Below are 72089 nucleotides of genomic sequence, written 5' to 3'. Positions count from 1 at the left end.
AAACAGATTTTAAGAGCTCCATGAAAAGAGTGAGCAGAGAGCTACTAGCACCATCTTCTTTTCAGATTCAATCTAAAAAGCTAATTCCTGAAACTTTCCCATATAGTTTGCTTTGTTTTATTACTGTACATTGTATTTAAACTCTTGGGGAAAAAAACAAAGTTCTTTTTCTAAGCACACAAGGTAAATTCTAAACCTCTCCTCAGCAGAATACCAGATAATCTGTCTTAATGAAAGAGATGGGAACTTTTCCAAAACACGACTGCTATTCATAGTGTAAAACTAAAAGGAAGGAAAAAGGTCAATACAAGCATCATAAATCTGCATTACAGATAAGCAGATTATACCATCTTCAGTCACACAGCTTGTCAATAGGGCTGGTTGTATTATTCAACAACTACAAGAACAATGCAATTCTTTTAAAACAGTAAGAATGTGAAACATAAGACTAGACTCTGTAAAATTTGCCTGGCATATTAGAGCTTCACATAAACATCCTGTGACCTAGGTAAAAATTAATTTCCATTTACCAGTTAGGGATTCTGCAATGTGGGAGAGTTAAGTTACCCAAAACCAAGGGGAAGACAAAACGAAAGCTTAAGTCTCTCTATAAGTCTATCTGTTATAACAGATAGCACAAGTTCTCTAGAACAGTGATTCTGAACACATTAAGGTTATGTACTTAAATTCACTTAGGGCATAGATTTATTAATACATTTTCCTTATGAAATTGAACAAATAGGAGGGAAACTTGTTACCACTTTAGCAATGATCAAGAACTATAAATGCTGGGATCATCTTTTTGTAGAACACACAGACAGAACCTTTTCCACAGACAGCAAAGCAAGGCCAAGAACCCTACAAGGTACAGATAATGTGCTTCAATTTAATTTCACCGCATCATAAAGAACTCCCCTAAATGCAATCAGTAATCCTTGAGAGAAAATGTTTGAATGATTCTTTTATACCCTGTGTGCTTAATTGTATTTCACAATCCCAGCAGTGCTGATTAGTGAAGTGCAACGGTGTTCTGTGAAAAAAAGATGGATATGATGAAAAATGGAAAGCCACAAAAAGAAGTTGACCAGAGTAATTTGTATTCACACAAGCTCTGCTGCATTTCTTATTCATTAATGCACAAAAAAATTTCAGACATTTGATATTTTTTCTTTTCCTCCCTTTCTTCTTCCCTCTTTGTGAGTTTGACTATTATTGACTATTGCCCATCTAAGGGAAATACCTTACAGAATAAGCATCTGTGCATCCAGCCAGTCTATGTTGCATGGAGTAGAGACAGCAAATTCTCCTCACTGAAAATGATGCCAGACTTGGTAATCAGATATTTCTATGAAGTATATCAGGTAGTGTGCCCCATACCATTTACCTGTCCCAAACGCATGTAGCAAAAATGTCATATGCTGCTAGGGAAAAGGTTTAGTAGGATGTGAAGATGACACTATGAAATATGCACTTCACTGATGACAGCACTGTTTATAGATACTGAAATCAAGAACAAAGCAATAAGCTGTGTCAGAACATCACACAATGCAATTTTAAATCAGGTGGCACAAGATGTAATAAAGGCGACTTTAAATAACAAAAGATAGCATGACTGCTTAGTTATATATATCTGGTACAACATAAAAATTGTACTCATAGAATTTCAAACCTAAATAAAAGACTGAAAGTTGTTTTATAAAAAATGTGACTCATTAAAAATTCTAGACTGGACAAAAATCTGTTAATTTGAGGATACAATAATAGGATTATATATATAGTAAAAATAAAACACGATAGTAATCGTTAAACACTATAAGTTCAACACATAAATTCTTTCTTAAATAGCAAATTTGTGATGGAAATTAACTCCTTAAGAAATAATCACAGTAAGCTAACAAAAAGATACAAGGTTCAACAACATCCCATTTTAATATTTCAGATAATCTCTGTTTCTTCTCAAGATACTGCACTTTTTATTGACAATGAAATTCATAAATTAATCCTTTAGATGAACCGTTCATCTTCTGTTTAGTCTACCCTTAATATTAATCTATTCACTTTGTATCTCATACCACTAAAATATTTCAGTTTTAGTTCCCTCATTTAATGCATTCTAGTCAGGAACCTTTTTTATCACTTACCTATCAATATATTACTGGCTTTGTTTATAATGCAACTCTTGTTTCACACTAAACGTAGTTCAATATCAGAGGCAGCTCTATCACAGAAGCTGATACAATTTCTCTAGCTCCCCTTATACAATCCATTTCAAATTTACTGTTTTGTACTCTGAAAGACAAACTGTTCAGCGTCTCTCTCTAGAAGGAATTAAATTCTTTATCTCTCACCACTGTTTTAAGCCATGTAACCTTCTGAAAGGTCATTTTGCTCAAAATTCGGGAAAATGTTTTTAGGTAGTCCCTAAAATAGGTGTTTAATAATAATCAAGGTAGAAAATTTCAGGAGTTTTATTAAATACTTACTGTACTTACCTTTCATTTACGAAGGTTTGTTTATATTGTGGCTTTTTTTTCTTTTTAAACAGTAAGATATAAAATTAATTCCAGTTCCTCTGTGTCTCTTTAATTTGGTTAGTAGCTAGCAAATACTCTCTGATGTCCTCATGCCCAAACAGAATTCCCTGACACCCACCTTTATGAGAGTTCAAACTATCAATCTTAAAAAAAAGTCATAGAAATTCAGTGAAATGTTTTGAGTTTTTTAGTCTGTATCACAAGATTTTTATTCCCCCTCAACATCAAGTTGGGACAAATTTCTACACTATCATATTGTGGTATAAGGCATTTCTTACTTGATAGGGGAATTTACAAGCTCGGTCAGATTTTTAAGCTTACCACCCAGCGTTTTTCCTCATTAATATTTTTACTACTTGGCATTTGCTTCTTTATAAGTACCTTGGTGATCTGACCTTAACATTTTTATTTAAATTCCACATACCTAAAACTTTCCAGCAGAGTATGATACATAAGGACATCCAAGTTGATCCAGAACAAAAATTAAAAAAACAAAAACAAAACCAAAAACAAAAAAAAACAACAAAACAAAAAAAAAAAATCAGAAGTCTGGAGTCACAGAGGAAGGAAATATTAATATTTGTAGCAGGTGTTGGCAAATTTCACTGTTCCATGATACTGATTTTCCTACCAGTACTACAGTGAGTGATGAAATCCAGAACTTGGGTTATCTACTGCTGTGCAGTGCAATTAGCTACATTTGTTACACTGAGCAAGCAGAGACAATCCAGCCATGTGGCACAGTAACTGTGTGATCTCCTTTCTCCATATCTTCTAGATAATGGCAAAAACATGTTCTGATTAATACAGTCTCTTACAGTGCCATTCTGCTGCCTACTATTTAGTAAAGGTTGTCAATTTAATGATGTTATGTGATGGGCTGTTTGTGCAGATGACTATTCTTACAGGTATAAATACATACTCTCAGGGTTGCTTTGAAATTCATTGTAGAGATATTTCATTTCTTGGAAATATTCCTTCCGCAAAAGCAAGCACCTACCTTGTTCACAAAAAGAAAATAATAAAAAAAAAATAGAAATCTCATTTTGTTCTCCTTTATAAAATTTTTGTTCAACTTGTGCAACAGCAAAATTATAAGACTTTGTTTAAAATAACTGAGTCAGAATAATATGGGATTAAAATCTATGGGGCATGAAAGCATTCTTCACTTTCATCTGATTCCTAGAACCTGAAGCATAGAATGATTTCAGATGACAGGTTTTCAAGTGAACATAAGAGAATGAAACATTGCCTGAAGAAAAGCATAAATCTTTGTGAGAAAGTTCAGCCAATGTGATGCTTAATATTACTCAATTAGTAACAGAAAAAAGAAGAAGAAAAAAAAGAAGAATCACATATAATATGTGACTTGATTACATAGGGTAATTTTAATTGTATTCCTATGGAAGACAATAGTAAAAATTCCCCTGACAGTAGAACAGCCAGTCATGTCTCTGGTATGAAAATAAAATTAATTACTTAGTTGTTCTATATCATAACCAAGCTGAGAACATAATGGTTTTGTTGAGTCTTTCTCCTGTGCCATTGGTATCTCCTTGTTTGTACTAATTTCTTTGTTTAGTCACCCAAAAAAAGGCAATTAATTTTTTGGTAAGTAGCAATATGATCTTTAACACAGAGTTAGCACATTCCAGCTTTCACCACTTTCCTTCTTACCTAGGAATCACTAATAATCTAAGCAAATCCTGTAGCAGATCTGACCTCTCAGTCCACAGAATCAGGAGTAATTACTCAGTCAAAACTATCTTTTACTTTTTTCTTTTAGAAAAATTTTAAGTTAAGTTTTAAGATCTATACTGCAATTTAGCAGTCTTCCTTAGGGAATGTCATGTGCAGAAGAAACAACTCATTTCTGTTGTGCCTTTGGCCTTGAAATAATATCCCAAACAATCCACAAAGTGGCAATGATTTGGTTTGCAACTAATAAAGTATGAGATAACCTGTACCTACAGCAGATGTATTCATTTAAATAAGTTTGTATTTGCAGCATGGTGTGCAAGGTGTAGATCCTTGCCTGTTTCATGCAGGGCATTTGTTTGAAAAGTAAATGTGCTTTCAATATTAGAGAGTAAAGAGAGTTTGGACTGAAGTGAATCACCATTACCATTAATAGCAAATCAGTGTTTGTTACCTGGTGAGATGCCCCGATGCTACAAAAGCCTCCTACTAAAGGACAGTCCTCAGCAAACACTGAGATGTTTTCACCCAGCTGAACCAAGGCTAACAGGACCCCTAAAAAGTGTCTACTCACAGTCTTATCACTGTGCTGAGCTCTAGCTACTTTCCTTCCTACTGTTTCTTCAGTCCAACTGTGGTACCACCAATTTTTAAACAGATTTCATGATTAACAACTCAAAGTTAAACAATCTGGCAAGTTGAATGTTTTCATTTGAAAAAAATAATATTATTCAATTTGATGATGGATCCAACATCTATCAAAACTGTTTTGGAAAACAGCCATAAATGCTTGACAAACAAGGAAAAACTAAAAATTATATGCTGGTGAATGGGTGAGAAGAATTACTTTACTTTGGATATTCTTAGAATCATATATTTTTCTTATGTAATCCAAAATTAATAGAATTATCTTATGCACAGATTTTGCCTATTTTATCTATTGACTATTGAATAAAATGTGACTGTAAAAAGAGAGAGAAACTTTTTAACAGTTCTGTTGTACAAACTTACACAGGACCACGTAGGACCATGCGAAGATACAATGATTTAAATTAAGTTGTTTAGATGTGGGAATCTATGAACCTACATTCACAGCTACAAAGCTTAATTTTATAAAATTTCATAACCAGGTACACAAATCAGTCTGAAAAACTCTCCACACTCAGCCAAGCACACAGAAAGGCTTTCAACATTCTTGCTAGCTCGTTCTGAGCTATGGCCTCTCTGTTTCTCTACTGGTGCACAGACATTCCATAAGCAAATTTTGGCACCATCCAAAGCCCACTGATGCTGCAGAGAATACATCTATTGGTTTTGATTGGTTTGGTGTTTGCCTTGCTGTTACTATGAATCAGAAATATTTTTGGATGTTAAGAGACTGATCAATGTTGCAGTGTATTAAAAGTGTGAATTTCACACCTTAAGATTAGAGAGAAAAAATGGCCAACTGTTTCAAACTAAAGAAGAGTATGTCTTTGTCAAACTAGAGCACCCATCTTAACAGAACACACAGAAGATGGTTAGTCAATGGAGCACCTATCAAGCAGACTCAGGACCTGCTCTAGAGTTGACACCCATATGACACTGTGCTCAGACAGAACAACAGTGCGCTGCCGGTAATGATGGGTTCTGCAATTGCTCTAAGGTGTCACTGGCAACACCAGAGCCTGGTTTGCTCCTTCTGATGGATGACTTTAATGCTAAATTAGAAGTGACAGGGAAGAGCATTAGGAAAGCACAATCACAGAAACTAAGCATTAATTTTGCTTAGTTTCCAGTTTTGCTTTGGCAATTGTTTTTCCTCAAAACAACATATAGAAAAAAAACTCTGAGACTTGCCATATAGCAAGAACAGATACAACAACAAAACAGACCAAGGATCTCTCTACTAATGCTCGGATGACCCGCCTAAAATGTAAAGAAATACAAGGAGACCCATATCATCAGCAGCCACAATGATCTCATGCGACTCTTCAAGCAAAATCTAGAACAAACTAAAGAGCAGACTTAAGGCACTGTCAAAAGCAGTGAAGGCTGCTGTGAAGAACGGTGTACAGCAATCAGCAATGACTTAACTTCAGTTCCAGCAATTATGGCTGCATATCCACAGAGATATGCAAAACAGAAAGGATAAGCAAAGAAATATGGCACCTCACAAAGGAAAATTCTGCAAAAGGAAAATCTTGAACTAAAGACCATTGAAATACTACAATGGCAAAAATAACAGAAAAAATGAAAGGACAAAACAGTTCTCTTCGAAAATCCATCTAAAGATGCCTGTTTGCTCAAGGCCTTTTACAGATATGTGAAGTACTCTGAAGTGATCCACAACGACACATCAGGTTGGTAAAATAGGTTCTTAACTGTTGTTTGATGTCGCTGTAAGTGGGATAGCACCACTATCACAAAACAAAAACTGGGTTGAAAAATAGCAGAGCAACTGCATGCCAGGAAAACCACATGTCAAGGAGAAAGCAAAAAATTAAGTAGCAATAGGAATTCATCTATCTCTACAGAAGTATATTAGATGAAAGGAAATGCTCAATAGAAAATGATGTTATAGGCAGGAGAAGGTGAAAGTAAAGATATACAAAATATCTGCTTTTTTTTAGTATAAACTTAAAATATAGAACAGTCTCACTGTTAAGAAGCAGTTATGAGACCTGGAGACCTAACATTAGAGATTAAATCAACATCTAAAATTAACTACAAATTGCTGTGGTCTGGGTGCTGGATAGAAAGGCTTTGTCCTTCAGTGAAGAGAAATAAGTGATTACCAGCCAGGAGGTTTACTGCATCAGAAAGTGAGACTGGAAATATTTGAGATATATATATACCAGATGCTTGACACAAAAGAGTCCCTCCAGTGAACTTGGTAAATGGAAACCAGCTGATGTGAAGTGACATAAAGAAGAGAAATTTTAAGCAAAGCCATTGGCAGCAATGGCCCAGCACAACAGTGAAAGTCTGCTCCAGAGAGAAGGCAGGGACAATAGTGAATGACCCAAAGGAACAGGAGGGACCTGTGTACTGGGCAGGTTTATCACAGTGAGTAATCACCAGCCACCCTCCAGGTAACAATCTTCATGCCTGCCACAGTTTATATAATACAAAACAATATTGAGAAGCAACTAATGTGTGGTTTTGGCTCAATATTATGATAAAAGATGTTTGTTTGGGTGTTTTTTTCTTTTTAGCTTTTGTATGAAATGCAACATGACATGTTCAATCAAGATGCTTCGATCAGGTCAGAGTGTGCTTCATTATAAGCACTGGCATTACCTGATGTTCTTTTCTCTGGCCCAGGGGAATTGCCACAATCTGCAACCTGTCATGCAAAATGTTACAAACAAACCTGTTTGTAAACAAAAGACTTGATGGTTCACTATTATTCAGACAGCTAGTGTGCTAAAAAAATCACTTTAAACATGAAAATAAACTGTTTTGGGAGTAGTTGGTAAATAAGCAAAATCTTACCTTGACTACTCAGCTTCTGGGTGCAGCAGATGAGTCTCAGAGTAAAGACTACAAAGTCGTTCCAGACACAGGTTTAAGGCAGTGGGAACTATTAATCTCTCTTCTTTGAGGGGTAACAGTGTCTATTCTCACTCTTCCATCCCAGTATAGTGTGTGACTATACTTGCATGCAAACATTAAGTGCATTTGCATGCTGTGATGGTGTCTTTAGTCATTTAAATAAAATCACTAATTAAGTAAGCATGCTTCTTCATTTTAAACTTTAATCAATTGTGAGATGGTCTTTTTTAACCAAATATAGAAAATGTAGATCATGCTTCTTAGTATTATCCATTATCAGTTCTATTTGAGAAGACAGTCCACAAAAGGAAATTAAAATCAAGGAAAGAAAAATGTATACTTGTTCATTTACTTACTTTTCATCATGTAATTTATTACTATAAAATTGCCTTAAGTTTCACAAAATCTAGTAGCCAATAATGGCTTTAAGATATAAAACCAGACCTACACATCAATAGAAAATCAAAGAAGTTAATTGCAACTATTTAAAAGAAAATTCTCTTCTGCTGTCCTGTCTATCCACTATTGCAAAGATTACATTTTTCCCTGTCCAGTAACTCTCAGATGCATTTGATACATGAAAGAGCAGCATGTAGCAGGTGGTGAGAATTTAAAGTATTTGTGTGTTCAATGCATTTAATGCCAACTCTCTGTAGAAACAGACTGCCATTTACTGGCCTATCAATACTGTGCCATCAAATGCTTTTGTTCCCTTCCTATATGCCCTGTCAATTCGTTTGGTGGAATATTACCTCTCTTAGATTTTTCAGCTCTACCAGGGTCAATTTGTTCTTTACCACCAAAGAAAAAATTCAACACACACAGAAAGTGCTGTATCATGTCAGAAAAAAAAAGAAAACTAAAAGAGAAAGAAAAGTGTGTGAAAGTTTTAATTCTTGGCAGTGAGTTATATAAACTCTGAAATACTACCAGGTTATTCATATTGTAAATATCTTTATTGGTCAACAGAACCTTTTTCCCTTCTTATATTTGTATTTACTTAGGACTACAACATATTATATTCTTCACTTAAGGTACTTATACTAAGACTCTTGTAGGAGGGTAATGAAATATGAAAACTGTAACAGAATTTGTGATTTCAAGAGCATCTATTTGCCTCAGTGTTTCAAAATGCAGAACAGAAGTAAGGCATGTAATTTCTGCATGGGTTATTAATTTTTCTGGTTTGGAGTGGCAACCAAGAGTGTTACCTTTCTTACTATGATTAACCAACCCATCAGTCATAATTGGTTAGGAATCCCCCGGTGATCAGCATTCACCCAGACTTAGAGGCTGAAAGCAATAAAGAGGCTGAGGTTTTTTGAAAGAAATGAAAAAACTCTGCAGTTGGTGGTTGACTAAACTCAAGGGAGGGTTGCTCCTAGATTCAAATATAGAGACTTGCTATTATGCCCTGGAGAATTACATAAGGATTTTTATCCTTTCTAACAGCTCCATATTTACCATTATAACTTAAAATATTCATATTATACATATGAAACACTGGTTTTTTAGTCCGTAATATTTTTTCTTCAGTCACATACTTTGGCAATCAATTATGCATGTTAATTGAAGCCCATACAGTAAAAAGCCCTCTCTTCCTTTTTCAATATGTTGTTTTACAATTCCAGTAGAAAAACTTTGGTTTTGTATAACGAAACATCCCAAATGGAAATTACAAACTTGCTTTCTCCATGCCATTTATTATACTGTGTAATGTACAGCTTCCTGTACTCACCACTAATTTGATTCGACCTTTATACCACATTTTTACCAGCACATTGCAAGCTCCTCAATATCAAACCTTCATAGCATCTTTTTCAGTATTAAAGTGTGAGGAGACAGAGCTGTGAGCTAACTCTGTTCTCTCTTGGATTCACTTATGCAACACCGGAATGACTTATTTTTGCATTGGAGATTAGTGATTATAGTACAGACAAAGGTGTCAGAGACAGAGGTCAGTTCCCCCATCAGAAAAAGATGTGAGAAATATTGTCCAGTTGATTAAATCCCAATAAAAGTTGCAAATTGCGAGTTCTGCCTTTGAAAGGTCATCAAGATTTATTATAAGGATTCTGAATGAATCTCCAGGATGCATAATTAAGCAATCAGATACATTGTATTATCCATTTCCATAAATTAACATGTGAATCAGAATAGTGTGCTCAGTCAGTGTGTCACAGACAAAAATGGAAGATCAAGAGAGCCACATACCAATCAACATCCTTCACTTTCCTCAAGGCAGTTCTTTCGGTAAGGTTAATATAACATTAAAGTTGATGGAGTCATATTTTTAGCGGTTCTAGCTTATTACAAACATTCTTCTGTTGCATGTCATAGCCTGTCAGTGGAATTTCCTTCTGTTCCAGTTGTATGCTCTCCGTTTTTCTTGCATTCATATTTCAGATTCCACTCAATGAGGGGAAAAAAAAGCTGGTGCTGTTTCCATCATAATTTTACAGCTTAATTTTAAAATTGTTATTCCTACTTTCAATTTCCATTATCCATGCAGTTTCATCTACAAATAAAAAAATTACTTTGGTAAGGGAGGAGTATTAGACATAAGTTTTATGTCAGTCTTTATATTCACAACTACAAAAAATGTTTATTATATGTAATTGTTATATTTCTGATTTTCCAGAGTATGACATGTTACAATAAAGATCATGACCTTTTTTGCCTACAGAAGCTTCCCTTATGTCACATCATTCATTAAAGGAAAACTGACAAAAAGGATAGTTGTGGAATGAAACCTGTGTCACCTCTCATCATAAAACAGTTCTGAACGTAACATAGTAAGAAGGATCATGGTGTGATATGCACATGGCAACACAGAAACATAACCTGTCATATTTCTGCATAAAGCAATAGTTTTCTGCAATGATTGTACATTGCTAATTATTACATATATTATGTCAGATAAAAATCATGTCTTCACATAGGTATAGAATATATATATATATATATAAACAAGTATACAGATTGGTATAAAAAGTATATAATTTACTTTTAAAAAGGTGCAGGAGTTCATGTTTTGAAATCACATACTTTCTTCCTAAGTACTTGACAATATAAGTTCTGGAGTGTCTTGTCTTTTAGTAGCAATTAATTTGAAAAAAGATATGTGTTTGCCTGTTTAGAAACAAGGACAATATTTATTCAGTATCCCTGTGGCCTACAGACAGCCTTCCAGCTCATTCTGGGCAGCAAGGCTGTTTGAACAACTTTTTGTTCATCTGCCAAATACATGGCCTTGTCCCACAGCCTCTCCTTTATCCCACAGCTTCTGACTCCAGCCACAGACCTGGTTTCTCTGCTCCCCAAAATACCTGTTTCAGTCACCTTCAGTTGTTGTAGGCAAACCAGTATTTTTCCCAACTGATAAATTTGTTTGGACTGGCTTTAGACATAGAATAATTCAAACAGGACACTGTATTTATTGAAGAATTCGCCAGCTGCTCATCAGTCTTTTGAGATAATAAAACTGCAATATGGTCAACAAGTTAACTAAGATCTGGTTTTGCTAATGAGAGGACACATTTTTCTGCCTGTTCAAAGGAGTGGTGCCCTTATGTAACTGAGTTAGTTTTTAAACAGAAATAACCTGGATGCAATTTTCCCTTTTGTGCCTTGCATAACAGACAGAAGTAAAAGTATTAAACAATCTCAGCTAGGGTAAATGGAGCAATTATTAAATTTTATATTCCTATTAGTTTTCTTCTAAAAAGACAATAAAGTGATATTACCAGCACACATTTATGGAAGTACAAGTAATAATATTAGAATATAAGCAATAAAGTCCTAATAGAGTTTTTATTAAAAAAAATATAATAAATTCTACATTTCTGGAGCAGAAAAAGAAAAACCTACAAACAGCTCCCTGGTACTTATGAGTAGTTTAAATAGAAGATGGAGCCAGACTCTTCTGTTGCGTCTGGTCGCAGGACAAGTGAGAGAGACACAAATTAAAATGAGATATTTAAACTGAATATAGGAAAAACTTTTCCATGCAGTGAAGCAAGTTGCCCAGAGAGGTTTTCCAGCCTCCAGCCTTGTAAATTAACAAGATTAAACTAGATAAAGCCCTGAGCAGTCTGGTTGGATCTTACAGCTCACCCTGTCTTGAGCAGGAGGCTGCACTAGAGAACTTGTTATGATCCTATGAAAGTTTAAAAAAGGTGTCCTTATCTTATCAGTTTATTGGCATTTAACCTGAACATACATCAACACACGCAATTTCCTAGAGAAGATGTGGTAACGCAGACTTTGGGAAAACTTTCTCTCCTTAGAAAGAAAAAGAAGAACGGGAATTAGAAGACAAGGAAACTAATTACTATAATAATTTTTGAGATACATGTGGCCTGAACACCAGAAATAAAAATAGTAATAAGGTAATCTTGAAATGTCCAGGTACAAAGCCTCTATCTATGATTGGCTTTCATTCTGAAGCAAAAAAAAATATGAAACAAATAGGGCAATTGCTCACTACATGCAGTCTTACAAGATTTCTAACACGGGAACACAGGCTAGACAAAGATGTTGAAAAAAGAGCAATTGTTCTTTATTGCTCAATTATTTCATTGTTCAACAACACACGGTAGAAAAACAAGATTAACAAGAAAAAATGCAGTGCTACTTCTTCTACTACTGTTATTCAGTTTGATTATTAGTTAACTGAAGTAATAAAACTATAGCACATTCAGTTACACTGTAGTGTGGCGATACTAATGTTATGATAAAGATGGATGGTGCAAAACATTACTGAATATATTGCTTTTTAAAGAACTTTTGTCTTCGTAAGTGTATAATCAATAGTGATTTGAAGCTCTTTGCAGCAGAGTAGACTTGAACCAGTTTGGATACTACACATCTCAGTTGTAGGTCAGGAGAAATTTAGGTCATCTGCAAAGCTGAAAGTATCTTCAGTGACAACAAATGCTATAAAACTAGATCAAAATCCTGAAACATCCTCGATTATACAGGAGGCAAGATTTGGAGAGAGACATAATATCTTCTATTAGACCAACTGATAGAATAAAGACTTAGTGCCTTTAATTACAGAGCGCTTTCTCCAGGTAAAATTGGTTTACAAGTCTATAAGAAAAATAAATTTTAAATTTTAACCTCTGAGAACCTTGATATCAAGGGCCTTCAAGAGACAAGATGCTGTCTAGTGGCATATTGTTACATGAGTAAGTCAACTATCGAATTCATGAGAGAAAGGGAATAGCTGTCAATGCAATTTCAATCATTTAAGGAAATAAAACTGTTAATTTTTACTTAAAGGTACTGAGATCTTATCACTTTCTCCTCAATAGTTTTCATGTAATAATTTTGTAGCACAGCTGATTTGCTTGTCTGAATCAAGCTCAGAACAACCATGGGATGCTTGAATGGAACAACAGAATCATGAAACGGTTGAGGCTGGAAGGGACCTCCGGAGGTCATCTGGTCCAAACTTTCTGCTCAAGGAGGGCCACCCACAGCCAGTTGCCTAGGACCATGTCCATATGGCTTTTGACTATCTCCAAGGAGAGGGACTTCACAACCTCTCCAGGACGTCTGTGCCCCCACAGTAAAAAAGTAGGTTTATAAACTGCTGTATTGTGATGCTGTTAATAAATAAGGTAGAATTTCCCAGAAAAGTTTATTAAGAGTCTTTTTAGAACACATCAGTTGGACCAGAGAACAGTCAAAGAATATTTCTTAAGAGAAATGTGTAACTGTAAACAAAGGCAAATCTATACAAGAATTTAAATGAGCTCTGCACTATGCAAGGGAAGAACTCAGAATACAATCAAAACATTTATGAGATGCTATTTCTCATTTTTCATGCTAGCCATTCAAGTTGTTAGTTAGAGACCATGTCTTCAACAAGGCAACTTTTGCTTGTTTACAAAATTAAAAACCTCATCACATTTATCAATGGATGATGAAAAGCAAACTAAAGTGAATATGCAAAGTGCACTTAAGAACTCAGGCACTACTATAATCTAACTTCTTTGTATCCTTCTCAAAACAGCAACTGAAAAGCAGGCCCTCATGCAATTTCTGATGTTTTATTTTATTTCTCTTGACAGCAAAAGTTCCTAATCTGATCCATTTGCAATTTACTTCAATGCTTCACATAACATTTTATCTTAACAAGGAAGCTAATTTGCAACAACTGTATGTTGACCAGTTTGGACAAGTCAGAATTAATAGAAACTGCATTGTGAACATTTTGAAAAACATCTCTTTTAAAGTATTTTTCACTTTTTTTTTTTATTTGAAAGATATTCTTTTTGAAGAAGTGTTGCATGCATCTTTGAGGAAAAATTGCTGCTATACAAGATAAGTAGGTGTTTTCTTGGTAATCAAAGCAAATAACATCTCCAGTGGACATGAAACAGTGTTCTGACACTTGGAGATGCACATACACCCACAAGAACATGAATAGAGCCAACAGCGCCTCTAACAGAATGATCCCATTTTCTGAAAGTTCCCAGATGGTTCTGAAGAGAAGCACCACAAACCACTCATGTGGCTCATTAGCAAAATCCCAGGATTAACTGGTACAGGGAGGCCCTGTACCACAGGATGGGATGGAGCCTGCAAAATGATTTTAAAAATATGAGAAAAGACACCAGATAGAACAGGTTCTCTTTAAAAACAAACATAATACAAACTAAAAAACAAATCGTGAAGGAGTGGTGTTGATCTCCACTGTAACAAACGCAACACTAAGTTTCGTGTGAGCTCCTCACTTCCAGGTAATGACACATATAGAAGAGGTTTCCTAGCTATAAGCAGTCCCTGAAGAGCCTCTTCAATTCAATTCTCAAAATAATCCATATATCTTCCATGAAAGCACATCCTTTTAAACCTGGATCACTTAAAACAGTATATGGAGAAATTGAATTTTTGTTAGGGTTCCCATAGCTCTCTTTAAACACAGATCTACATCCATGTGAACAGCACACCAAGCTCTGAGCTTCATTCATACTACATTTACATAATACACACAATTATTCTGTACATTTTCATATTACAATACAGAGATCTTCTACAGAATGAAATTTCTTTTAATTTATGTTGAAATTTCCTGTAAATCACATTGTGACAGCTGAATAGCTTTGAAAATTCCATGTCCTATTTTTCTGACCTGCACTGGCACTCCTTTAACCTAAAAATTTCATTACTTGATGACTGCAGTTATTCTCAGGAGAAAAAAACCTGAGATTCATGTACATTCTCTTGCATAGCTAGAATAACTTGCTGTTGCTTCCTTCTTGATTAAGTTTTCTTCACTTCTTAACTACTTCCCTCTGATAAAGGCACCACATAATAGAGCAGGAAACTTCATTTCACTTCCTTAGCATTCTTTGATTAAGATTTCTTTTGCCTATGTTAGTTACTGTATTCTTTTCTTGATGCAGTAATCAGAAGACATCTCAGCAAAAGTTTATATGCTGTAAAAAAAGTGCACAAGCCACATGATTATGTTTTGTTGTAACCAGGAATCTTTACAATTTTCTGTCTATACCAGTTTGTTTAATATTTTTTTTAATGTTTGCTTAATAGATAAATAACTCTTCATTCTCTGCTGAAACCTCATAAAAGGCAAATAGTACTACCACCTCTTATATACAGATATCATTTTATAAAGAGTCCAGTGAGATTTGAGTCTAGTATTTTTGAGTGAAAGGTAAACAGCTTCATTCTGTGAGGATGTCTAGGTTTATGTCTTCGGCAGTGGGAAGGAAGGATCTGTTTTATAACTACTAATAAACTCCTTAGCAAGGAGAAAGGACAACACAAAGAGGGTAAAATGTTGTGGGTATTTATCAGGTTTTGTAGAGAGTAGAAATCTTAGAGCAACTAAGCAATTTTGTCTCCAGCATTGAGGATACAAACACAATGTGTATATCCTTGCTCTTTTTCTTGGTAATATTTCAGTCCACATGGTAGCGCAACTAAAGCATGCTTCCTTTAAAACTTGTGAAAATTATCTATGTAACATGGTAATGAAACCAATCACCAGTACTCAATAAAAGAAATACTATGTAGGGAGAGCACTTGCTAAGACAAAAATATTGATCAGTGTTGACAGTGTCAAAATATTGACAGAAGTCATTCACTTCAGGGTCATTTGCTCCAAATGACAGATAGATCAGAATTCCTTCACATTGTGAATACCCATGCTTTCTAGACTACTACCTTCAAGTATCATCCACATAAGAGCATGGAAAAATTCTCAGAACTCTCCATTTTGGAATTAATAATAATAAAACACCTCAGAGTAGTAACCATCATACTATGAGGTATGTTCTTCGTTTACAGATAGCAAAACCAACTCAAGTTTGCAAGTCAGTAAAAAAAGGGTGTTAAACTGCTATTCAAAAGACTGAGAATAATGACCCAAGCTTCAGATTTTTTTAATAAGCTGATATTCCCTACTCGCAGACCTGATTTTATCATACTAGAGGAAATAAAGAAACATAAGCAGATTAAGAGGCAATGTCTGCTTCTCATGTCTGCCTATAATAGCTTTGCAATCCTTTTCTCTATCCTTCTGACAAGGCTACTGCACTAGCTGTTCTTCAGTAACATCAGGTGCCCAGGTTGGGATTCGTAGAGTGTGGGGCTCTGACACCTTCTCAGCCAGAGGCAAAGCCTGTCTGAAACTGCCATCTCCTTCCCACACCCTTTTGGCTCTTGGCACCACCCCTCCCAGCCGCTCCTGGCCTCACCAGCTGCTCCCCTTCACCCTGCGCTCATGCCCTGAGCTACAGACTACCACTCCTTGTGCTTTCAGCTCCTCAGTCAGGACAAGTGTTAAGAACAATCTGTCTCCTGCCTCCTGGAGATCCCTAAACACTCCTGTTTCTCTGATTATTCCACACAATTTATGGTTGCATTTCACAATGCAGAGTCATATCAGATGGGTGCAAATGACAAGTCAGATCCAAGATCAATCCAGCAAATCCAGCCATGAGGTGAGGGAACAGGGCTAGGCACTGGCTTGACCAGTAACAGTCAGTACTGGGGGCCCTGGGATGAGTGAGAATGAGTCTCCTGGCTCCTTTGGAGGGGGAAAGGTTAGGCAGGACCAAGAAGGGCTATTAATTTTCCTTTCTTAGGGTTGTAGATTTAGGATGCTGGGATTGCAAGCTGCTAAAACATGGGTGGTCATGAACTTCAAGAACATTTAAACACAACTGGCATGCTCGGTCTTTCATTTGTGATAGTAAATTGTATAACTATCAACTTTCACCACCTATTTAGCACACTTCCCTTTTTAAACAAAAATGTGTACAAAAAAATAATCCCAAATCCCACCTATAAAGTAAACATGTTTCATGATTGCTCACTGGAATATCTTCAATTATCTCTCATTATCTCCACCATATGTCAGCAGCAGAGCTCGTACTGGGCTCCAAACTACTCGAAAGAAAGATTCATGTCCCTTTTAGACCTCAGCCATCAGGCCTATCCTAATCACTACTGAACCATATTATTCATGGCATGTTCCATGTTCTGAATGTTTTTTTTCATCAACAAAATAATGACAAGGCATGTTACAGAATTATCCCAGACAGATAAAGTATTTTACGATGTAAAATTTATAAACGTGTCATATATATTTTCATATATATTTTCTCCTGCAACAATCCATGTTCTTAAGTCACAAATTGAGCATTCACTGATTTTTCTCATTTTTCACAGAAACATGTAGGAATATTGTGAACTACGTGAGAAAAGTTGCAGGCCTCAATTCACAAGGAATTTCTGGGCTGTCATACCCAGGTTTTAAGAATCCAACTGGAAATTAAATCCTTAAACCTCATACTTAGTCATTTTACCTCTTTATTTGGTAAAAAATCAGGCAAGTCTCAGTAATCCTCCTAATACCTAAACATTACAGAGACAGAGGCATGTCTGAAATCCGTCTCTTCCTGAGATTGGTCTTATTTCTGTGTTAGGGATTCACAGCCTGAACTTGTTCCTGCACTTTGATTCCTTTGGATCTATCTTTTGTGTAACACAGCTGTTTCATGCTTTTACTTTTAAAACACAGAGGAGCCTTCTCTGCAGCTTGAGACAAAATAAGACCACATCTCTCATCTACTGCAAAAGTGCTGCAGTCGACAAGCCGAGAGGTCTCATTATCCCCTGGCAAATTTGTGTCATTATGTAGCACACAGTGCAAGAGTGATAGTGCCAGAAGGAGACTAAGGCTGAGGTTTGGTAGTGAGGGATTGCAGTTGCTTTTCATGTTGTTGTTGCTAGTTCTGAACAGCTTGTGGATTAAAGAGCCATTTGTCACTGAACACTGCTTTAATCAATACTGAAAAGCATATACTGTATTAATGTCAATATCTTGATTGACTTTCAAACTGTTTAATGTAAATTTCTTTTAGTTGCCACAAAAAATACCTTGCTGTGAGTGGGTATATATTTTTCTCCTTCTGATGTTTTAGAATTTTAGAGTACCACTGCTACTGAGATCTTCATTAAGTTCTTCACATGACTTCTTAAAGCAATCATTTAAAAGATACCAGTCAAAACCTGGGTTGGAGCTCTATGTGCAAAATGATACATTTTTATTTGCTCATAAAATTTCAGGCTATCCATCTGCTTGAAAACTTGTGTAACTTCTGTCATCGACTTCAGCAAATATTGCTGAAAAAATGTGATCTTTACTTAAGATTTCATCACTGCTTTATATTAGAAGATTTACGTTTTTCAATAAATAATTTTCCACCTACAAAACATGATTTGCCACTAGCAGAATAACTTGAAAAGCATATCTATTTCTGATGGTAAATCTATACCATGAATACCTTTTTTCTTTAAATCTTCACAGAATTATGGTAGCATCTCTTTTTGCACTCCATCAGTACAGAGAATGAAAATGGGGTTTCTTCATGATTTATGCATTCATCTGTTTGTCACAGAATCATTTGAAGAATTAAGAGCAGTCAAATCACATTGGAACTAACATTTTCAAAGACCAAGTAAATAAAAATAATACTAGAAAATCAGAAATTTACCCTGTAATTATCCAGTAATTACCTACGTAACCTAGGTATTACCCTTTAATTAAAACAATTAACAATCTATCTATTATCTTGAGCATCACATTTACCAAGTGTATTATTGATAGCTGTGAAGATGGTATTTCAATATACTTCTTAGCATATAGTAATATTCCAACACAGGAGAACATCTTACAACTACTCAAAGCAAATATAAGTACATCGTAATCACAGGCAAAATTTTAATACAGACGATGGAAGCGAAAGACAGTGAGTCTAGATGACAGTTACTGGGAAAACAAATATCTTTACTGCAGGTCTTCTCTTTGCCATAGAACAAGGAATTAATTGAATCCATCATACTTGAGTCTTAGCCAGCTTTGCATCAAAAAGCCTAAAATCTCAATTCTTTCACTGCAACAAAACCACTGGTAGTTGAACTGCAAATAGATGCAATTACCCTGGTGAATGTGTCCAATTTTCTGTACCAAGTTTCAGTCAAGATGAGCAGAAGATTCACTCAGTCTCAACAAGCTACAAAGGAGGTCTGCAATATGACAGAAAACAACAGAAATAAATTCAGAACAGTGATTTCTGTGGAGGAAGAAGTATAAAAGCTCGCACACAACTAAAGAGTATAAAGGTTACCAAAGACTTTTCAGAATATATTAAAAGAAACTTTAGTAGGAACAAAAAAGTAAAGCCTTATCCCAGTGGAACGTAATACGTATTTCTTTCAGTTCTTAATGAATATTAATGGAGGGAGGAATTCTTTGACATTAGAATATTTTCAGTGTTGAAAGACTTTGTTGAAAATAAAATTATTTATTCACAAAACAGTTGACTCTGGACCCACTGAACTTATTGTTAAAATTACCTTGGTCTCCATGTGTATGGCCTGCAAATAATCAACAACAATTTTGATAGCACTAAGTTAAAAGGGTAAATAAAATAATATAAAAATACCAAAAATTACATTAAATCAAGGTTTTGATAGATTACTCTATGGTGAAATGTTTGTGTTTTTTTAAGAAACAAACAAAAGGTCCTTACAATAAGTCTGACAGCCCAAGAATTTTACTGGAGTTTGAACATGGAAATACACATCCAAATTAGTCTGTGGAAATCAAGTCTGGTCTTACAAAAGCTGTCTCATGGACTTCAGTGGAAATTTTAACTAATAGGAATAAGAGATTATTGAAATAGTAAACTAATCTAAACTCACAGCCCCAAACTGGGATAGTGAATCATTCCTGAAGTGTGATTCAAACCATTAATCATGAACATCTAAATTGCCATTGTAATTAACAGAGCTGCGTAGAAATGTGGTCTCATATCTTTTATGACTAAACCTGTTAAATCCATTTCTCCTCTCTCATTTTGTCTTTCCAGGTGCAGACCTTGCAGAACAGACATGTTCTCCCATACTCCTACCACTTCCTTCCCAGAACTTTGATCCAAACAAAACTTAACTAGTGTTATCCAGCTACATCTCCATGCAGTTGTGATGCCTCTTTCCACATCAATGTTACCAATCAGTAATCACAGTAAATTCAAGTCATTGTCTGATTCAAGACTACTCCCCATCCTTGAAAGATCAGACACAAGCTAATGTAAGTCATGAACTTCAAAGCCCTCACATGGCAAGTTGGCTGGGATATTCAACCTATGCCCCCATCTTAGAGCTTGAAATTGTTTTATTTGACTACTCTTTGACATACAGGATGTCCTTGGTAAACTGCTGAAACAAATGAGCTTTGAGAAGTACATATTCTCTAACTTTTTCCTTTGATTCCAGATGAGAAGACACTTAGCTCGTCTTGTGGTTTGAGTTTTTTTTCCTTCTCAAACACCATTTATTACTAATTACTATTTATTAATAGTGCTTGACACTTCCAAAAAGCTTGTTAGAGTCCTAATAATAATAAAAAAAAAAGTTCTCTGCACTTTACATGCAAGGGACTACCACTGTGACTGTACTAGAGCAGTGCATGCTTGAGTGGAAATTGACTGTCTTGTACAGAGCCAGATAAATCATGTGAACCAGGTAAATCATGCCTGGTGCTAGTAGCTGAGGGGAAAAATTACAGTTAAAAATAAAAAGTTCTTTAAAGAACTAGTGAACATAGTAGGACAGTGCATCATTCTTTCTGGTAAGCAACTCTGTCTTTTTCACTATCTATTTCTTGTAGAATTAAAATCTGTCTCAAATGGAGTAGTTTAATCACAGCATAAAAAAGTGACAGAATTTCCTCAAGAGAACACTTGTGCCTACTGTCTTGCTTTTTTCCTCTCTTTAAAACCTCTCCAGAAGCCCACATCAGCATTGATATTGACCAAGAATAGACAACTTCCAGGCAGGGGACTCTCAGCTTTGCATTCCTTTGCATGCAACATACAACTGGTTTATTAGAGATCTACCTGCGTGACAGGACATTCTAAGTCCCAGCACAGAAGGCCTCACATCATTTTTGTCCTGTTCCCTCCCTCAGATTCTCATTTCCATCTAATACAAGTGGAATCATCCATTTTAAAATTGATTATGACAGTATTTCCAGGACAGCAGTGAGGCCATCCTTGGATAAACATTTGGGCACTGATTTCTGTTATCATCATTCTGTACAAACAGGGTCTACACCTTCAATGTAAAGCCAGTCTAAGACACTGGTTCAAAGACAAATGTTCCACATTTATCAGACAATTATACTCTTATCAAGTACAGGAATGGAAACAAATTATGAGACTGAAATATGAGATTGAAATTCCTTGCCATCCCTCACAGTAAATTGTGGGTTGTTGTTGTGGTTTGAGCCCCAAAAATCCAATTTCCAAGCCCCCCGCAATTTGTTTCAGTGTGAGAGAAGTTTTCAGACATGCACAACTACCAACATGGGGAATTATATCAAAATTTATTACTAACAGAATCAAAACTACAGAAACTAAAAAAGTAAATAAATACACAGTATTAATACAATATCTACCACCCCTGGGGCCCTCCCACATCAATCCAGAAGAAGAACCTTCAGGATGATAGCTAAAGCCTCTCTCTCACTGGGGTATGGGGGAGGAGTCTTCTGCACTCCCACCAGCTGCTTGGCCTCTGCCGAGGTCTCCTGGACTGAAAGGGAACACTTCCTACATCAGGTCTGCATCATGAGCTACAGGGAGTCAGCCTTTGAGTCCTTTCCCCCTGTTTCATGAAGGTTCCTCCCAGGGAGTAAAATTCAGGGTCTTCTCCACTTTGAGTCCACTCTTCTCCCCAGGTTGCAGGACCCTGGGTTTTTGCTCAGTTTTATACATCGAATAGCTTTCATTAAAGTCCTTACCCAGAAAAAGCCTGCTTGGCTTGGCTTCTCTCTGTCTCAATTGCAGGCATCAGCTCAGCTGCCACATGGCAAGAGGGGAGACATCCCCCGCATTCCTTGTCCTTTGGTTTTCGGCTGCCCTCACCCAAACCCCACATAGGGCACCTCCAAGCCCCTCAGCACGTCTCTGTTGCTCCAGTCTCAGCTTGGGTCGCTCCCTCCCCCCGCCATTGTGGGGGAGGTGGTAGCGAGACTGCTTGAAGTTTCTCTCTTCTCTGCCTGGAATTTTTTCTGCTCTGCTTCACAATCACCGCTGCTGCCTCCTCTGCTCACGGGGGGGGAAACAGCGAGGAACTGCCGCAGCCCTGGCCATAGCGCCGGGGTCGCAGGGTGCCCAGGGGCACCCCCAAACTTGGGGCTTCCCTCGGCTACCTCATGGCTCCAATTCTCTCTGTCAACAACTCTTCTGGTCTGTGTAATATGTTGATTTCACAGAGGCAAATTGCAGCTTCTGATTGGCTCTATATCGGAAACTTACTTGGGATTAACCATTTCCAACTCCAGTGGAGGCTAGACGAGTCAAACCACGACAGTTGTCAGATAGTACTTTGGGTTTGCTACTTAATGTGAATTTAGTGGATTCTGATGTACCACTATACTCTGAAGAAGAGTGTGCCAGTGAAAAAAACAGGTGTCAGTCTAAGCCTTGGGGAAATGGGAAATTCTTTGCATAAGCCTTGAATTTACCTTTCTTGAGACCTTTCATGGCACAATTTTCTGGCCCAGCAACCATAAGTCTAGCCTCTGTATTCACTATCAGATGAATGTGTGTGTTCCTCACCCACATTAATAGGTGGGGTTTTTTGATAATAAAAAAAAAATGTGGCACTGACTAAATTATTTTCGCAAATAGGGGATTTCTAGGGAGGCAACAATATCTGACGATTTCATGTAGGGATTCATATACCTTTGTTGGTTTGACCCAACCTATAAAGTAATGCATACTTCCATATCCATTAAAAAATCCATTAGCATTAGAAGAAAGTACAGTACTGACTTCTAAGCAACAGAAAATGCCATTATTAAGATAGAAATTATGTTAATTACAGTGGTAGAACAGAAGCACCTTGTAGGAAATCTATATACTCGATGCTATATTTTTTCACCAGTCCACATGATTGAAATAACAGGTAATTTGTAAAACCTAAATGACTATTCAAGTCATCACGAAAAAACATTTTGAATATGACATGCCTTTGCTCACAGTCAATCAACCACCTGAAACTCTTTAGATCAGCTATTTCTTCCTGAATTACATCAAGAAACACTATAAATCAAAACTTGCGGTTAATGTATAGGAATATATATAATGATAAGGGACTGCAAAGAGAAGTATAAAATAAATGTAACATCTTACAACCTCCATTACAGAATCAGCGCAGGAAGCAAACAGAAAAACATGATAAAATGCATACAATTTAGAAGAAGACCACTTTCCTACTACTGCTCCTTAGCTGACAGCTTTTTCACAGAAAACCCCAAGTATAGCTGGAAGAGAAAAACTGTGACAACAATATCTACTACCACATTTTTTACAAAAGCCTGCATTTCTAAATCTCACGTAGAAATATATCTAATGAACTAATGGGACTAGAAAGAAAGATGAAAAGAAAGCCCTAGATGTTTGTAATCTGAGTGTATGGGTCGTTCCAATCACACATTTTATCAATTTAAATTCCCGGATGAGATAAAACCTGAGGAAGTATATATAAATTCTCTATAACACACAAAAGCACACTCTGTGATTTGCTTTGCTTTGGTTGGCTGTGATAAAGGAATTCAGTGTCAAAAAGTGCAAATCACATCTCTTTTAAAGCATGTTTTAAAAATGTATGTTGCAAGCAGCCTCTCCCCTCACAGACTACAGATACTATCCCAGTGCAATTTGTCTGTTTGTGCAATTTTACTAGTGTTGGCAGGAAACCAAAAATGCCTCTTACGGGAAAAAAAAAAATCCAAACCTAGAACCTAATTGATGTTTCTTCTGTGAGAATAAAAGCTGATTAATCTTTTGGTGCCCAGGAGTCAGAAAGTCAGCAATGCCTAAGCATTAATACAGACTGTTTACTTTCATAGTCTTTATTGACTTTGTTGAACTGTAATAGACCTGTCTTCCATGTCACTAGATAGTCCAGAGTTTTCTTCATACTTCTGATCCTTTGAAACATTAAAACGAAGATGTCCAACTGACATCTGGTTTAGAAGAAACACTCAAAAAGAGACCATAAACAGAGATTTGACAAAGGATATGGACAAAAATCCTCTCAGGTACAGGCAACAGCGCTTTCTCAAAAGAAGAAATAACTGTGCCCAATTCAGTTACAGTTATTTAATGTAGTGTAATTCTATGTACCATACAGTCATAGCAGTCTTGTTAATTTAAGCTCCTCTCTTTTGATATCAGGCATCATTATCTAAGTTCCTATAAGTTGTTGGGCACGGACTTTTCAAGCGTTTCTGTGACCTTTGTAAGTAAGTGTTTCTGTGGTTTACCTCCTTTTTGAGGGTTGAATTTATTCACACCTCCTCCTGGTGAACTAGGAGAATAAAGTGAACAAAGAACCCCAGGAGAAAGTGATTTCCAACAACCTCTTGAGTCTTCCTGCTTTTCAGCCGTGATGCCCTCAAACTATTTTGAATTTCATTCACAGATTATGACAGAGGACTGTCAAGCGAGAAATCCAGACATCAGAATGCAGTTATGCTTATGACCTATTTCCTTCACAGGGAAGACATGGGGAACAAGGGACATTCCCCATCTAAGCCCATTCTAAATTCTTCTCAGATACAATAAGGGACCTTTAATCGCATTTGTAAAATGTTTAGCAAGGTGGTAGAGGCAGTCTGGCTGAAAACTTGTTCTACCTTCTGCTCCCTGTAAGTCTGATATGTAGTTCTGCTCTGCTAGCAAAAGAGTCTGTCCCTGGATTGCAGTTATCCATTTATAGCTCTGGTGTAAAGGTATCAACTGTGGGAATTTAATACTTACACCTGTTAATACTGCCCCTTTCTTTTTTGGAGAAGGGAAAAGTATGACATAGACTTTGAAAAGAACTAAGAAAGGGTGGTTTATAAGTCAATGAAATTTAATCATCGTTGGAATTCTAATAAATAGCTAGGAATTCAGTCTAATGTTTGTCTGATTTTGCCTTCTAATGTCTTTTGGAATCTAACTGCAGGAAACAAAGATGATATTCTTGCTTCTCTTTTATGAAATGAATCCATTTTAACGCAGGTGTTGAGAGTGAGATTAGCTCAACACTTGCAAATACAAAGTATTTCCTCAAATGCTAATGAAAAATAAAGGCAAAGGAAAGCAATTTTCCTGAAGGTCTTGAGTATAAAACCATAGGAATATAGGTGTTATAGGTAGATAACCGCATAACCCTTGTGTATGGAGTCTGGTTGAGAGGGAGTTCATTTCCCCACAGTAGCTCTCACAGTACCGTGCTTTGCATTGGTAGCTATAAGGGTGTTGATAACACACCAGTGTTTTGGCTTCTGCTTGAGCAGTGCTGGCATGGCATTAGCACTGTCTCCCCACATTACCATCCCCTTCCATCCAGGGTAAGATTCTGAGAGAAGACACAATCAGGTCAGCTGACCCAAACTAACCAAAGGAATATTCCATACCCTATGATGTCAGCTCAGGTATAAAAGCTAAGGAAAGGAGGAGAAAGGAGAGGGAATTAATTATTTACAATATTTGGCTTCTGAAGCAACCACTATGTGTGCTGAAAGCCCTGCTTCCCAGGAAGTAGCCAAACATGGCTTGCTAACTGGAAGTAGAGAATAAACATGTGTGTACAAACTTTCACTTCAGTAAACTGCCTTATTGCAGCCTAAGAGTCATTTTCCATCTTATTCCCTCTCCCCTGTCTCCAGCTGGAAAGGGGAGCAATAGAGCAGCTTGGTGGGCACCTGGCAGGCAGCCAGGGTCAACCCATCACACCTTGCCAGCAGGGAAGCTCAGAGTATTCCTACCTTCATCTTCTCTGCCTGTAACCCCTTGAGCATCTGCTCCTACAGGGTAGAGAATCAGGAAAACAAAGACCACCCTGCAAACAAAGTTAGAAAATCTAGTAGTCCAGACTAGAGAGGGGCTTCCAGCCTGTAAGATTTGCAAGAAGGTAATTAGTGTACTACCTATTTTAAAAGAACTAATTCCAGAAGACCTCGTTACTCTCTGTAAATACATCTAGGAACATGTATCAGGAATGGAGAATAGCTATTTAAAATAAAGACCAAGGCTCCAGAATATACAGGTATGAATTAACAGTGTGTAATTTTAGGAAGGAAATAAAAGATTAAACAGCATTGTAGGAGGGAGACAGAACAAGAAAAGACAAGACAGCCAAGTCTGAATGCAAATAAACTTCAGACTCAAAAAAGTGACATTTATGAAAAGAATTATAATCTGCAGTTTCTAACTGTAATAATAAAGGACTGGATTTACAATCTAGAAGTTTTCTGTTGGCTGTGTTTTCTGCAAACACTGACATTACGGCAATCTCTTCAAGCAGAACTATATACCGTAGCTGTACTGTATTCTTTTTAATATTCTTTATGCACATATGTTATCTGGAAGCACAATTATAAACACAATTCTTCTTCCAATTGATTTAAATCAAAATAGTTCTTCAAACTATTTTTTTACATTATCCATTTGCTTTTTTATATAAGAAATAAAATAGTTTTTAACACTAACTTTAGAAGAGAATATGGGCTACTGTCATCCCCGAAGGGTTTCTTTTTTTCCAAGATGGATTTTCAAGAGTTCTAATAATGGCATAAGACTTCAGTAGAAGTTTGAAACACAACCAGAGTCTAATTCTGTAATAACAGAAATACGTTTTACATTAAAACTTCTTACAGAACTCCTAAAATCTCAAAACTTTCTATTTACATCTATTGATTTCTAAAGTCCATACAGCTGCCCAATGCCACAGGAAAGCATTGCACAGGAGTCAATATATGGGCAGGAGATAAATTAAGTTGTCTTTTAGCTATCATCCACACAACGCCAGTGAAAGCTCACTGAATTTAACTACAGGAATTATAAGGCCACACTTTTTTCACTGAACTGTAACAGCTGAATTCACATAAAGCTTCTCCACAGACTTAGACTTGGCCATTTTACTCTGTAACAGAGCAAACAATATATTCCCTGTTTCAGGAATGGAGGAATCAAGAGGCTGCCTATGCAGTTTACAATCAAGCTGCTCAGAGAGCATTGTCTAACGAGGTACAAAGTAGCCTTGTACACCATGACCTTCTATCTAAGATATACCAATTCATATTTGGGCCTCTTTTGTAAATATTTTTTAGGGGTTTCAAGGGTTTTTTGATGAGTTTCATTGAGAGGAGAAATTTGCTGTTATAGGAACAATGAAATAAGATGCCATGAGTGGTTCAAGAGGCAAAGGACACAAACTGAAAAACAGGAGTTGCTCTCTGAACATCAGAGTTCTACACTTCGCTATTGAGAGGATAACTGAGGACTAGCACAGGTTGCCTGGACATTTTGTCAAGTCATTCACTGGAGACATTCAAAAGCTGTCTGGACAAAGTCCTGGACAACCAGGTCTGGATGACCCTGCTTGAGCAGAAGAATTGGACCAGATGACATCCTGTGGTTCTTTCCAACCTCCAACATGTTTTACACACACTTTTTTTGCTTTTTAAAAAATCCTATGATATCAAATTCTAGGAAAGTGAGAGGAAAAGAAAAACAAATAAATAAAAAAACCCCTTGAGATAATATTCTTCCTGTTGGAAAGACAAATATTCAGGAAATATGATAGTTAAGAATAACTGTCCAAACCGCACTTTCAGTACAACTGTACTTTTTCAGTACAGTTTTGTTTTTTTTTTTCGCAGGGGCTTCTGCATCAGGTACAGCTAACCATTGATCATTTAAGGAATTCTGATTGTACAGAAAATGAAGCAGCTCCTCTAGGCACCCCAACTTTATTAAACGTAGACACTGGAAACTGCAAACATCAAATATCAGCAAATGAGTTTCCAAGGACAAGCATATTTGATTTATTAAACAGTTATCAACCACCACCCATCCATTTTTCCTCTTCAATTATTTAATATGAACAATTGATTTCTTATCAAAACTTCCACTTTTGCAAGCTTCTTCTCTGTTCTTTGTGAAATAATTAGCAAAACTCTTTAAGACTTGAAGGATAAAAATTGGATGACACACAGATGTTAAACAGTTTCATTAACGGATTTATCATTCTGGGTTTATAGATACAAGAAATCCCAAATCAACTAAACAGAAAATGTTAATGTACAAAGTTAACCACACTATCAGTTTAATGTGCAAGTAATATTTTAAATTGCTTCTTTAGACAACAAAACACGAGATAAAAATTAATATCTTTGAAAAACAGTATGAAGTGAAATAAATATTCATTGTAGAAATGCTGTATTAAGGTTTTAAAAAATCTATTTTTAACAAAACTTTAACCAGAGCTGGTAGACATTTCTTACTTATACAGGAATTAGACTAACTGCAGTTTATAACATTTTTTTCTAACCTTGTATGCTATTCTATGGACTGTTCTCAGTGCTCCCCAAAACAATTATAATGAACTGAAACAATTTAACTTCAGTTTATCCTCAAATACATACAGCCTGGAAAAATGTAAACCTATATCTTTCTAAACCCTCCAGAACACAGTAAATAAATTAAGTCCCTGATCCCAGCACCCTTACTTTTAAAAAATGAGTTTCCCCCCTCACAGTACTTTCATTGACTGACTCTTTTCATTTTAATATTCTGCATTTTCAAAAATGGTTTCTCTACACTAGTGAACAGATTTTATCTTGAAAGCAAGTCATAGAGTATTAGCAACATTTTCTTCGAAGTGATACATATCAAAATACCTTCTTCAGCATTTTCAAGAGGAGTTTAAAAACTGATATTTTCGTTAATTGAAATGATGCTATACTTTATTTTGTACCAAGTGTGCCTCCCCCATCATGTAAATACTGGATTAGTTTACTGTTCTCTAATATTAATATTGACAGGAAGCAACCAGTAGTAGCATAGCACTTTAAAAATTTAAAATCTATTCTCTAGTCAGTGCCAAGTATAAAAAGAATTTATCACTCTTCGACGTATTTACAAGTTAGGCTTTGCCACACATTTTCCTTAAATGAAAAATGAAAGGCATTCTGCTTCTGGTGCCTTGGTAAGTTAGTGGCTATATTAACTTAGTTTGTTGTACAGGTCTGATGTTGTTTAAAAGGTGAAGCCAATGAGATAAGCCTGGGAGCTTATTTTCCCCATATTTATAACTTTAACTGCTGCTTTACCTCGAAGTATTAGAGCAGACAGTTCATTACTACCTGAAAAGGGCTACTACATTGTATGTGAGGAGGTCATCTGAAACTGATGACTTTTAAAGGTCATATACAAAATGAATTTTGGCTTTGCTGAAAGACTCTCCTTTGCACAGTAAAAATCTTATTTTAACAGTAGCTGTAAATGTTGTGTAAGTAGAAATGAGAGATTTCAGCTACCTTTACCTACTTTCACTTTTCCATAAATTTTCTTTTAATCCAATGCGAATACTCATTTATGGTGATGTTAAAAGTCACTTTGCTCTGGCTCATTATTTGAATGATGAATTGATAGCTTCTATGCTTTTGTTTCATTTTTACTGTTTTCATAAATCTCCTGTTACATATATACTTTGATAATGGAAAGGAACTTTTTCCTTACTTCTGTAACACCAAGGAGCTCAAAGACTGCAAGATTTGTGGATGTTGCAGACTTGAAATTGGACAGATAGGCTGCAAAATAACACAATGAAAGATGTTTCCTTAGTGTGTAACTTCAGCAATTTCCCCCATTTTTCCTCTCTAAGGCTATGTGAAATTTATGGAATGTCAGATCATACCTGGTATACAAGCAAACATATACAATCTACTGCTTTACTTCCCTTGTGGTCACATACATACAAACATTTTTGTTCCAGTGGATTCCCGCACTTGAATCCTTACCACATAATAATGGCACTTAATTAAAACACCTAAATTAGAGAGTCAACTCCCTCTATAGTCAGTAAAGAAAGACTGTCACTTCCAGAGAATGACTTAGATTTTTCCCATTATTTTCCTCACTCCTTTTTCAAGACCCATTGTGTAGCACAAATCTGGACTAACAAATAGGCACTGGTTAGATTGGGACCACTAAATCAGGGGGGAGAAAATATTCTTACATATACATGTGCTATCTTGAAAGGACACACAACAATACAAAAGCAAACCAACTTTAACCTGTTCCAGGGATGCTAACTGCAGGATCTGTACTTTAGGTACTTACCCATGCTAGGAAGAAAGGAGGAAGTAGAGGGAGAGGGCTGTTTAATCCAACTAAGGAATGTACTTCAGGTCCTACATAATGCATACAGAGTTTAGACAAGCGAAAAAACAGTCCAGCCCGCTGAAGGTGGAATATGACGAATCATAAACCAGGAATGGCAGGACATAAGGAGTAATGTTTGCATTGCACTCAGCCATTATATTTAAGGGGCAGCATATATTCACTGATATAAATTGTAGGTTTCTGTGGTGCAGGATGAATTTTACTTATACAATGAACAATCCACAATTACAAAAGCCTTGGGACAGTGGATGATGTTTGATCTTTGTGATGATGCTAAACTGGCTACTATAAGAAGCCAGTAAAATGATCAAGAAGCCAGAACAGCCACAGAACCGTGTCTCAAACAGCTCTGAAATACATAAGGCTATGTCTGGACCAAAGTTAGTCCTGAGAATATCATACAGATAGTATAGTGTAGCAAGTCTAGGGGGTTACATAGGGATGCAGATTTCTTTGAAAACACCCAGTAAGGCTTCTGCCAATTGGATGTCATCCCATTTTGGAACATATGGATGCGGTCTCTCCTTTCCTGGCAGGTGCTGCCTGAGCACACTTGCCCAGCCCACTTTGCAGTTTTGTTTGGCTCATGCCTTTCACATTGGTCTTTCTGTTGGCCAGTTCCCTTCCAGGAAGGTAATTCTTGGACTATATTTGCTGCACCTGATCAAGAGCTGGCACCTCTGTGCCTTTCTAAGTGTTGCAATAAACCTGTTCCTGTTCTGGCAGTCTATCTCACTTTGAGGCTAAAATACAGCATCCCCACAGAATTCTTTGCTCAGCCTACATTGAAGAGATTTTACTATGGATTCTCTGAAGGGCAGTGGTGACAAATGCATAAGCTGCCCAATTCCATGCCAGTCATGACACAGGAAGGTACCTAAAGCACATTGCCCCAGTGGGCATGTACTCCATATCTCCATACCCCTATGGAGATAGCACTGAAATTCAAGTCACTTTTGAGCATTTCTCTCTATTTGCATAAAGAGAAGCTTTGGCAAAGGACAGATATGACTGCCACAATCTATCAGATATTTGGACCTATGAAATGCTACGGTTTTGTGTAACTATAAAGCTTACTGGTATCTAAAGGTCACAAAGTGCCAAGCAGCTGGATCACATCAGCTTTCACTGTGTGGATTTGCCTCTATAGGGTTAGAACATTACAGCTTCAAAACAAAAGTGCCCAAATCTCTCTCAGTTTTTCATATAATGATTTGAAAGTGAGACAAAGAAGAATGTTAAACTTCTGGAGAATGCCTTATCTTACTCCATTTCCACTGACATTTCTAAACAAGTATTTGGATAAGCTTTCAGTATGCACAAAGAATTGAATTAAGACAATTTTTTTATGCCTGCTGATATTCATGCAAAGTAGAGAATGGAGTCAAAACACAAACTCATCTTTAATGCCCAAAACTCTGTCTAAGGAAATAAGCAGAACCTTAATTTTAATAGCACAAAACCTCTTTGTTTCCAAGCACCTCTGATCAAAGTTCTGTAGCTTGTACAGAAATAAGTAAAAGACAGAGACAAAATATCTTAGTTTTAATTCAAATAGCTGAAAAGAAAGAACTATAAAATTTTTCATTTCTCCTGCAGAGTCCAGAAAAATGTGACACACGATCCACATTATACCCACCACATAAAGAAATTTTAACTTAAGGAGGTCCTGAGACACGTGGCAAAAAAAAGTTAGTTTCAAACTACATTAGCATAAAATTGATAGGCCAAAATGGAGTTGAAGGGTGATGTTCCATTGAAAGCTGACGTTCCATTGATAGACCCAAATGGAGTTGAAAGGTAATGTTCTCTTTCATGACAGCACTTATTCATGTTAGGAGAGGAATATCTACCCCACAGAATGTGTAATAGGTCTATACAGATAGACATGTGCCTATCTAAAGAATTCTCTCTGAGAACAAATCCACCATTCAGAGTGATGTATGAAGACACTATCAGGGCTTTAGAATTGGTTGCTTCTAGTATTTCATAGCTAACTTTTTGCACAGTGTGTCATTAATATGTGAAGAACTTTATCTATGCATATACAGAGAGTGGGTTCTCATTTTACACTTGAAATGAGAAGATCATATTCAAAATAAGATCTTATATCTTTCTTTTGCTATCAAATCAGCACTCAGTGATCAAAATCAGCACCCAGGGACAAGAGTAAATTAGAAGTTATCTAGCTCACTACCTTGAGAATTTATGTCATAGCTGCTAGTCAAAAATTCCTTTTAAAAGTTTTGGGAATACAGTGATCATACTGCATCTCCATGTAACGGACTTTTCAGCCTCAATTCCTTGTTTCCCCTTTCCTCTCCTTTTTGAGCAAAAAGCAGTGCCCAAGAATTATGAAAGGCTTATGTTGAGCGACTTAAACCTATTGCTTCTTGAAATAATTTCTGACAGTGACACAGTGTAAAAAACCAAGTTAACAGAGGCTTTGATGGAACAATCACTGTTTACTTTTAGAAGGCAAGCCCTACTTCATGAACTATGAAATTTTTTGTACAGTCATATACAAAGAATGTTATTTTATCTATACTCATGTGCAATTGCAACAACATGGATCTTTTGCCAAAGTTCCCATCAGTTTTCTGGCCAAAGGTTAGTAAGGTGGAACTTTAAATAACGGACAGCCTTCGTCATATTCTTAGTCTTTCTTTTCCCTTCAATTGGTTAGTAACACAAAACACGTCTGTTTCACCTTCAGACAAACTGTGACATTGCACTATCATGCTCAAGCAACAGAATTTTTGGGAATATGTGTTGTGACCTAAAACTTACTTCTTTGACTTATTGAGCAGCACCTAATAGCCAATTACTACACAGATAATTTAAATAAAAAACAAACCCTTAAGCCAGGGAAAAACCTGAAATGTCCATAATGCCCTCTGAATGACTGCTTGCTTTGTTCTACACATTGACTGTGAGATAGGAGAAAGACATTCTGAAGAGTATAAGACTTTGACAGAAGTATCCTGATGCATATTTCATACAACTAGGGAATCCAGGCTACCACACAGAATACCTAACAGCTTGCGAGACATGAGAAAAAGATACAGAGCAAGCATGAGCATGTCAACACCAGTGTAGGATAATTCTTTTTTCAATATGGATAGTTTAGATATTTAGAGTCACATCATTTGCTGTGCTTAATTTTGACAACACTTCAGTAATATCGAGTGGGACTTAACAGCTGGATTTGGTGTTTAAAAACTAAAATACCATTACTTGTTGTCTTGGAAACCTGGTAGTTTTATTGTTGAATTTTCTGTTTACTCTTATTTAAACTCCAAGTCATACAAATAAATTATGGGTTTAGATTGACCTTTATCTCATGTTTTGAATTTTGCATGTAAACTTGCTCAGTGTTTCAATATATTTGAACAAAACAACGGTGTTGAAATGAAAACATCACTTGACTGAAGTTGATCTATAATTGTGAAGAAAGAAAAGCATACTAACAAACATAAAAATGACCCAAAATCTAATTTTGGATGTAATGATTTACTGTGATTCTGGAGTCACGAAAATGCTTAGATGTGTCTTGGATCCACACATAAAATCTACAGTGGTTGAGACTGATTTTTAGCATGGGCTGATCTCAGCCAGGCAGAGATCACAGATTAGACTGTAGCACCCAACCTCTCTCATTGCACAGATTAGGCCAGAATCCCAGTTTGGATCCAGGTTTCCTCTCACAGAACCTGCAGGAAGAAAACAGGAAAATTCCTACATCTGCTCAGCCTTAGTCACCCATCCCCCCTCTAGCTATTCATCATTTAGATAATGTTTTCTCTAAATCATTCCTATTTTATGCCTATCAATGCCATGTAACATTGTAGATCTAAGCTTTCATCTCTCCTTACTTTGCTAGCCAACATAACACTGAATAGCAGAGAAATAAAGATGTTTACACAGAAACAGAATTCACTTGGTTTTTTGTTTTGTTTTGTTTTGTTTTGTTTTGTTTTGTTTTGAGTATAGAGCTGAACATGATTTCGGTATAGCAAAGAAAAGCCCACACACTCCTGACATCATTTCAGAACTGATTAAACAACTGGGTATTAGTGAAAGCAGGATGTGGTCCCAGGATGAAGTTTTAACAAGGCAATTTTAGTAATAACTTTTTATTCATCTCCTCTTCATCTCTCACTTAAGAGATTCTCCAAAGATCATTTAACACCATAATCTGCTAACCACTGTCATTACCATGTTTTTCTGACCTTCATTCTTCCTTTTTTATTTTAAAATAGATGTAGAAATACAGATATAGTAGTCTAAAGTAAATTTTTTATTTAATATTTCAGTAACAATTCAGACTTCTACGACTGCATGCATCTGGTTAGGAACTGGAAAAGTAGAGTGGTATGCATTAGACAACAGGTAACAAATGGAGAGTGTGTTAAGGCATTTTCTCATCCTGCTCTGGGAGTAAGGAACCTCTTAGGGCACTGAATACAGAAGATTCAGTCTGTGAGTGCTGGTCCATCCCTTTCCCAAATGAAAATGGGATGTAAAGGAGGGTCTATCACAAATATCAGGAGCATAAAAACAGTCATTTTGCACGATCCAGGTTATCAACATACTTACAAAGAGAGGTGTCTTTCCTGGATTAGGGTGTAGGACAGGATGAACATAATCAATAGCAGCTGGTCTGGAAAATGAGAACCCTCGTCAAGGTAAAGCAAATATAACCACAGCCTGCAGGATATGTGATGCATATTTTCCACCCTCCCCAATCTTTCCAAGGCCTCATCTGAATCACTATGCAATAGAAAGCACAGTTCAAGGAACTGGAAAATGCGAGCCACAACAAAAGGAGTTTAATCACAAAAGAGGAAAAGACAGGAGAGATAATTGCCAAGTTCACAGACAGCAAACAAAAGGTACTAACTCTGCTACTGCCATTTTTTACTAATGAAACAATACTTGCATCTAGAAATTTCATGTACAACTTGTACTGCTAAAAGTTCCCAGTCCCCCACCTAAGTTTTCAAACATGTTTTCAAAAGAAGGTATTGGTCAATAATATCTGTTACTTCTTTCAAGATGTTTTGCAATAAAGGAATGGAAGTAACCAAGGAAAAAGAAGCTGCTCCTGGTTTGATTAACAGTACACTGAACAAGGGCGTATTACATTCTTCTCTTTGAAAATTTGCAACAATAAAAGTAGATCATCAGCTAAACAAAGGTAAACTACAATTTTGTACGACCACACTTACAAAAATCAAAGGTAATTTTGGTGAAGCCAGAGACCTAAATCAAAGCACTACTGTGATTTTACATTCTCATAAAATGTATTGCCTGCAGTCCCTAACTATTTTCTTCTGGAATTTTACATTAATTAGCTCACATCCTGCTTATAGTATCAAAGTATTTCCATGCTTTGATAAGTCACAGTTGAGATGTCAGGGGTCATTGCTCCTTGAATGAGCCACATAGATGTAAAAACAGTAATTTTGCAGGGGGTTAGAAATCAGGGAAAATCTTACCTCACAGGAGCTACTAAAAAAGAAGGCAGCGTAGGTATGAATCATGTTTCCTGAGGGTATATCCCACTGTTCTTTTCTCTGGTTCCATCAGTAGACCAGGTCCATTCTCCACTTCTCTCAGACATCACTACGGTTGCCAGAGATCACTATAGTTACCAACTACAAGTGATAGTTTGTCATTGGTTTGTTTTACGGCTTCTCTTGGTCCTTAGGTTCAAAAAATCAGTTACAGAAGGACAAAACAAAATTACAAATTCATAGATCATAGACTTGTTTAGGTTGGAAAAGATCTTTAAAATCATTGAGGACAATCACGGCCTGCTTGGCCACCTGGACACACTGCTGGCTCATGTTCAGCCAGCTGTCAAACAGTATCCCCAAGTCCTTTGCCACTGGATAGCTTTCCGGCCACTCTTCCCCCAGCCTGTACTGCTTCATGGGGTTGCTGTGAGCCAAGCGCAGGACCCGGCATTTATCCTTGTTGAACCGCATACATGTTGGCCTTGTCCCATCAATCCAGCCTGTCCAGGTCCCTCTGCAGAGCATTCTTACCCTCCAGCAGATCAACACTCCCACCCAACTTGGTGTCGTCAGCAAACTGAATGATCCCCTTGTTGAGATCATTGACAAAAACATTAAACAGAACTGGTCCAAATACTGAGCTCTGTGGAGTATCTCTTGTGACTGGCTGCCAGTAGGATGTAACTCCTTCACCACCACTCTCTGGGCCCAGTCATCCAACCGGTTTTTACCCAGGGAATGGTGCAGCCATCTAAGCCGTGAGTAGCCAGTTTCTTCAGAAGAATGCTATGGGAAATGGTGCCAAAGGCTTTAGTAAGGTAAACAACATCCACAGCCCTTCCCTCATCCACTAAGTGGGCCAGTTTGTCATGCAAGGAGATCAGGCTGGTCAAGCAGGACTTTTTACAAACACATGCGGGCTGGGCCTGATCCCCTGGTTATCCTGTATGTATGTGCTGTATGATGGCATTCAAGATGATCTGCTCCTTAAAGAGGTCAGATGATAGGCCTGTAGTACCCTGGATCCCCCTTCTAGCCCACACCACCAAAGGATGTGTAGGGCTATTACTTCTATATGTCAGCAGAATATTTCTGCACAATATGTTTTCTCTGAATAGGTAGGGAAAGGAAGTTTGGAAGGTAGATGGCAATAACAGATGAAATGTCTAACTGCCCAGCACTCTTTTTATGGATAATGGATGTCTGTGTAGTCCTTGTCTAATCAAAACACTTTGCTAGTTGCAGGCAATGGATGGTTCCTTCTGCATTTGTAAATTTTAGATAATAGGCTTCTAACATTCACACACTCCACTTCCACTTTTTCTCTGGGCTCTGCTAGAGCTCACATTAACATTTTAGTTAACCTGCTAATCTCTTAGCACAAACACAACAGGCCACATTAAACAAACAACAGATGGAAATGTGAGAGAATAATGGCTACACAGTGTAAAATACCCTGCCATCAGCAATGACTCCTATTTATCTTTAGTAATAGTCCTTCCAGAGTCATTCAAGTTTCCTCACAGAAAGGAGGAAGGCATTAAGTTCTCAAGAATTAATTTAAATCCATCTAGTGAGAACTGTGGGGTTTTGATATTCAACACTGTACACTTTATTTTCAACAGTTCATACTTACTGTAGACCGGCTGCTGAAATAATTCCCTTTGTTGCTGTCTTTGGCTACTGGATCATCGGAAGGACATTATTACATATTAGTGGTTTGCACTATCCCTGGCACAGCAGTCAGGGAGAGTAGCTGCACTCTGTACATGAGGTGGTTTTCTGCAACCCAGTGGTGAAAGGTTCTTTGTGGATGCTTCTCCAAGACCACAGCCAATCACCCAGTGGTGTACCAAGACACCCTGTGAGAATGTTCATTGATGCCTATGGATTTTTTGATTTTTAGCTTTTTGTAGATTTTAAAGTAGCTGTATTATATCCCTCACCCTTTATCACAGTAGTTTACACATCTTCCCAACACTGTTACCCCATTCCATATCACTCCCTCAAAATTCTGTTAGCTTGTTTAGACTTCCCTCAAGGTAGGCCTTCATTCTGTTTAAGAATATCTGCACCCTGGCCTGGAAAACAAGATACCGCGCAGGCACAGCAACCTTCAAATCCAGAACTTTGGAGGAGCTCCAAAGACTGAATGAGCTATGATGAAGAGGAAGATGGGGAAAAGGGGGTCCCAGAGCCCCTGCTATGGCTTTATTAATATAATAAATAAATAAACCCATATGACCCGGCTGGTTGGGGGTTCAGCAACCAAATCCTTTTACTGGAAGCAAACAACGCCTTTTATATGCACTTCAAAGCAACACCTGACTCCCTTGACCAATCACCGTGGGGTATCTCACTGTCCATGTCTATTGGAGTACATTTGGGACTACATCTCCCAGGATGCATCATCTAGCAACCCTAAAAAATATTCCCCACACCCTGCCTCAATTTCCAGAGGGGTGTGCCAGGGGGAGGTGCTGGGGGGTGGGTAGATCTGGGATTGATTAGGATAATACCTTAATTTGTGGAACTCCATGGACACGAGAGACGTGTCATGTGTATTCCTGTGGGCCTCAGGCCTGAAATTAAAGGACCTACTCTCTTTATCTTATCTTATACATTAAATTGGCTCAGAGTCCTGTTTTCTGTGGTCTCTTAAGGCAACATCATGCAAAGGAAAGCAAAGGAAAGAACAGCAGAGGTTCAGCTTACAGGCAGCGAAACAGCCAGGTGAAGTTCAGGGAAAAAGTTGTCTTCTGTTTGCATATTCTGGAAAACTCCTTAGTAGACAATTGCTTGGCAAATGGATGCTATCAGCTACTCTGGCTCAACTGGGTAAATATCTGGAATTCAGCCATTATATTAGGAATATCCTCTCTCCAGACAAGGTGCGCCAAATCAAAGCTTTAGAGACTCCTAGAGCAAACATGTCAGAGTTGGCTATCGGCTGACAGTTCCATTTGCCACTGTGTAGAGAACTGCAACTATTTTTTCTCCAGTGATAAATGACAGATCCATTGCTTGAGCATACACCAGCGCATAAATGACACAGTTAGTTCATCAGTCATGGTTTCTGCTCCACCTCAAAATCCTTTTCTACAGGCCTTCAAGAGAAGGTGGCAAATGGCTAACAGGAGCTCACAATTGATAATCCCTAAATTAGCATTCAGCTAAATTCTGGGTGATGGCCGGTGTGCACAGGACTTTTCTGGAAACTGTTCCATGGATACCAAAATATCAGCCTGGTAAGAACTCCACAGATTCTGAGATTCTTCTAGACATATTCAAGGAGAAAAAATTACATATATCTGATCATTAAGCATCGATATCAAAAGTCTCCACACAAAAATAAAATTATTTTAAAACTAAAAAATATATCTGAGTTAGTGAACACTGCACAAGCCTTGCTTAGGCTTTGCTGTGGTGACAGTAGTGACTGGCATACCTATCAGTTATTTTGGACATGTCAGGACATTAAAACTGGGATCTAAATACTGCTGAAATTACTACCATGGGCACAGACACAGAGCTGGAGTATTTTCTGGCACGCCACAGTGAACCATGGAAATCACAAGCTTAATCAAATTCCACACAGATATGGTTAGTTCAGGATGTAGTGCCAGAAATCTCAGATTCAATTCTCTCTTCCTATGACTGTGTCCCTTCCTATAGCAGTTCATTACTCAGATTCTAGTGACATTTTTATTGATTCAGAGACAAAGGATTAGTGACAGACTGCTACAAATTCTTCTGTCCCTGACATGTAATTATTCCTGAAACAAACTAATAGCTTTCATTTATCTAGAATAAAAATTTTGAGAAAAAGAACTCAATCACTTAAAATGTGCCTGTTAGTCCATCTTCCTCTTGTTCTGATATAATTAAGAGATAATGTCAGTGGAAGAGATGCTTGCTGTGGGACCCACTACAAGATATATAGCATGGTATTGATCACAAACTTCAAAACAAAGTAGTTATTTTCAACATGAATGGACAGTTTTTGAGAATTGTTTGTTGCTAAATCTTTAACTGTCCTCCTGCCTTCTTTTATTTCTTGTGTAAAACAGACTCTAAGTTAAAATTACTTGATAATGCAATACAATTAATTTCCAAGCTATAAAATAAATCAGAAAATAAATCAGACTTCTTCTTTTTTCCCCCAGAAAAGCCTTCACTTTCTTTAAGAAGTTTAGTTTTTTTCACACTGAAAACTTAAGCGAGGGGATTACTCATAACACATATTTTTTAGTAGAGTTTCATTGCATTAGTATACTAATTTGGAATGCTTAATGACACCAATTACACAAAACCAGATGCTTAAGTGAACATTATTTCATAAACACTCATTTTAGTTTCCCACAGAATGTATGTATGTAATATAGTTTTCAGACAGGAAAGACTATTTTTAATCTAGTAGATAGCAAAGAAAAAAAAAAAGCAAGTATGTAGCAGTATTCTTCTGAGAACAAGTGATCAAAGGGTATGGGTAGAATATGCTATTCATTTATAAGGATTTAAGACTTGAGGTATCTTGTAATGAAAAAATAAAAACAGGGTAAAAAATCTTTTTTTTTTCATTTTTATAGTATTTTTGCCCTAACGCCTTGCTTTTTTCAAGCTGTTGTATGTTTTGATACTTGAATCCGCTCCTGATAAAATTATGTGAAAGGGTTTTCCATGCTACAATAGCACTTTATGCCCTCAACTGAACAAGCCAGAATGGTAGAAGACAGATGCCAAGAAGTAAGCTATCTATTTGCAGAACACAGGAGAGGGGGTACTTGTAATTTCTCCAGATGTAACTGCAGTGTTTGGTATCCAGACTGATAATAAAAAGAAAAAAAATCTTTTCACACTTGACACTCATACAAATCGACCCTGAATATGAGAGCCATAAAAACAATGCTGACTTTTATCTAAACACATTAGCTGAATGTAGAAGACTTTGTATTGCAACACATATTTAATATAACCACAAAACATACACTAAATAAAATTGATCCAAGGAACTAGAGAAAGTATCTACAATGTGCAATGACAGAGACAATTTTACTTTTCTCTGTGGTAAAAGAGTCATCAGATTCAAGGCAAATACAAAGAAATCTATTAACTTACATGCATACCATGTAGTGAGTTAATTTGCTATTGCTTTCCTCACTACTGTTTACAGACATGCAGAAAACTGGAAGGTAACCTCCTGCCTAGAGAAAAATCAACATAGATCTCCCATACAAATAAAATGTAAATACAGAAATATTTCTTGAGTGTTATATTTCTACCAGATTTCCATTTTGGAAAGGATTAGACAAAAAATGAACAAAAAAAGCACCATTGTATATGTTAATAGATTCCAACTTAGAGGAAAAAAAATCAGCACAGCACAAAGAGAAATATCTATAGAAAACGTAAACCAAACAACCTCTATATACGGGTGTAGTGGGTTGACCCTGGCCAGATATCAGATACCCTCTAAAGCCACTCACTCACTCTGCCATTGCAATTGGACAGAGGAGAGAGAAAAAAACCAGCTAAGAATTCATGAGTTGAGATAAGAGCTGGGAGAGATCAGTGACTGATTACCTTCACAGTCAAAACAAGACTCAAAGTGGGGACAGTACTTATATTTATTACTAACAAGATAAGAGCCAAAGAGTGAGAAATAAAACAGTCTTAAAAAAACCACCTTTCCTCCACCCCTCCTTCCTTCTGGGTTCTCCCTCCTCCCCCCCAGCAGTGCAGGGGGATGGGGAATGGGGATCCCTCCCTCAGGAGACAGTCCTTGATGGACCTCTTCAGCGTGAGTCCTTCCCTCAGGCAGCAGCTCTTCCCAAACTGCTGTCCCATGGGTCATTCCTCCATGGGATGCAGTACTTCATGAATGAGCTGTACTGACATGGGTCCCCCACAGAGGCCACAAGTCCTACCTGGGAAAAAAACCTGCTCCAGTGTGGGCTTCCTTCTCCACAGGTCACAGGTCTCTGGCAAGACCCTGCTCCATCTTGGGCCTCCCACGGGGTCACAGCCTCCTTCAGGCATCCACCTGCTCCAGCAAGGGCTCCTTCCTGGGCTGCAGGTGGGTCTCTGCACCCCGATGGTCCTCCATGGGCTGCAGGGGCACAGCTGCTCCACCATGGTCTGCACCACGGGCTGCAGGGCCTCAGCTCCGGTGCCTGGAGCATCTCCTGCCCATCCTTCTGCACTGAAATTGGTGTCTATGTTGTTATTCCCATGTTCTCACTCCACTCTTCTCTGGCTGGAATTCCTTCTGCGCAACAGTCTTCTGTTCTTAAATATTGTATAACAGAGACATTACTATTGCTCCTAATTGGCTCGGTCTTGGCCAGAAGGCAGGAAGTCCATCCTGGAGCCAGCTGGCATTGGCTCCACAGGACAGGGGAAGCTTCTAGCAGCTTCTAACAGAAGCCACCCCTGTAGCCCCCTCACTTCCAAAACCCAGCCACAGAAACCCACTACAACAGGCATTTCAGAATATTGATATGGCATAGACCACATCAACAAAGACAACTAAGTTAAAATAGAAGAAAAAGACGGGAATCATAGAGTCATAGACTAGTTTTGGTTGGAAGGGACCTTTTAAGGTCACCTAGTGTAACTTCTTTGGAATGAGCAGGGATATCTTCAACTGGACCAAGTTGCTCAGGGACCTATTCAACCTCACCTTGAGTGTTCTAGGGATGGGGCATCTACCACCTCATTGGGCAGCCTGTGCCAGTGTTTCACCGCCCTCAGAATCTACCCTCTTTTATTTTAAAACCATTAACCCTTGTCCTGTCGCAACAGGCACTGCTGAAAAGTTTGCCACCATCTTTATTCTAGGCCCCTGTTAAGTATTGAAAAGTCACAATGAAGAACAAAAAGCACAGAAAAAGATCACCAGAAGAAGACAAAAATCAGGCTCAATCAAGCAGCAAGATTAATAATAATGGAGAAATTTGGCTTGTACTATTAATCCTCAGATCTTGAAGGGTTGATCTTTATTGCAATTAAGATTAAAAACTCCACATTTTCATGGAAAAGGTGATTTTTAAAATCTGTCTTTGACATGATTACAAGTTTGATTTATGTAAGGAGCTAAGCCATACTAGGAAAACACTGTGAAAAGGATACATATATTTATGAAATGTACAGCTTAACAACATGAAAATAATTTTATGTAAAGACAGTTTTAAAATACTTTTTTCCATACTAAAAGATGTTTCTCTAGTTCAGCTGTTTGATCTACATAGCAGTTTCAAAATAGAAGTAATGTAACTATCAGATAAAATAGCATTAACAAGTATAATTCTATGTTTTGATTAGAAGAAACTTGATGAAACTAATTACTGCCTTGCACTTAATTTCGGTTTTGCTGAATAATGAATATTCTTCTTCTTTTGCTTTTCTAATTGTCAATTTTTACAGTAAAGCTAGTTGCAGACTGTAATATATTTGTCTTACCAGGTTTTGAATGAGTGATCATACATACTTTATGTTAATTCTTTTTGGACTTTCAGTAGGGTTGGAGTTGTAGAAAATGTGTTGGGCTTGTGGAGTTTTTTTCCTTCCTTTGTAATGTAATCAGAACTTTTCCAAACTGAGGCTAGCTGACAAAAATTTATTCCAAGGCAAGACCTATTTCCATGTCTTAAGTATAAGCTGCACACTTGAATTGTCCAGGAACATCGAAGATGCATATTTTAAGTATGTCCATTTAAATTTTAAGCTTTTATTTATTTTTAAAAGTTGCATATAAACTGGTAATCAGTAAAGTTGCACATAGAATATTAACATAATGGGTAATTTTATAAGATAACTTTTACAATTATATAAAATTAGTTTTATGTTCAAAATAAAGAACAGAGGCTGCCATCTAACAGCTACTAATATAGCATATATGAATATTAGTTGGATTAAATCTCTGCAGTCTCTAAGCTCCTGTTTCCCTCAGTTCAATAGTCAGGGCCCAATAGCAGGTAATACATTAGGAATGCTTCTATGTCCCTGTTTGCCGAAGAGAAAGGAACCAGAGGTTACCACTACTATCATATGTCCACAGTGTCTGGTTTTTCTGCTTGGCTGCCTATTGCCAACACCAAGGTTTGGGAGAGAAGACTGAGTAAAGCTACAAGGGGTATCAGCCCTTCCAGATCTTCCCATTCACTGTAAAGAATATTGTAACATAGACAACAGGGTCCTTGCTTTTACCCTCTTCCAAATCTCCAGCTTTTGGGTTCATATGTCATATGCCTTCTTAGTGGTTGGAGGATCAAGTTCCTTTGCCATTAGTCCTAATGCTGTTGTATTTTTATATGTCACTCACCTCTGTGCCAGGAAATGAGTCAGATTATGAGGCGCAAGTGATACTGTGCTGAGAATTTGCCACTTTACTTTTGATAGGGATAAGACCACCAAAGACCAAAATACCAGAGAAACTTTGAAAAACATCTGAAAGAAGATCACTAGTGTGGTCAAGATTAGATTCTCTCTTATTTTACTGAGATTATAGTGCTTTCTGCAGAAAACAGTGACTTCATGAATGAATTCAGTTCTCCACCACTCACCCAACTCTGCGTCTGTTCATGGTTGAAGGTTGGCAGATGGTAGACTATATTTAGTGTCAAATCTGACTGCTGGTCTCAGGAGGATTCTTGTGATCCATCTGTGTTACTTCAGAGTAGAGAATAGGAATTTCGAATAGATACTACATACTAAAAGTCAATTCCATTCAGTCAATACAAATGGTTTTGGCTCTCTACTGATATCCTGAGTGATCCTTCATCTGCCCCCACATAAAATTCTTGCATTTGCTATAAGATCTCCCCAGCGATAGCATGAATCGCCCAAAATCCTACATTCTCAAAAGTCCTTCATGCTGACCAGGTTTGCAATTTCTTTCAAGAGAAGATCTTTTCAGTGAATCCTCACAAAACATGTCCTCCATCCTCTGAATGACTAGTGACCCTTTATTGGAAGTAAACATTGCAATGCAGAAGAATTAAGATTTATTATTATGAAAGTTAATCATTCACATTTTGCATCTTATTGACTTTAAAACCCCCACTCATTAGGCTTTGAAATTGAAATGCATTTCCTACCTTTTGAAAACTTTATTGAATTTAGTTGATTTTTCTTCCATAAACTTAGTAATATAATTCTAGCCTAATATCAAACCTTATTTGATATTTGATAGCTACAAGGTATATAGTTTAGTCTTTATATCTTAGTTTTGGTAACTTTTTTTGTTATAAAATATTGTTAGGTACAATAATGTCCCTTACCAAGTAAACACCTAAACAAGTTTCCTTAAACAAGATAAGTTTCTGGGTTTTTAATCCTCAAAGGATACACGTGTTAGCTAGTCCTAATGCCTGGCAATACAAGTACAATCAAGAGTGCTTATTAAGTGCATTTTATACAGCTGAATGCAACATCAGTCCTTGAAAGAAGAACTATAACTGACATTTAAATCATGGTAACTGTGCGCTGGAATACAGTGCCCATGAAAATGCCACAGGGAATATATGCCTTGAACAATTTCCCCTGAGATCAAATTAGTGTGCCATATAGCACCTTCTGGTATAAATGTAGCTGTTATCATTGCATTGTGCCATTGATCTCTTAGCATGATAAGTGAAGACCACAGGAAGAGTACAAGAGGTAACATCCTTCCCACTATCAATATGACAGTGAAGGAGACTCCGCCACTTTCTTCTCAGCAACCAGCTGCTGCCTTGCAACACTCAGTAGATGACAGAAGTGCCACTGAAACAAGTATACACTGGCTATCTCTGATAATGCCAACAGGAGGCAAAATAAGCAGCGCCAACAAAACAACAAATGCTCAGGATTTATTCACGGCAGATGTTAACTTTCTCTGCTGGAGTAACAAATATCAAGCATCTTCCCATCTGTATCATAAATCAATTTAGATACAAGACTGTGATTTCCAGGAAGCTAAGCCAGTCAAAGAAGGCTCCAGATGTAATAGAAAGGCACTCCTTAACTCCTTGTCAGCTCTGTCTCAAATTGTACTTGGACTGATGCTGAGCAACATGCTTGCAATGCTGCATTAAAGGACATGGCTTCTTGAATGTTCAGCCAGACAACTACAGATGACAATGACAGAACTGGATTTGAGCACACAATCTACCAGAAGACACGGTAAATATTTATTCTGATCTTTTCACCCACACAATAGCAAAGTTTATCTTTGATAGTCAATGCAGTTGCAAAAGAAGGAATTGCCTTAAACATACCTTTTTATAGCCATCAGCCAATCATGTAGGCTTGGGCCATTATCTACTTCAGAAACTTTCTACGTGTATTAAGACATCCAGGTCTTGCTCCAGAGTCAGATCATCAATTTCTATTAAACATGCTAAGTAAGGTAAGGTTGATTCTCCTCAAAGGTTTATTGTGCACCCCTTATATTCACTCATCACACTTTCTAATGCATGCTAAGTCAGAGAAAAAGACAAGACAAAAACATAATACATTGTTCTGGAAGTCACTGCTGACTAAGAACTCTTTATTGAAGTGGTTTGGTTTTACCAGATGAGTGTTTGTCTTCTCTTCTCAGCTGTACATGATAACCATGTGGGTGGCTACACAGCATCCTATAATCTAATTTAAAGAAGAAATACAAACACATATGAAAAAAAAAAAGGTCCTCATGAAATGCAATTTGGCCAGAGAAGCATTAGAGAAGCATTTCTGAATTCATAACAGAAGTATGACATGACAAGGAGCATGATTAGCATGATTTCAACACAAGGGCTCATAACAGTGCATCTATTGTGTCATGCTGACCGACCATAATTAATTAGCCTAATGAGGAGCAGCAAGCAGTTCAAAAAGAAGGTTAAAAAAATTATGCTTGACTTCAGCATGATAAAACACAACTGCTGGCACAATATCGATTTTCAGAAAATTTTCTAAGTGACAATTCCTCAGTTGCTTTGCTACTGTAAGATACTGTATACATGTAAGATTGTTTAATAACCTTATGCTGGCGTGCTGTTCTTTCTATGTCACAGTAGAAGTGGCTGGGAAAGAGGTAGGAACAGCAGAGCTAGATGAAGACCTCCAGCCCTGAGACTACTCAGCATTATGGGTATGAGTAATTCTTTCACAATGAAGCCTCTTTTGAGATCTTGGCAATACAAAATTCTACATGAATCTTTGTATGTTACAGGTACAAAAATGTAAAGTCATTATGACTTTTCTTAGAAATAACCAGAAATATGATGCATTTCCATTTCTGGAGACTGTGTGCAGCCACAGTGCAGTCTCTAAGAACTCCCTAATGTCAAATTAATAGTATGGAAAATTACACCCAGTGCCCATGCTTGCACTGCTTAGTTTACTAATAAAAAGGCAGACTTCCTTCCTCTAAGGTTATAACATCTTTTTCATATCACTTCCTCCCTCCTGGCTGGCCTACTTTTCTGTCAGAAGGCCCCTGGAGCTCCAAGTTGCTTGAATTGTTACTGATGTACTGAGACTGCACACGTTCACTTCGGGAGTGCTAAATCAGCCTATTGGGATCAGGCTTCTACTGCTCCTCTAATTAAGACTGTGTAAAACTAAATCTTTAACAAAAATATATTAAGACTGATTTCTATAATATCTAAGCTTATTGTTTCAAATTGACAATTTGAAAAAGTCTTTTGTCAACTTGACATGTGTTGCTTAGCATTAACTTCATTAAGTACTTTTAACACCTTGCATCAGTCAGGACCTCATTTACCCCCGATCAATACAAGGGGCCAAAATCTTGAGTCCTCTTCTTCAAACTTTTTAAAAATATTGGCATTCTGCTTTTCTTTTAGATCTCTTGAATTTTGTAAAAACTTCCAGATTTGTTGGAAGAACCATTCACTCTGCTCTTTTAAAACTCCTGTATGTAAATCACCTTGGCCAGATGATTGCAAAATGTTTCATTTTAGCAGAGGTTCTTTCACATATTTCTTAGTTATTTTTGGAATAGGATGTCTTTTATCATTATACTCTAAATAAACCAAGCCAGTCTTTTTTCAACTATAAACTAGAAATTTCATTAAGCATTTTTGCTGTCTCACTCATAAAACTGTCAATTTATCCACCTCTTTCTAGTAACAGTTAACACTAAATGGAGCTAGATAATAGGTAGAGATAATATTAAAAAAGAATAAACCATTAATAACTTGGAATATATGACACTAGATGGAGCTTCATTTCTTGATTTAATGTTTATCTAAGGATTAAACTGAGCAGTAATGTTTATCCTGCTTGACTACTTATTTTAAAACACTTACTACTCTTACTTGTAGTTCCAGAGCAGAGTCATGTGACATGTTCCTACCCCATTACCCAGTCTGTCCTCGCCACTCCATCTGCCACTCCTCGCCATCCTCATCTCTAACCTCAGTAATACTCAGAAGCAATATTATAAAGGACAACTTTTCTGGATATAGTTAGAAGTGATTCTAACCTGTGCCCTGCTACACTACATCATGTGCAGTATATGTGGGCCACAGAAACATACTTTTTAGGTGAAACCAATAATGCATCAGTTTATAATTATAATATTAACATTCTAACCAAATAACTATTAGTTCCAATATAACCATTACAGAAAAAGCAAGGAAGAACACAAAAGAAAATGTCACTGTTAAATTCTCAAAATTATACAGTTAAAATTGCTACACACACATACATACACACTCCTATCTCTGCTGTTATACTAACCAATTACTGCTTCAGACTTCTTCATGAAGAAGGGGAGGAGAATAAGCAGAGGAGAATATTTATATTGGTGGTGGGGTTTCTTTTCTCCTCACTTCAGAGTGTATTTGACTGTTCATTTTCTTATGTTAATTTGTGCTACACTTTGCTCTTTTTTACATGTTGCATAATTCAAGATCTTTCCTAAATACTATCTTGCATTGGCCTCTTTAGCCACCAGCACACTTGTAGCAAATGTGGGTAGAGTCCTTCCCAAATCTTCATTCGTGAAGCCTACCCATGATGATGACGATGTTACTACACATCCTGAGTTTTATATATGTTGGGTATTTGGCGTTTATTCTGTTATCCTTAATGGTTTTAATGAGTTTCCAAGGTGGCATTACTTTAATGAGCTATAACTGACCACTGGTGATTTGTTTACAGCCTCTGGCATCTTCCTGTTCTTGTATGTTCAAGGGCCCCGCTATCATCCTTTACGTGTACTCCAATTCACTACATTATTACTCGAGGGTCATAAACAGTTCACTGTACACAGAAGAACTGCTTGGTATTGCTACCTGTAATTTGCAGGACATAAAAATTACTATACCACTATGAAAGTGTATAATGCTAGCTAAAGCTAAACAAGTTATATAACAGTTACCTGATTGTTAAACTATTGCTGATCTAAATAAACAAGCTAAAATAAAACTCTATGAGTGCAGAAGAGCAAGCGCATAGTCCAGAAACTTTCCAAAGTCAATACAAAGCCTGCAGTCTGTTGCCGGCAATGGCAGCACCGTATTTAAAGGGCTGTTCGATGTACAGCTATCTCCATTTCCAGAATCACATTATGAATTAGAGTTTTAGGTCGCTCAAAGAACCACCAGCAAAGGTATTGGCAAAAGCAGGTGTAATATTTAAGTGAAAGCATGACAAGGTTCATTGGGAGGGTTCACTCTACTCCTTACTAGACGGTTAAAGCACACAGAGAAAAATTGAACTAAAATCTAAAATACATCAATCTAAACAAAAGATCAACCAAATATTATCTATTTGGAGGCTGGGGATGGGAATAGATAAGGATAGCAAAGGGTAAGGATAAAAAGGATAAGGGAGACCCTCCTGTTGAGTCACAAGGTTCAGAATGGAGCCCCCAGCTTGACCAACAGTATAGGCCTTAAGGTTTTAACAACACTTAACTTAATTGATAGCCTAATTTAAACAATTAAACAAAAGATTCTATGGAATTTACTATAGGCACAACTGTAACTCACTTATAGGCCTAAGTTACTTATGAATCTAAAGTACTTCAGAATCTAGGAGAGTAACATTCATAGTAGATTTGCTGTAGGATACTCTCTCTTGCATGCTTACAGACCTAAGGGTTTACCAGTGAAAAATTCCCTTTTTGTTCACTGAAGTGCTGAAATTGGATGTCTTTGTGTCTTCTCTGTCAAGAAATGGGGCTATCAGCCTAGCAAACTGGAGAGTTCACTAGCTCTGAGAGGCCCCACCCAGAAGGTGGTCACAGTCCATTGCAGTCTAGGAGAGGCCAAAGGGTCTCCCTTAGGACCACTGTTTATAGGGTCATAAGAGAGTTGGCTTTGGTTGTAGTAATTTTCCATCCTGGCCACAATTTGGGTTGGTAACTTTCTTTGAGGTCAGTTACTTTCTTTGAAAGTTTGATAATAAAAATGTTCCACTTGGGTTGTTATTCAAGCAAGAAAAATAAGTTTCCAAGGCTGTTCATTAAAAAAAGAGGAGCTCGTTAGACAGCGTAGGTTCCTGGAAGCAGACAGTGTTTCTGATAAGCTCAAGAGGAGCTGAGCCCAGGTGCTGTTCATCAAGGCTGAGGCCTAATGAGCATTTCTGAGATCATAGTGCAGTCAGAGGAGATGGGAGGAGGGGATGCACCACCACATCACAGAATGGGTCAGGTTGGAAGGGACCACTGTGGGTCATCTGGTCCAACCTCCCTGCTCAGGCAGGGTCATCTTAGAGCACACTGCACAGGATTCTGTCCAGATGGTTCTTGAATATCTCTGGTGAGGGAGACTCCACAACCTGTCTGCCAATCTGTTTCTGTGTGCGGTCACTTGCACAGTAAAGAAGTTCTTCCTCCTATTCAGGTGGAATTTCCTGTGCATCAGTTTCTGCCCGTTGCCTCATGACCAATTCCTTGGAACCACTGAGAAGAGCCTAAGTCCATTATCTGGACACCTTCCCTTCAGATACTTGTACACATTGATGAGGTCCCCTCTCTTCTCAAGGCTGAACACGTCCAGTTCCCTCAGCCTTTCCTCATAAGAGAGATGCTCCAGCCTCCTAATCATCTTTGTCACCTTCCACTGGACCACTCCTCCTGCATTACCTTGAGTTCTCTGTTTCTTCTGAATCTTCTCAACACTGTCTCAGGTTTTATATACCACTTATAGGTGATGTTTACTAAACAAAGCCTAGGAAAAACAACCCATTCAGCTTTTATAGTTCATGCACTAGTATGCTGCCAGGCAAGTAGAGGAATCTCAACTCCAACTTATCAAGATGTCAACTGACCTCTGTCACCCCCACAGAGGAAACTCTACTTTTGCTCAGTTCTGGTGAGAGAGCATGTCATCAGAATGCACAGTCAGTGATGAAATAACAGTAGTCACTGTAGGTGGGAAGGAAAAAAGTATGTATAAGGCAGTTCAGTAAGAGCTGAGCCGGTTGTGTATCTGGCCAATTTAGAGTATACAATTATGCCCTATATTGTAAATTGATTGCTCCAGCCCTCTGCCACAAAGGTCAAACTACATTTTAGTGCAGAAGAACCAGTTTTTCTCTGTACAGAACTGCAAACAGTAGACACAGTGAAGAGGAGTGGCAGGGAAGATTATCGGTACCAAACAGTGAGCAGCACAGACCTTTCACAGCACATATCCGGAGTCCCCTCTCTCCCTCCACAATGCACAGAGACAGGACAGTAGCAGTGCATAAGGAGAAAGTACACTATCAGAAGATTCTTTATCTGCCACTAAGAATAGGAAGAACACATTTGAAACCTACTCAACCACGAGTCAACTAGAGGCCTATTGACCCATTTATCTGCAAGCACTTTGACAACCCTGAATTTATTATCACAGCCAGAGATGGCTTGCTACCTTAGGGGAAGATGCCTGGCAGTGCTGCCTACTTATTACCACACTGGAGAAGTTTTCTTCTTCCCAGATGTACACCAAAGGGCGGAAGCAGTAGTGAGAGATTGCTATATTGACATATACATTTACAGACCACACAATGCCCAGTAAAAGCACCACCTTCCTCCCTCTCCTCACACTCCCACAAGCACACATAAGTACACACCCACCAGGGATTCTGCACATGGCCATGGAGAAACACAGCCCACCCTGCTGCAAATGCACAGAAAGCCTATTCTGGGCCAACTTGCCTTCACAGACAACACAGGGAGATAAACCTCTGCGAACACTCAGACACTCCAAAGAATCACGGGTGGTCACTCCACAGGCAAGAGGCTTTCACCAGCAATCAGAAATTGGAGGCAAAGGAGTCAGAGCCAGTTCCTATACTCTCTCTTACAGCCAATCTTCCCAAAGGGGAGGGACAGCTTGGGAACAATAGGCGACTGTTGGACTGTCTGTACTTGTAACACCTGCTTTTAGAGCCTGTACAAGCATGGCACCATTCAGCCACTCTCCTTTCGAGCTTCACATTACTCTCAAGAGTCACAGATGTTAGAAAGAAATGCATTGGCAGAGCTGCATTATAAAGATGAACTACACAAATAAAACAGCTAATGGTTCTTTTGGAGGCATTGTAAAGGGAAGGAGGAAATAGGTTCTTCAAAGTGATTTTGTAATTTTCTGTAATAAGTTCAGAGAGACAAGATATTTAACCAAGAGGATGACTGGATATCACATTCAGTATCCCAGCAATATTATTTACTTTGTGAACATCGAAGCAGAAATTACAAAAATGCAAGGATGCTTTGGTAAAGAGTATGCTGAGGCCTCTGTGATGAAAACTGAAAGAAAAAAAGCACTATTTGTGGCCAATGGTAGATGTTGCTGTAATTATGTAGACTCAGGTCACACATAGGATTCTTGATTTTCTCTGCTTAAGGATTGCTTTTCAAATACTTCACAATGGGATACCACCAGAACGAGTTACGAGTCATTAAACATCCCACTGGAAATAAATGATTGAGCTACTCCCTCTTTGCCAAATACCTAAACAGAATTCTATGTTTGATGGAAAAAAGGACAGTGTGTCCTGGCAGCCAGGAGGGCCAACTGTGTCCTGAGGGGCATCAGGCAAAGCATCGACAGCCGGTCGAGGGAGGGGATTGTTCCATTCTGCTCTGCACTGCGGCGGCCTCACCTTGAATATTGTGTTCAATTTTGGTAAATGCAATGTAAGAAAGATACTAAGCCATTAGAGAGAGTCCAAAGGGGGAAAATGAAGATGGTGAGGGGTCTGGAGGGGAAGTTGTATGGGGAGTGGCTGAGGTCACTTGGTCTGTTCAGCCTGGAGAAGAGGAGACTGAGAGGAGACCTCATTGTGGTCTTCAATACAAGGGGAAGTGGAGGGGCAAGTACTGGTCTCTTCTCTGTTGTGACCAATGACAGGCACAAAGTTGAGTCAGGGGAGGTTTAGGTTAGATATCAGGAAATCGTTTTTCACCCAGAGGGTGGTTGAGTCCTGGAACAGGGAAGTCACAGTACTAAACCTGACAGAGTTCAAGAAGCATTTGAACAATGCTCTCAGGCACTTGGTGTTATTCTTGGGGTGTCATGCACAGGGATGGGTGTTGGACTCGATGATCCTGTTGGGTCCCTTCCAACTCAGCATATTCTATGATTCTATGTACTTTCAAGAACCTGGTGGGAAAGTGTGGCCACATCATGTACAATACAATGCATATGATAAATAGAAGCATAAGAATGATGCCTGCTGAAGCAGCAGCACACAGATATCTATAACCAAATTATGTGAATAAGTATAAATTGAACCTTAAGGTACAGTACTATTTGATTTAGATAGTAAATTAAAATATTAAATATAAATTAAAATATTATTAATAATAAAAGCAATAACAAAGAGACCAATGTGAAGAAAGGGAAAAGACAGCATAGAGCAGTTAACAATTGTAAAAAGATATTCATTGCAATCCCTGAAAAGATATAGAACTCAACTACTTCTTCTGTCCCTGGTAAATGCTTTTTGGCACAATCAAGTAAGTATGTTTCTAAATGTCTCCAATGAAATTGAAATGAAAACATAAATTTATAATAAAAGCATTGGATACTGCTGTTCAGAGACTTTCATTTACAGCAGAGCAGCCTCCATGTTATTAGGTTTCTATGAGATTTCAGTCTAACAGCAGCCACCCCTTGAAGCTACTAATGGCTGGCATCCTGCTGATTCACAATGCTACTGAGGTGATAACAAAGCTTTTCCCAGCTAGAAAGTAAGAAAAGCATGAACAATTAATACCAATGAGAGTTAGTACATACCCATGGTTTGTTAGAGGCGCGAAAAAAAAGAAAAAAAACCAAATGGTGAGAGACTGCTGGGCAAAATGGTAGAACTTCTGGAACTGGGGAAATGTTATTCCAAGCCACATTGCTTTCTCACCACATCATACTGCTTGTCAGCATCCTATACAGCTTAAAAAAACTGCATTGACACAGAAAGTGACCCCATCTGTTTTTTTTAGTTTTATCATTGATACTGATAGATTTTATCTTTTCTAGAGCAAACAATTATGGTTCAGGCATCAGACTGTTCAGGACTCCATAATGAGTTGAAATGCGTGATTTTCCCAGTGCTTCGCATCTTGATTGAAGTTATGAATCTCTGTTTTGGTACTTACAAAAAAAATCTTCTAACTTGCAGCACTGAATCTCCAAACCCTGTTGAAAATAAAGCTTCTCAACTTTCAGTTAGATCTGAGGAGTAAGGCAATAACCTCAGGTGTGTTTCAACCCAGAAAGAAAAATAGAAGCTGTGAATGAAGAAATTCCACTTAGCAGATCTACACCTAGATATTGGCTCAAATGCATAGGTAAAGGACAACACAGAAACTTGGCTACACATTGAAATATATGACTTTTTTTAAACCTTTTTATCTTCTTCATTTATGAATATTTGTCTAACCAACTATCTGAGTGACTGTGCCCTACATGGACAATAACTCCCCTCTAGCCTTTGTGCCCTCAGCAAGGAGCTTCCATTCTTAGGAGTTTTTCAGTCTGCTGTGAAAAGAAGAATGTCATACCAGTTTTACAGCTTTTCTTTACACCCGTTTCTACATTCCAAGCTCAGCATGGTCCTCCAGTAGAGTTTCTTCAATTTATCCTACCTCAGCTTCTAATTCCACAGGCCAGGCTACACTCTTTTCCAAATAAACCCACTCCAATCTTAGCACAAAAGGAGCTTTTGAGAAAACTTAAGATTTGTTGTAACTTGTGCAAAATGATGGTTATTTGTTTTTATCTGCATGGGCTCTTTACATAACACACAAGGCAAACTCCCATTATGCACAAAGGCTTGGCCCTGGACAACATCCCCTCCAACATCACGTCCTCATTAAGGCCTGTTTCAAAACCCAGAATTCCCCTTAAGTTTGTGTTTGAGTATCTCTGTATCATGACATTAGTCCTGCCTGTATTCTCTTATAAGCCACATAGTTCAATGACCAAACCACTCAATAAAAAGTTTGTGCCACTAATTGGAATTCTTCATATGTTGTCATGTCACTCTGGTTTTGTACTCTTCACCCTCAGAATTAAAGCAGGGCTCTGAAACTGGAAAAAGGTAATCCATACACAGAGGACGAGGGATCATACATATTCTTACAGGTGGTACTAAGGCTGAGTCTAACATAACTATTCTGAGTTATGTAGGTTCACAATCTGAAAGTAAAGTAAAATCCAGAATGTTTTTTCATCTATGTATTTTCATAACTTTCTTATATGTGGTTTCAGGGAGTACACTATAAATCACATCTGATTCAGACTACAAAACTGGGGACCCTCTCCTGTGCAGGAGATAGGAAGTGGTCATGTAAGGAAGTGGTCATGGAACATAAACCTCAGGAAGCATCAAGAATATTCATCCTTCTAAGAGATGTCTTTTGGATCCAACCTGATAGAGCAATTTCTTGTTCCTACTCTTATACACTTGCAAAGTGACAGATTTCTCTATAGCCGGTCCTGAGAGTTTAGAAAGTGACAAATGTCTGACTGACTTTTGTACTTACACATGAAAAAAGATCTTGCACTTGAAAAGTTGTGGGTTTGGGGTTTTTTTACCAGTTAGTGTTTTCAGGCTACTGGCCCAGATTACTGAATCCATTAACATTGTTATCTCTAATGTGAATTCATCCCTTACACCATTATCTTCACTCAACTCTATTCCAGGGTCACAGTAAGCACACATATCTGCATTAAAGCAAATGGAGATCCTAAAAAAAAGAAAGTGTTTCCTCATTACTGCAAGCCTACTGCAGGCAGTACTTGTCATTAATTTATCTGACATGTGTAACCAGAAAAAGAAGAAGGAGCATAACTTGAAGGTAGGAGCAGGCACAACTCTCATGCCTGGGAGGCTGATCTCTCCTATTGCTCATGATGCTCTCCTGTCTATAATAGAAAATTGAGCCCTGCAGAGAAGATAAAAACATCCCTTTGGAAGCAGCTATTATGACTTGATTATGCTAGGTCTCCTGCACTATTAATACTTGCTTCCTGTGCTTGCTATTAGCTCCCATCAAGTTTAAATAATACTTTCTGAAGCAGAACTGCAAACATTTCTCACATCCAAATTAACACCTGATTATTTTCAATCTAGTGAGGGTGGAATGAATAAATAAAGTTTTTTTTCAATTTCAATTTTAGAATAAATAAATGTGGTTTTATAAAACATGACTGTGCAATTGCTATTTTTCAAGTTTTTGATACCTCCTAAAAATCCGCATGACTTTATTTTACAAGTATTTTTCAGGGATAACGGTAAGTTGCTTACCTTAAATGCCTTTCAACTTAATCCTAATTGTAATCTTAACCAGAGTTTGGCAGTGAATTCTTAACTTGGAGTTAGGGAAGCTATTATGAAGTGGATTCAGGGACAGTACATTAGGGACTACTCCAAACTAGCCTGGTTCAGGCCTCCCACAATGAATATTAAAAGTGCTTTTGTGCCAAACACCTGCCACAGATCATCAGTAAAAGTTTTTTGGGGATTCAAGCTCTTTTTATAAAATCTCTCTCCATTTGATCCTAAGGTAGGTCTATAAAAGCAAGTGAGATGAAGTGCCTTGGAGATGTCTATTTTTTGCTGTTGAGTAAATGAAGAGATGAAGGTTACTCACGAGGCTCAGACAACAAACTTTTAGACTTCAGAGTTCAAATAAATGAATGCAGTGCACAACAGCATAGCCACTATACAGGGTATTTGTTGTCTACCTTATCAACTTGAAGTGTCTATGTGAAGATAAAATCCCAGGAGGCTCAGTAAAATGGTTGTTTTTTTCCCATTAGAAGTACAAGAAATAAAATTAGTCATTGCAGTTGCATGGGCTGTATTAGAACCTCTGAAATTCTTTCTTGATTTTAAAAATAATCTAAAAATATTGCATGTTATTTTACTGCTCCTTTGAAAAGTTATTAATTTAGTATTAGAGCACATCTACATCTCAAAAACCAGCAGGATTGCAATCAAAAGCAAGTTGGTTGACAGTTTTTTAAACAATTTGTTTCTTTAACAGTCCCTTATGTCATAGTTCCAATTACATACTGCATGACCTTACATTAACATGAAATGGTCTATAACATTTAATGTGTGTGGGTGGATTGATGAAAAGACTAGAAGAGAAGTATTGATTTTTAAAGTGTTTGCTCTACACAGCATATATTTTTCTTAAGTATAGTCAGTAAATATGACTACTTATGACAAGTATGGCATAAGAAGTTCCTTGGATCACCAAAGGCACCTATAAATTTCATGTCTGCTTGGAAACTGTGAAAGAAAATGGTTTGGTTTTTTTCCACGTCAATTACGAAGTATGTGGAGAAATAGATGTGCACTAAATTGGAGCAACACAGTTGACTATCAATCAGTGACTGACATGGAACTAGTTGGTTGCAACTATTTAACTGGAAGATAAAGGAGTTGCAATTAATTTCCCAGAGAAAGATATCTCAGCATGGTTTTATGATTTGCTGTCTTTTCCTTTTCCATCAAAATCTCTCGTTCTATTGCTTTATCTGGATATTTTCTGAGGTTCCTTCTCTTCCCTGCAGCCATTGAAAAAGTGATTTTCATTGTACTTCATTCTCTGTCTTATCTGCTATCTCTAAAGGTTGCCCTCCAGCTGCTGTCAGATACTACATATCTGACATAACAGATACTGCAGGGAGGATAAAGTTAAGAGATTTGATAAGGAATGGCTGAGGAATATTGCAGAACAAAATACCTCTGGGGCAGGTAGATTTGCTGAGGTCTGGCAACAGACTTACTGCCCTTTGAATGGTCTTGCCTAAGAGAGCCATGACAGAAAAGCACTGACCCACCAGCATGATCTGAGTTTTCCCTAATGCTGGTTGAACAGAAGAGCAGCAGGTCTCCCATAGATACAGAGTAAAATGCAGGTATTTTTAACTGTTATACAACTTCATCTTGAACTGTAACCTCAGTCCACACAAAATTATTTAAGGTTGAAGGTCTCCTTATATACCTTCTATTTTCATTTCAAATGCATCTGTTGCTAGTCAAAAGTCAGGGGGTTTTTTAAGGTAGAAATCTTTTATTTGGCCCATTGTTATAATGGTGCCTAAGAAACATCTTGCCTTCAGTTGGTCTGAAAAAACATGTCAAAACATTCTTCCAGATGGAAAACTGACAAGAATTATCTAAGCTCCAGTTTCAGTCCCTGGAAGTCAGTTGCATATTCTAGGATTCAGCAAGGACTGGCCTGGGTATCAGTAGACTGAAACTAATGCTGTATTTGGAGGGTAGAGATAAAATAAAGAAAAAAAATACAGGTATTGAAAAGCAACTCAAAAAATCTCTCATAATCATTTACCTGGTTGTACCTCTATTCTGACTTCTGTTATAGATTGTTTCTCATGAAACAATAACCATTATAAAGGAATTGAGACCTTGTGCTCATTCTCTTTTAATGTATAGCAAGCCTAGTTCCTGACACCCTGCCCCTTGACCAGTATCACCAGCCAAGACAGGCTCTGATGCCCTCTCCCTGACCAGCATCAGACGCACTGACAGATGGCCAACACCCTGCCCCTGGCCAACATCGGCAGCATAGGCAGGATGCCACCCACATTGTTCATCTAAAGTAGGATTCTCTCACATTACAGAGCCAATGATTCAGCCAAAAGGTGGCATGATTCCTCCTCACATTCAAAGGCATTTGCACAATTGGCCGTTGTGGCCAGACGATTCTGATACCAAGTCCACCAAAGCCATGGCATTGCTAATGATGTTGTTTGCTTGCTAGAGGGGTTTGGACGAAGTGCCATGTGGCTCTGTCATTGCTCATCTTTTCCATTGCCTCAAAAAAATCGTGGTTTATAATACGTTCTCAAGCTCCATTACTGTTCAATTCACAAATTGTCTCAGTCTGAGGAGGCTGGAATGTTTGCTAAAGAGGATGAGTTATGAGATAGACCAAACTTCTCTCTCTCAGCAATTGTAAATTCAAAATTAAGGGGTTTTAATTGTGGAAGTGTGGAAAAACAGAAGAAATAACAACCCTTTATTAAAAGATATATGTATGTTGGTAAAAACAGTAACAGAACACAGAAAAAACCTAGACAGTAGTTCTAGGGGGAAAAAAAAAAAGTCTGAAGGAATACTTCTCTGTCCTTTAGCGCAGTCCTAATCGTGGCCTGCAGGGGGCACTGTTGGATCACTGGAGGCGCAGGGCCTGCAGGTCTCTGTGTTGTCCTGCAGGGGTGCTGTTGGGCTCTGGCGGTCACCACGTGGGGAGGGGTCTGGGGGGTGGTCTCGGATCGCGGGAGAAGCAAGAAAGAAACTGGGGGACCCTTCCCTCAATGGGAGAAAAAAGGGAAGGGAAGCAGCTCACTCCCACAGGACTCACTGTTGTCTCAGATGATAGTGTCTCAAAACTCCTCCCTTTTCTCCCCCGTGGGCACACAACTCTCCGACGAAACACAGCAGATCTGGGCTGGAGACAAGAGACAGTTCGCAGGCAAGTTGAGGCCAGTAGTCCGAGCTGACTAGGATGAGAAGCCAAAAAGCCAGATCCCTAGTCCTTCTCTCCAAATGCCTGCACACAGACCCCCATCTCCGCCTGAGAGAGAGAGAGAGAGCTCCGCGTCTGCCTCTCCCCTCCCAAAACTTCTCTCTCCTCTCCCCCCAGCCTCTCAGATGGGCCATCAGCTAGGAATTTGGCCAGATCTTTTGTAAAGCTAATTGACTCCCTTCCCCCCACTCACTCCGTTTTTTCTTAGAGTGGAGCAGGGGAAGAAAAATTCCCCTACGGAATTTATAACCTATAACACAAATGTATAGAAAGCCTCATTCCTGACAAGATGTATAAATTCACAAAAATCATTATATATGTAAAATGATCATAGGTATATCTTCTGGTAAAAAACAAACAAACAAACAAACAAACAAAAAAGGAAACCAAAAAAATCCCCCCAAAACATTCATTTATAAAACATTTCAATTCATCGGCAATATTGACATTATAGCACCAAAATTTCAATACTAACATTACCAGCCTTGGTCACTGAAAGTAGAAGGTTTTGAAATTTTTGCATTTTTTTATTTAATACATATGTGCTGCAGTTCTTTGAAGAAAGGGTCTTTGAAAACTCAAGAACCACTGAGGACAGCCAATGTCAGCAGAAGCAATGGTTTCATCCTATTCAGTTTCCAAAATGATGCACAGGAGCTGATGCACTGCATAAGGGACTTTGTAAAACAAAATACTCAGTATCTGTACTTTATTATCAATCTACTCTGCAGTTCAGCAGCTGTGCTATATATTGCTTAGTTGCAGGTTCTTACTCTGGTAAAGGACAGATATAGTATCACATTTTTAGTTTGAAATACCATATGAGTCACATTAACAGAACAGCACAGCACTAGTGTACATCTAGCTTTGTCTGCTGGGGCAGATTATGCATAAAATGGACATGAAAGAAACAGGAAAACATCTATAAAATTGCAGCAACAGGGAAAAGCTGTGTTTTCTTTCTGTAGTGATGCCTATGAATTTTTGGATTTTTAGCTTTTTGTAGATTTTAAAGTAGCTGTATTATATCCCTCACCCTTTATCACAGTAGTTTACACATTTTCCCAACACTGTTACCCCATTCCATATCATTCCATCAAAATTCTGTTAGCTTGTTTAGACTTTCCTCAAGGTAGGCCTTCATTCTGTTTAAGAACATCTGCACCCTGGCTTGAACAACAAGATACCACGCAGCCACAGCAACCTTCAAACCCAGAATTTTGGAGAAGCTCCAAGGACTGGACGTGCTGTGGTGAGGAGGAGGATGAGGAAGAGGAGGTCCCAGAGCCCCCTGCCTCAATTTCCAGAGGGGTGTGCCAGGGGAGGCGCTGGGGGGTGGATAAATCTGAGGTTGGATGGGTTAACACCTTAAATTGTAGAACCCCGTGGACACAAGAGGTGCATCATGTATATTCCTATGGGCCTCAGGCTTGGAATTAAAGGATGCATCACATAAGAAAAGTTGCTCTTCCTCGTGGAACCAAGCAGGAAGCTGCACACTGGAGCCCATGTGAAGTGCCCCTTCTGCAGTGAGGACACAGAATACTGCAGTTCAGGGGGTAGGGCACCAGTCTTGCATTGCCCTAGCAACGAGTGCATGGAAATACAATATTCGAAACACCTACAGATCATGCACATCCTCTCAGATTACCTGTGCAATGAACTGCTGTTGGTTACTTGCAGCATGAATTGATCAGATTCATCTGGTGAGAACTGGATAACAAATACACCCATTTTTCTGAAACATACCAGGGCAGAGCCTGAAGAGGAACATAAACTATAATTGGTAGCAACCTCTAATTGGCCTCAGTGATGGAGGAAGTTCAAGAGCTGGTCTGGGGCTAAAAAATTAGCAAAGCCTTTAGAAAGCAATAAATAATTATGGCACTATCTGCTTGAAAGAGAATCATAATACACAGATGTCTAACATTTACAGAAGTAAAAGTGCAAGGAAAGGAACCACCATGTTCAGGAGTTGAGCTGGCCACAGTGGATGCAGCACGTAACCAGTCAGAGTAAGCACCTTGCTTCCCCATTGGTACTTAGCTGGTCTAAACCAGACTGGTGGGGCTGAAGCTCTGATTCGTGTGTACATGTGCACGTTGGTGGGAGGGAGGTAGGTCTGCTCATAGAGCAGGAATTGCTATATCTGTGCTGCTGAGTAAGTAAACATATATATCACTGAATGGTATAGTTCTCTTCTAGCACTCACAGCACCCTGACTCTGGTAACATTGGCAGTCAACATCAAACTTAAGAAAAGTCTTTAATTTTATGGGGGTTTTACCATTATGTCCAAATGAGATAATAAAGGTATTTGGACCATCTCTACTGAAAAAGAATCTCATATATTATCTTTAATAGTAGGCTGTAGTTTACCTCAGCCATTTATGTGCTAATGCTAAGAGTTAATCTTGTTTGGAACACGAGCATTGTACCGGGATGTTTCTCTTCTCAAGAAGTGAATCGCCCTTCATTGCTCTACCTGCTAGGGAAATAAGGAGCTAACAGAAGGAGAGGTTTTTACACAGTGAATCGCTCTTATAGGGAGTAATTTCCAGTATTTACGCTTTATCTTTGACAAAGAAAGGGACAAATATTCGGTTAGGGTAGCTATCTCTTCTAGGTCATTGATATGAAGAGCCAAGTACAGGTGAGAATATCCAGAGTACTATCAAGCACATTTTTCCTGAAATAAAGGGGTTGAGAAAATCACCTTTAGCAGACATTTGGTCATTCATGCAGCTGTGATTAGTTCCAGTAATAATTATGTTTTGCTCTTGTTTCATTAAACAATATCTCCTTTTCCCTACTGCTAAAATCTAGACTGCCAGAAGAAAAAAGCAGAAAAGGCAGAGGCAGACATGAACACTTTATTTCAGCAGCTGCATGTGAGATCTCCTGCGAACAACTTCCAACTTTCTAAATGCAGAGCAGTGGAACGCCTTCATCTCACCCCTCACTGTCCAAGCTTGCTGAGCCTCCTTGAAGAGAGTCAGACACTACTCAAAGAAATCTCCTCACTTCCCCCTCCCTCTTCCCTCACAAATTTTACAGTGCTGCTCCTCTGAACTGAAAGCAGCTTCCTTCAGCAGCACGTAGCTCTCCTTCACTGATGTTTCTTATATTTGCAACAATGAGTTTCAGTCACATTGACAGCAATGTTTGGGTTTTTTTTTGGCAGGGGGGTTCCAATATGTGTTTTCACAAATGCTCCCCTTAACTGTAATTTTCTAATTATGCAGTTCTTTTTTGGCTGGCAATCACCTAAAGTGCTGCATGACTTTCCCTCCCTCTCTGGAGCGATGTGCTCCAGCACAGTAATTGTCAATCACTGCATTATGTTTTCCCAGTTCCTCTATCCTCTCTGTTTTTTCAGCTGTGTTCCAGAATGTCCTCTTTGCCGATCAACCTCACATTCCTCTTCCTGCTCCTCTTTTACCCCTGAAATAGAAACTCTTTGTGTATCAATGTCACTTCTAAAAGGAGACCTGTCTCTCCCTGCCACCCACTATAGGTGTGTTATCCTCCTTGCCACCCACCAACCACTCCTCTGGAGCTCCTGTTCAAATGACACATGCATTCCCTTCCGTGTCTCCACCATGTAACTTCACTTTTGGACAAGTTCCCCATCCTTATCCACAGCTGCTGATGGAGATATGGGTTCTCTAGTTTTATGTATGTCCTTACAATCTGCTGATGAAAAAACATGCTACAAGTTCACACATACACATCTAAGGTGTAGGTCTCTATGTTGCCCCCTGTACTGTAGCTCCAATACTGGATGCTCATGGCATATGACTGAGTCACACTCACTCCAAGATCTCTCCTCACAATCACAAATTTTCAAGCTTTCTTGGTAATTTCTTCGTTACAATTTAATCATAATGAAGGTCATCTAAAGCAAACTCAGTTTTGTTATTTTCTTCCTAGCAGTATCAGGTTTTGGGCAAACACACCTCAGAATAGTTTGGGGTATTGTGTTCACTCACTCATATTTCTGTTGTATCAGCTGTTGTTACGCAGGCCATATTATCAAAAAAATGCCATACGGGTTTCCACACACACTGTTATTTGTGTGACCAGAGCTGGAAACCCTTTCCTCTCACTGCTCTATAGAGGTCTATATTATTCCCAGCAAAGGTTATGCAGTTTCAACTGTCATATATGTAGTTTTGTTATGAGATTACATCTATAAATTATCCTTTAGAATAGACTACAGCAATTATGAAAGAGGCATTTACATTTCCTAAAATAGGGAATTTCTCATTTCATACATACTCATGACAATACCAGTCTTTGCATAGATTCTGACTCATCAAAGGCCAGAAGAGAAGACAGAAAGCAATTGAACTGGAAACTATCACAATGATGTCTCTGAAAATCAGCATGCATTTACAAGATAAGTAATTTTTTTCCTAAAATAACACTTCACTAGCAATCATTTAATAGATTTTTTTTAATGATAGGGAGAGTTATCACCACCACTACTGATGAGTCTGCAAATAGCACTTCAGATTCTGAGATCCTCCTGTGTATTACATGTGCTGCAAGTAGTTGCTGTAGGCTGGGAGGAGAGCTGTTGCAAAAACTGTATTCCAGCCACAGTAAAATCTTTCACCTGCATCTTCACATTGGTAATGAAGAGCAAATCAGGCTTCAATTATTCACAAAGTGTTCGAAACATTGGCACTTACAAATCCCACAGCCATCTCTGCCTGCAGAAATACTACCAAAGGAATGCTCCATCATGCTGTGGCACAAGAAAAGTGTATGTCTGAATTGGCAATGTGATCCTTTACTGTCTGGGTAAGGTTGTATTACCCAGTGAGAAAGAGGATTCACCCCATCAACTATATGCAGATAAGCACTAGGACTCCATTAATTACTTTTGTCCCCATTTGGAAAAAAATAACGATAAAATACTGCAGTATTCTTCAAATCTTATGCAGTATTCTTCAGATCTAGGCCATAGGGAAGACTACAAACACCAATATTTTTCAAACAGGCATGGCCCAGCATGTAGTGACAGCATACATACCCTCTCTGTCTCCTACATTTATTGAAGAAAGCTGCTAGAGATGTCATGATGATTGTATTGGGTATACATGGTAAAGTGCTGGACAGCAGGGGCTGCAAAAGGAGTCACTGTGAGCAGAGGACAGGGCTGTCCAGTACGTGACACAGCTGGTTCCAAACGGCTCCAAGCAATCCACCAGAGGGCACAGCTGAGCCCCACAGCCACGATGGTAGCACCTCTGGGAGAATATTTTTAAGAAAAGGTAAAAACCACTATTCATTAGAGTGTTAGGGGAAACACGTGAGAAACAGCTCTGCAGATCCTAAAGTGAAGCAGGCACGGAACAGATGCTCCACACATTGGAGCAGATTCCCCTGCAGTCCATGGAGAAGACCATGGGGAAGCAGGTTGTCACCCTGAAGTGTATGGAGAATCATGTTCGAGCAGACATGCACACTGCAGCCCATGGTAGACAATGTGACAGAGCAGATGGATGTGTTCTGAATGAACTGTGGACTGGAGAGGCCATGCAAGAGTGACTTTATCCTGAAGGACTGCAGACCATGAAAGGATCCATGCTGGAGCAAGGGATAAGTGGAGGAAGGAGGAGTATAGATGAAGTGCTATGAACTGACTGTAATCCTCATTCCCCATCCCTCTGTACTGTTCAGTGTATGGATAGAAGGACATGGAGGAAGCAGCAGAGGAATGACGTTTACCCTGGGAAGAAGAGGGTGGGACGGAAGTGGTTTAGTTTTTGTGTTTGTTTCTCACCATCCAATTCTATCTTTAGCAGACAATAAATTAATGTTCCTGAAGTTGAGTCTGTTTTGCCTTTATGGTAATTGGTAAGTAATCTCCCTGTCTGTATCTTGACCCTTGAGAGTTTCTATCTTATTTTCTCCCCCTGTCCTGTGGGAATGAGAGCAGCTGGGTGAGTGTCTTGCAGCTGGCCATAGTCAACCCACCACAATGCTTAATCATGGAAAAGCAAATGATGATGCAAAATCAAAGTTTGCAAAAGTGTCAGTTTCACATTGACAAAGGAAAAATTTGCAATATGAACAGTATGTGGGTCGTTCTGGTTGAAGCCATAGTCCTCCCTACACAGCTTCTTTCTTCTTAAAGCATTTCTTCTCTTTGGTACTCAGAAGCTCTGGAGGACTGCATATATTTGAAAATCACTCACTGAGATAGCTAGTTCTAACCCATTGATGCTTCTGGCTTTTTTTCTGTTTGTTTCCAGACCCTTAGTCCTAGTCCTTTAAGAATGCTTTCTCGTTGCTTCCTTCTCTTCACTACTGCATGCCACACTCTGGCTTTTGCCACCTTCTCTTCATCCTGCCCCAAATGTGTTAGTGCCTCTTATGTTTCTGAACGCCTTTAGCAATGGAACATTACTGTCTAGTACTGTGTAAAAAATTTGATGGCTAATATTAATCCATGTCCCCTCTGCAAGACTTAATAGCTTGCTACACTACATTTCATTTGATAAGCTGTTACCTTAAATTGCAACAGCACCTCAGTACCCCACTAAAATTATCATAGAAAAAAAAATCAAATCACTTTTTAATACTTTATGACTTCACCTCACTCACAATAATGCAACCACCAAAACCAGGATAATAATAAATAACAGAAACAGCAGAAAATTGGGTAGCTGCTAGATCTTTATTTTGTGCTAACCTCCTCTCCTGTATTTTTTCATAGCTTTCTGCTTTAAATTTTACAGCGCTGAACTTGCTTTAGACAAGCTAGCAGAACTAGATAACTTGGTGCATGCTTTCTCCCCACCAAGAAAATTAAAAACTACCCTCTCATGGCAAGGAAAGAAGAGAATGTGTGGGTTTGTTCAGGATGAAATATTAGTAATTACATTCTGTCATTGTCTCACTGCATGTTTGAATTGTACTGTTAGCCTTTGGGTGGCACTGGGTAACACTACAAAATGCACAGTAATTTGTAAATTTTCCTGAACTGACAATGATATTGTCTTCATCTTGATGTCAAAAAAATTATCTGAACAACTTTTATAGGTTTAGCTTTTGAATTATTTCTTCTGTTTTAATATTGCATTTTTATATGTGTTTTTCAATTCCCATAACAGCTTTTAAAATATAATTCTTAGGTGTAATCCTAAACAGCCCTTGTTATTGGTTTTGTGAGTGGCAACATTTGACTTCAGCAAAGGTGTTGCTTAAGCACTGCCAGAGAGTCATTTCCCAGTTAATGTGTTCTCTGTTATGAGAACCTCACAGTCTCTAAAACGATGCCAAGAATTCTCAGCAATCAGCCTAGACTCTGAAGGACTGGGTATGTCTTGATCTGGATCTAGGCTCTAGATAATTTTGACTTGAGGGAAAAATGCCAACTCAACTAGCATTTTGAGGAACTGATATACACTGGGCTGTCACTCTGCTACACCTTGTGTCTGATTAATTCACATTTCAGCAGGATTATAAAAAAGGCATTTTCTCAAAGCTGAGCATACACACCTGGTTAAAGGCTCTTTGGTGAGGCTGAAGAAGCTATCTCATGGCCGCCACCACGCCCTGATCCTGGAAGAGCCTCAAGATGCATGCAGTCCCCACCAATTTCTTTGTTCCCATTCCTCAGACACTCTTAACTCCTAAACGGCTTCTTTGGGAATCTCCCCTTGGTATGAAATTTGTGTTATCACCAAATGTATGACAACAAAAAACAAACATTAAACTCTCTCACTGCACAAGAAAAGTGCCTTCTAATACATTAAAAAAAAAAAGTGGGCAATTAAGAAATACTTGGAAAGCACATGGAATGTTTTATGACTAGCAAATGGGTACTGATCATGTCTGTAAAAGTCTGTCTTCTTTAAAAAAAAGTCTAATTCTACAAACACTATTCATCATCAAGGTGAAGGAAAAGAAAGGAATCTTCTCATTCAAAAAAAATCAAAGAGAAAAATTCTTATAATATTTGTTTATGGAAAAAACTGCTATATATGCCTTATACTGAAGGGTTTGTGTCAGAATAGAACTGACTTATCTTGCCTTTATAAAAGAGGTATTTTAATAGTTGAAACTGAATCTTCACAATAATACAAAAATTCACAACAGAAGAGACCATAGAGGCCATCCAGTCAAGCCTCCTACTCTCAGCAGGGCTAATTTCAAGGTTAGGTCATGTTGCTCAGAGACTTGTCCACTCAAGTTTTGAAAATATCCAGAGATGGAGATGCCATATTGATAGCACTCACCTGGGAAAAAAAAAAATCCAGTGAGGGAACAGTGACATTTTTTAAATCCTTAGTTATGCTCATTGATTCTCTAGACCAGTATTTACAAATCCATGTCTGAAGATGGGTGACTAAACAAGGTACCACCAATTTTTTACTTTCGAATACATAGAAAACTATGGAAAACTGAATATCCCCAGCAGCCTGACTGGCTAGGAACAACTGGATATTCTACTTATTGATTTGTCTGAAAAAGGTGGATTAAGTGTTTATTTAGAGAATGTCCTGCACAGGACTCTTCCTCCTTGGGTTTATCCCCAGACTTAGTCTTAAAGAGAGCAGGAGGAGAGAAGAAGTAAAATCAGAGACCTGACAAAGTCTTGCACACAATTCCCATAAAAGTGAATTGCTGTTAAGGCTTTCAGTAGTCCTGCTCCTTCAGCAGCTATAGTCAAATCTCTAATTAGTATAGCCTAAATTAATTAATAATTCTTATTTCCAGCAAATGTCTGCAAGAAAGTAGTGTTTTCTGTAATTAACACTTTTCTCTCAAACTTTTTTGTTAGCAGAGAACAAGTGTACAGACTTTCATGCACATACACATTTTTAAAAGAATCAATACAGTAAATCAATAGTTCTTATTTCTGACATTGCAATTCAAGTTCTTATTTCTAATATTTTCCTTTGATATTGAGTTTTCCTTGAATATCAGCTATCAGATATTATTTCATTTTCATGGTCATACATGTAGTAAATGTCTTAACTCCATTTTAAACATTTTAATTACTACAATTTCAGGTAGACCATGGTATCTTTAAGAAATAAAATTGTTTCAGCTTTGCATCTCCCATTAATCATTACACTGTGAATCCACTAATTACAATATACAAGTTACCACTGAGATTGTTTACAGCTGATGTCAATATAATGGAATTGCAGTCTATCTTACCATTTTTTTCAATTTACTACAGGGTTTCTTTGTACACCACTGCCAAATTGTTTAAGGTTTCCCAAGAAAATATGAAGACATGAAAACCCCACTCCTCTTTCATTAGCTCCTTATTCAATAAATAACATTCAGATATTTTCCATCAAATGTTTTCTATTTATCTTTTTTTTCCCTGCAGAAGTGTTAATTAGAACTCCTAAAGATGTCCTTTTTTTAAATATCTATAACCAAGCATTTTCTTTATGCTTTGATGCTTGCAACTAACTCAGATCTTCACTGTTCATAACAGAGTGCTCTTCAAACCAGAAGTCATAAACAGCAGTGTTTTCCAGGAGACTGATATTGTGAAATCAAACACTCTGTTCTGCAGTTTACAAAACAAACATTTAGCTATCACAGTAAAAAAAAAACACACCCCAAAACAAACAGAACTTTATATTATACAACTTTCAGGTCCTATTTTTCACGTGCGCTTAAGTTTTGGTTATTTCTTTTTCCCACATTTGGGCACACAGTCAGACTGAACTTTGCTGCATACCAATACATTTCCCAAACAGGGAAATGAGCAGGCAGAAAGGTCAGCTTGTACTTCACCGCTAATCCCACTGACAATATATACACAAATTCAACAAGATTGATTTCATACAGGGTTTTCAATAATCTTCAAAGCCATCTCAATAAGCCAGAGAGGTACATGTCCCTCCCCACACTAAACTCCCATTCTTATACTACTGTTCACCATCATGCTAACGTATTCTCTACCAAAACTTGCATTCTCCAAAAGGCGAGAAATACTCCATTCATTCTTAGGGTAGTTTCTCCCTACTACGTCATCATGAGTGTCTAGAGACTATAAGGAACCCGGATTCTTGTGACAGCAGCCCAACGGCACCTGTCTGTAATAATTTGCTTTCACTTAACAGATAGCCAAAACCTGCTTTAGCCAAACACTTCAGCACAATATACACAAAATCAAGAAACTAAAGGAGGATGAACTACTTACCTAATAAGTCGCATCTTCCCTCTGTGAAACTAAATTTTATGCCAAGATTCAACTTTCCATAACATCATCACATGAAGCTTGTCTACTTCTGTGCAGCTAGTAGAGTTTCCAGAGCCAACCTCAACAAAGATACCAAGAAGAGGCACCGGGATCCCCATTTTAAGTTGCACCATGGAGAGTGGTAGAATCCACAAGAAATCAGAACTCTGAGGTAATTCCTTTGTCCCCGTAAATCTCAAATTATTCTTAGATAAGTGTGGTAAGTGTAATATGAGCGCTTAGAAGGCAGCAGTGACCAAGTACAGCACAAAGAAATTCTGCTCAGTAAAACATGTCACAGGGCACTACCAGCTAAATATAGTTAGTGCTTAGGCTTTGTGTGCATGGCATGGCTAGAAAGCTCAGAATCGCTTTGGCTATTGCCATCCTGTTCACCAGCTCTCCCGTGGTTAAAATTCAGACTTACCTTTCATACTGGTAGCAGCAAGAGCTGTAGGACACAGCATAACTGAAACAAAGCAGATGCTGCTTCTCATGTACAGCATGGTAAATTGTGCACAGGGCAGACACACTTGCAGTAGCTGTTGGCTTACAGAAGACACTCAGAAAAAACAGTAACAGTTTTCAGTGTTTCCAACTGAGATGCCCAACACAGTTCTTTAAGTCTTACTGGTGGCATTTATTTTGCTTTCCTAATCCTTACGTGAAAAGGCCTCTGCCTGTGCCTTCTGATCGACAAGGAGGGTCCAACAGAAGTCTGCAGTGTCTTTGTACCCACAGAATATATTTAGCAGTAGGGACTAAAAGAGCAATTATAAATGCCTGCGGGAAGCATAGGTGCTTTTCCACAAACTTAAAAGGGTGAGGATCTATAGCACAAAACTTCCTTCATCTGCGTGTATCTCAAAACCTGTTTAGCGAACACTGCTCCGGTGCTCCCGAAAAAGCGACGTCCTGAGGAAAAACAAAGTCAGAGCGCCACCTACCGCTGCTGTTTAACAGCACGGAGGTGCTGGATGCCAGTTTCTACTCCTCACCTTTCGCTGCGCACTGAAGTACACCGGGACTCACAATCAGCTGAATGATACCGGGTTTCTTGCACGTGTAGTTGGACACCAACAAAAACCTGAATCTGTCGTTCACCAGGAATTGGTTAATGTTTTGCACTGAGCCTTTAGCAACTTCAGTTTAACTCGGTCACAGAAAATTTCTCTCATCCCTCAATATGCAAAAGCAAAAAGCTGCAAGACACAGAGAGAACTAACTGGGAAAATAACGCTATCTGATTGTCCAGTTCTTATGTTCTTCCCTAGGAATCTGCTACTGGACACTGACAAGCGCATCTTAATGTTGCACCAGTTAGTCCATAAAAGTCGATAGTCCATAAAAGGAAGGCTTTCCTCTAGTAACCTTAGCCTGAAAACAGTATGACAAAATAATAAGAGGTAAACCCTCAAAAATACTCTGGATATCTGCGAGAAAAAAAGCACTTATTAGTAGTTAATAGGTACTAAAGCCAGTATTTTGATTTTTCTTTTATATATTTAACACATCAAATAAAATAAACTGTCAAACACAGAGACAAGCATTTAATTCCCTCAATTTTAAAAGAAACAAGCTAAAGTACATATTTCTCTGAATGTTTCCATGGAAGAAAATTCTTGCAGATTTCTTCAATTTTTCTGCATTAAGCCTTCTTCCTCGGACTGCCTTTAGGAATCTTATTTTCACCAGTAAGGATGAACTTCTCAGTTAATTAACTAAGCATAACATACTTAACTTGAACAGTTAAGGTGAATCTGCATTAGTGGTTTATTGA

At 38.0% G+C, this 72089-nt stretch overlaps 1 long non-coding RNA gene across 1 annotated transcript; it reads right to left on the bottom strand.

Moving 5' to 3' along the window:
- Positions 1-34204: 34204 nt before the first annotated feature.
- Positions 34205-36128, bottom strand: LOC120324089. Its single transcript, XR_005565093.1, has 3 exons — positions 36064-36128; positions 35162-35225; positions 34205-34275 (listed from the first exon to the last, which is right to left on the bottom strand). It is a non-coding gene; the product is annotated as an uncharacterized LOC120324089 (long non-coding RNA).
- Between the last annotated feature and the right edge of the window lie 35961 nt (positions 36129-72089).

The sequence above is a fragment of the Pipra filicauda genome, unplaced genomic scaffold, assembly GCF_003945595.2.
Source record: "Pipra filicauda isolate LSUMZ 115617 unplaced genomic scaffold, ASM394559v2 scaffold41_size5083284_pilon, whole genome shotgun sequence".
In the NCBI taxonomy this organism is placed as follows: Eukaryota; Metazoa; Chordata; class Aves; order Passeriformes; family Pipridae; genus Pipra; species Pipra filicauda.
The sequence above is the reverse complement of the archived record's forward strand: the minus strand, read 5'-3'. Positions and strand labels throughout refer to the sequence as shown.